The sequence below is a fragment of the Achroia grisella genome, unplaced genomic scaffold, assembly GCF_030625045.1.
Source record: "Achroia grisella isolate CSIRO2021 unplaced genomic scaffold, CSIRO_AGI_Agris_v1 utg146, whole genome shotgun sequence".
Taxonomy (NCBI): Eukaryota; Metazoa; Arthropoda; class Insecta; order Lepidoptera; family Pyralidae; genus Achroia; species Achroia grisella.
In genome coordinates, this window is record NW_026712636.1 from 4,377,699 (window position 1) to 4,449,787 (window position 72,089).

The 72,089-nt window shown below is 33.3% G+C and overlaps 1 protein-coding gene across 1 annotated transcript; it reads left to right on the forward strand.

Annotated features, from left to right (window-relative positions):
* Positions 1-18,904: 18,904 nt before the first annotated feature.
* On the forward strand, positions 18,905-47,119 carry LOC131855587 (uncharacterized). Its single transcript, XM_059206868.1, has 3 exons — positions 18,905-18,971; positions 36,735-36,922; positions 44,034-47,119. The coding sequence occupies exons 2-3, from the start codon at positions 36,756-36,758 to the stop codon at positions 46,747-46,749; spliced, it is 2,883 nt and encodes a 960-aa protein (XP_059062851.1). The 5' UTR covers positions 18,905-18,971; positions 36,735-36,755; the 3' UTR covers positions 46,750-47,119.
* Positions 47,120-72,089: the final 24,970 nt, after the last annotated feature.

Below are 72,089 nucleotides of genomic sequence, written 5' to 3' on the forward strand. Positions count from 1 at the left end.
CAACACACAAGTTTCTTGCTTGTTCTTCTTGTGATGAGACAGCATTCCGAATGAGCGGTAGATTAAAAAAAAAAATGTTATGACTATTCAAAAGTGCTTCAATGTAAGTTTATTTGAATAAATGATTTTCTATTCTATTCTATTCTACAAAAACGGAAAGTGGATGCTCCAAAGAATATATTATTTACTAGCTATAGCGGCAAATGTTGTTTTGTCTTAAAATAAAAAAAAAATAGGGGTGGACTACCCCTAACATTTAGGGGGATGAATAATAGATGTTGGCAGATTCTCAGATCTACTCAATACGCTCACAAAATTTCATGAGAATCGGTCAAGCCGTTTCGGAGGAGTATGGGAACGAAAACTGTGACACGAGAATTTTATATATAAGATTATCATCACTACATAGTATAAAACAAAGTCGCTGTCGCTGTCTGTCCATCTCTATGTATGCTTAAAACTTTAAAACTACGCAACGGATTTTGCAACGGGTTTTTTTAATAGATAGAGTGATTCAAGAGGAAGGTTTATATATATAATATATGTACACCCGTGCGAAGTGGGGCCGAGTAGCTAGCTATAAATAAAATATTAAAATAAAAATCTGAAATAATAATTATAATTTTATTTTTAATCATTTTAAATGACATAAAACTTAAATTGAAATTAATATTGGCATTATATTACCTATACCTATATACCTTGTTAGCACTCTATGGATTCACCGTGCAGGTGCTGGGTCCATCATGTGGTAGAGATTTGTGACCCTGGTGTAGGTTTATGGGGTATCTTGCCGACATACGTCTACCCTCACCTTCACCGCTCGTGATCGTGTTCTTCCAGTCCAGCCTATTTTGATCGGCGTCTACTAGTGTAGCTTTTTAATTTACAATTAATTGTAACAAAGAATTCTAAAGTAAATTACAACGCTATATCACAGTGTATGGTTTCATATGTTGAAACTTTATAATTTACAATTGTCATATAAATATTAAATACATTTTTAGATAGTATAAAATAAAGTTGCTTTAGCTGTTTGTTTGTTAGATCTTTTAAACTACGCAACGGATTTTGAAGCGGTTTTTTTATGTAAGGATTATTTATATGCTAATGACTAAATCAAAATCTGAAATAATAATTATAATTTAATTTTTATTTCTGTAATGACTGAACTAGATCTTAGACCCTATAGGTAAATGAAACCCAAGGATAGTACTAGAACTGTGTATATTCCGAAGTAAGAATATCCTCCTCTCTCTTTCTCTCCGATTACATTTCTTTTTTTTTCGGACTACTCTAATGCTGTTGGCCGTAGCTGGTTTTTTTTATAAATTACAACAATTGTTTCGACTTCATCCGAGTCTTGTTCAGGGTGAGTATGGCGCTTGTGCCCGCTTTTAGTAGCTGTGCCGTAGTCGAGTGGCTACTCATCATGCTCACTAAAATGTCCAGACATGTGGCGGCGTGGTGGGCCGGGTCATTAAAATATGGTCAAGCGTATAATGGCTGGCTCATCCGTCATACTCGTGAACGAGTTCTGCTTGTAGGAAGTGGTCAGCTCTTATCACTACGACTGATTTAATCTTATTGTATTTTTATATTTGAGCCTAAATAAATTAGTTTTGGTTAGTAGTTTGTATTCACACGTTTCGACTTGTAAAATGTGAACTTACAAGGATTGTTTAAAAGCAACACACAAGTTTCTTGCTTATTCTTCTTGTGATGAGACAGCTTACCGAATGAGCGGTAGATTTAAAAAAAAATGTTGACTATTCAAAAGTGCTTAAATTAATTTTATTTGAATAAATGATTTTCTATTCTATTCCGTACTCACCCTGAAGAAGACTCGGACGAACACTGATTCAGAATCTGTAGACGAAGGTCACTAATTTTCCTCAAGGTAGCTGTCATATAGTTTGATAATCTACAGACTTAAAATTAATATGTCAATGAAAATAGGGATTGTTAGTAATGTGGTATGACCCCATTTGTTAGCAATGTACCATATCAGGTTGACTACCGCAGTTCCTCTGGAATCCATCATTCCTGGTAAATTTGCCACTATAGGCTACCTGACCTTACCTCATGTCCATCTTATCATCCTCTGATGCCCCGCCAGCGTAAACCGTTAGCGCAGGCGGGTGCACAATTCCATTAAAAATATCTAATGTGACATTATCGATAGCTTATAAAAATCGGATGTATATAAGCGGCCGTTAATCGATATGATACCGTGACTGGAGACATTTTTCAAAATCTTTTACAATGATTACTGTCGACCCAAATTTTGTGTAAGTCGTGCGTTTATTGCCCTCAATGTGCGCGACGGGTGTATATCTGTATTGTGTCGATGAAAGTTAACAAGCCTTGAGGTATTTGTTTTTCTTTATAGCATTTTGAAAAGAAAAAATAAATTAAAAATAAAATTCCACTATAGAAACATAATGACAATTGAAGTCCACATTATTAATGTTTCAAGTAAAAAACAATTAGTATCTATTTATTTAATATAAAATATTATTCTAATTTAATACTATAAAATTTACTTTTTATTTGTATAATAAGTCTTAATTCCCTGAAATTATTTAAAATTAAATTGTATTAAATTTAAATAATTTCAATTATATAATAAATATGTAAACATGCGTGAGATTATTAAATTAGTGAGTTAATTAATTAGTAGGTAATTTATCCAACAACATTTAACATTAAGAATAAAAAAAATATTGTACAAAACAGTAAGATCAAGTGTTTTTCTTTATTTCACGTAAAAATAATAACTTTAAAGAAGAAAATGCTGTTTCTTTTTACATTATATTAATATGTTTCGAATATTATACATTCTTCTTTTTTTATATGATGATGATGATCTTTTTTGTTTCTCTAAACACTACGACTGATTTAATCTTATTGTGTATTTAATATTTTGACCATAATAAATTAGTGCTAGTTGGGAGTTTGTATTCACACATTTCAAGTTAACAATATAAAGTTACAAAGATTATTTAAAAGAGCAACACGCAAGTTTCTTGCATAAATAAGCTACGCCATCTTGCACGTTCTTCCTGTGATGAACTTTCCAAATGATCAACAGATTAAAAAAAACCTATGATTATGATTGATAAGTGCTAAATTTAAGTTTATTTGAATAGAGAATTTTCTATTCCTGGATAAGTAGGTATAAGATTTTATATACATTTAATATAGTGTAGGTAAATAGTATATTCGGTACTTATCACTATTACTTAGGTTTACCTATATTTTCCAGCGTATTAACTATAATAAAACACATGGTGTACAGTTGTTTTCAAATGGCCGTAGAAAGTGCAATTGTGTCAAAATTTTACCTGCATTCGTCTCTCACATTTTTGATAAGTATATCTCTTTGTAACTAAACAATTTTATTGTGTTATAATTTTCTCATGTTTACAAATAATAGATAACTGAAAGTAACAAACGATATTCGCGAATTGTGAAAATAAATTACTATTTGATGACAATAATCTTAATAATATTATAGACGCGAAAGTTTGTGGGTATGGATAAATACACGGATGGATGGATGCACTCTCCTGCAAAAACTACTAAACGTATTTTGATGATACTTCACAGTAATATAGATTATACATCAGAATGACTTATAGGCTATAATTTAAAAAGATATTATGAAATGGGACGAAATCTGTCGATTTAATAAAACTATAAACTGATAAATTAATATACAAGTCAATCACTCAATTACACATTTTCAATCAATATTTAGACACCTTTAAACTTTAAATATATCGATAAATGTCAAGTGAGTAAAGTCAGTTGTATTATATTAGTATGGTAATGATTTCTGTAGTCTTAAGTACCTATTTAGAATACTTGGTACTTCATTTCTGATGGTCGTGGGTTCGATAATTAATATATCGATCGATAAAACAACCATACTCATGAATACAAATGTTTGCAACGTGCGCGGAATCCAACCCGCGATAAAGGAAGTAAAGTGTTGTTTTAACCGATAGACCACCGAGGCCGTCAAATATACATATATAATTATTTCAGTTATTATTCCAAAATTTCACTTCGGTTCAATGAACTTTATGATTTTCCAATAATAGATAGTCATTTGACTATTAAATGTGATAATTTATTCTATTTTTTTTTCAGTCCAATAAGTTTCTACATTTGCACGTATAATTGTGTATGTATGATTATTCTTCAAATAAATTACCATTACATTGTTTCACTTATTTATTATTCAATCGTAAATATCAATGAATATGATACCAAAGGATATAATGGAATTACATTTGAATAAATTTTGAACATCTATAATATCATATTTATTGAGCAATGCCTGTTATTTAATTACCGTTTACTTAAATGATAAAACATCATTAAAATAATATTTTAAGAAATAAACAGCAAAGCCTATTACTCACTAAACGTATACTTGAATGACGAGCGTGGATGGCAATAGTTATTCAATAGTTGTTCAACCACTGGATTTTCATATAATGTTAGACATAGACACACAAAACATTATCAGATAAGTTTCAGTTTATACAAAGTAGACTAGGGTATTTAGAACTATCTATTACTTCTACAAAACTAGATGTACACAAAAGTATCATCCTCATTTTTAAATAAAATAAAATTGCATCTGTTTTGTTTCAGCTGACTGCACCAGCTATTACTAACAAGTGGTCAGTTCTACAAGTTCTCTACAAAGGAAATTAATTTGCAAAAGAAATTGTAAAACGATATCGTTTATCGGAAACAAGTCTATTGAAGATAAGCCGATAAAATAAGGAATACTTACAAAAGCAATTACGAAACATCTGTTAAACTTTGTTTTGTAACAAATATTGCATAACCTGTTCGATCTGATGAAGATTAATTGAATGAAGAACAAATGGTACATTCATTAATTTATATAAAAGCAAATACAAGGAGTATTTGTTATTGATGAATGAACATACAAATCTATTTTGACGTGTCAAAGCAATTAAGAAAAAAATGTATTGAACAAAGATAAAAATAACAATATCAATGATAAATGTAAAGATATTGGAAACATACAATATGTTAGCAGTGAGATTATGTAATTAATGTAGAGTTATGTACATCAATTGCATGCTCAATGAACAAATGAATCAAATAAATTGATGTAAATTTGTGGAAGTCACAACCACACTACCAAATTAGAGGCCGAACATAATTACGGTCCATAAATAACACTGTTGCATATTTGAGTCAAAATAGACTGTTATTATTTAGAAGATGTAAGATAGAAACAAAAAGAAAGGAAAAGTGTTGTTCATAATTGAACTAGAACCATCTACATCAGATCAAATTGCAATAGAATATTGCTTGAAAATACACAGTAATTGAATGTAATAAAGATTATATTGCGGAGATAAAATACAATAAAAGCGCAAATGTAACTTTGCAACAAGAAAATAACGTAACCTCTGCAAAGGTTAAACAAGAAATCATTCAGCATTAACGCAGAGACGTGAGTAATAATTGGGATGTATAAAAAGTTTTTATGAGGTAATTTCTCAGTTCGTGACCGAGTAACGAAGTTGTGGCATAGAAGAAAGCGAAACAAGACCAGTACGGCGCAAATGTTTTGACAAAAACACGAGTGGCAGCGGGGAAAATTGATTCATTCAATTTAGAAGACATCAAGGCAGGCTGGACAAATGTATTTTATTGGTATGTTCTATTTTTATGTATTTAGTATTAGATTTTATAAAAAATTTCATCGTTATTATGGATTGTCAATGAAAGCAGTTTTTTAAATTCCATTTTAATCATCGACACGAATAAACGATTATGTTGCCGAATTTGGTTCACGTTGAAACTTATTTTTTTTAACTTATATTTTAGATTACATCTAGTCTCAAGCTAAGCAGAGCTTATGTTATTGGAGAGACAGAAATGTGATAGAAATGCCTAAAATCTTTAATTTTGGAAGATTCAGATGTATACAAACATCATTGTCATTAATACAAATCTTTATACCGTGATAGGAATCGAACTTGCGATATCAGATATAATGCGGTATGCTAAACCTCTAGACTGAAGCCGTCGATTTAGTAAATCTTCAAACTGATAAATTAATATACAAGTCATTCATTCAATTACACATTTTCAATCAATATTTAGACATCTTTAAACATTAAATCGAGTGACTTGACTTCAATATGCAGTATCAATAAATCATCATTAACCAACTGATTTGGTATATGTGTATTGATAAATCTATACTCTACAAGATTACGTTGTCAAAATTGACTTTGATTCAATATTCAACATATTACATCACCATTTGAAGATGTAACACTTCGAAGCAGCAAATTTTCTACTTACTTTAGATAAGTAAAAGTGTGTGCTTTTATCGCGCATACTGATACTCATACAATAAGACTAAGTATTGGTATTATGATTATGCAATTTTGTACCACTTTTACCATAACATGGATGATTTGGTTTTCTTAAACAGAAAGTTCCTCATTGTGGTCATGTTGTTATGTCTTTTGTTAATCGTCGAATCAAAACGCTTCTAGTGCTGGTTTTGCTGTTACAAAAATAGACTAGGGCGATAGATGTTATCTGTGACTGTTCTTTGTTTTCATCTGCCAAAGACCTCAAGTAGAAATTTGATTGAGTGTAAACAATTGCCTATGACTTCTTAGATAGTTGTTTTAAAAAATTAGGTAAAAAAGCATATTGAAATAAATATAATTTTTAGAATAAACGAACAGATTCTTTTATACACTTTACGAAACTTCTGTTAATTTTTAAATCACTTCCTGATAAAATCTATTTAGGAACAGAAAAGCATAGTTTAAATACGGACTTATAAGTAAACTAGCTTTTGCCCGCGGCTTCGCTCGCATTAATTTATCCCCTTAGGGGTGGAATTTATCAAAATCCTTTCTTAGGAGATGCCTACGTCATATTAGGCTTTATGCATGCAAAGTTGAGACTTTGCATGCATAAAGCCTAATATGACGATTGGCTGAGGCCAGATCGGTTTAAAATTGACAAAGTTTCATACAAACTTTCATGCGCTATTTTATCCCCTTGGGGGTAGAATTAAACAAAATCCTTTCTTAGCGGATGCCTACGTCATAACATCTACCTGCAAGCCAAATTTCAGCCCGATCCGTCCAGTGGTTTGGGCTGTGCGTTGATAGATCACTGTCATGTCACCTTTGAGTTGTATATGTATATTTAGATCTCATGACCTTAAAATTCTTAAATGACACGTTGATTATCTTCTATCAACCAATATTACAGTAATTACACTCAGAAATAATTATAAGGAGATGTGTCATGAAGGGAAGCAAATTATATGTTCTAAATACTGAAAATCAATGATAATTTAGTTAGATGAAAGGAATCTCTAAATGTATAGAATTCATAGCAAGATTCCTTAGACTCTTTAGATTATTGCTGAATTGCTATTGCATTCCAGAATTATCAAAAATGCTGTTAAACTCAAGCATAATATATTTTATTGACTTTCGTAAATTTAAAATGACCGGTTAAGAATTACAATGTTGTATTACATAGTGTTAATATTGAAGTATGTAACGTTTAAGGAAAGTACTTGCATGTTGTGAAAGTAGGAGATATAATAATCTTGTTGCATGTTTTATACATGAACTGGGAAGCCAACAACGTGAGATGACAGATAAAGTTATTATATTTAATTAAATTGATATTTGTTCTTTGAGACGAGGCGTTAGTGAATGATTGATATCTAGGAGTAAGTGATTGTGGGGAAAGATTTGGGTTGAGGCTACTGATAGATAGATAGTAATAGTTTTTATTTGTATCTCAGTACACACATATAAGCTTAATTATAACATCAAATGACAAGTACCTACAATATAACAATTCAATAAGGGTAAACCTGCACGTGTGTGCTACAGCAATACAAAATTGGTACACAGCTCAGTGTGGAGAATCACTCAAGGAGCAAAACACTTTTCAGCTATGTCCTCGAGGGTGAATAATGTACCTTGTATATTTTTTTTTAATAAACTAAAATGAACTAAACGAAATAATGCGAAATAAATAAGTAATAAAAGAACTTGGAAAGTAGGAATTACAGTTAGAGTACCAGAACTTTATAAATACCGAGATACTATAATTTAATTTGATATATATGAATACTATGAATACTACTACTACTATTACCACAGATAACATAATATTACATACTATTACTATGAATACTGATTAAATTACTATCATAATATTTTAATATATAAACAATTTAATTTAATTATTAGAAATATTTTAAAAATTAATTCAAATTATTAAAGTAATAATGTATATAAATTTTGCACGCCTGTTAGCAGCCGTAGTACATTGGACGAATATTCATATTGCAAGACCTACTTGTAACATTGTATTCTGCAAATAAATAAATAAATATCTTTAGCATATGCTGGTGGTCACTTTCCTTTTGACAAAAGTCCAATAGCATATGCTATGCTGCGTCACTTTGGCCTCCCTAATTGAATTTAATTTTTTTTTATAAAGAAGAATATGCATTGTTAAATTATATTAAAAGTCAAATGGGTGGGTTCAGCAGCGGAGTCCACAGCCAGGCTGAAACACGTCAAGTACGGGGTCTTGGACACGACGTACTTATTCGTACCGGTGGCTTTCGAAATTACAGGGGTGTGGGGGGCGGAGGCAAAAGTATTTATAAACGAGTTGGGGCGGCGCATTGTCGACAGAGGCCATGACCGACGTTCCGGATTGTATCTGGCGCAAAGGATTTCCCTAGCAATTCAACGTGGAAATGCTGCGAGCGTTATGGGAACCTTTATTTTATTTTTATTTATTTTTTATTTTATTTAACTTTAATGCACAAAAACAATGTGTACATATGGCGGACTTAACACCATGCGGCGTTATCTACCAGTCAACCATGAGTGGTGCAGAGAAAGACTGTTGGCGGTGCACTAATATAAATGAGAAATGTCAAAAAAAGATATATATAAATATAAAGCAAAATATTTTAAATATAAACATAGATATAAATATTATATATAAATATAGAGAGAGAGCTATAGGGAAATAACAGAAAGATGTGTAAAAGGTAGAAAGATAGTAAAAAAGTACTTTAAGCCAGGTACGATACGGAACAATCATAGCAATTAACTTTTAGGTTTTTTTTTCTGTTTTTTTTATTGTATATTTACCATGTAATTATTACTGTAATTAATTATAAGATTTGACATTTAAAATTTGTATTTTTGTAATCATGTATAATGCTCATTTGAAACGAATAAAAGTTATTTCATGGCAGTCTTTCGTAGATAAACTAAAGTCTAATTAATAATATTTGTAATTTTTGAATAATTTCTCAATTTTACTACATTTGTTATACAATGACTGTACATGTGTATGTCATTGACAGTTACTTAATAATGTATTGAATAAGGTGATGGCTCACCAGTTCACCAGCTCACAATATCAGTTCCATCAGATGAACAGCCAGCATATTCGTGAAGTGTCTCATTTATGATATCTTATTGTTAGTCTTAATTATTAAAATCAAGTGGTAATCACTATATAGTATAAAACAAAGTCGCTTTCGCTGTCTGTCCGTCCCTATGTGTATATAATGTTTGAAACTACGCAACGGATTTTGAAGCGGTTTTTTTTAATAGATAGAGTGATTCTAGGGGAAGGTTTATATATATATATATAATATATGTATGTACGCCCGGGCGAAGCGGCGGCGAGTGGCTAGTAAGAAATAAATGTGAAAGGTCCGAATTTGGAATTTCACACAAAAGTACTGATGAGTTCTTTCACCAGCCCTTTGCGTAATCCCTTTTTGTCACAAATCACAATAACAAAAAAAGCGTCTCGGAGAAATAATCGGAAAGTGAAAACGTAACGGATTAATGGGAAAATTATTAGAAAAACGACATGTACAGCACTATATGATGGGATATATCAGTGTTTAAATGAAAACACTGTTACATATACTAATATTATAAAGGGGTAAAGTTCGTACGTTTGTTTGTTCGGGGTAATCTCCGGTTCTGCTGATCCGAATTAAAATAATCTTTCACTGTTAATATAATATTACATAATAGAAGTATCCCATGTACTATAAACTATAGTCGTCGACCTATAGGAACGGAGCATCAATGAAATATGTATGTGTTTAACACAATTTCAGATAGATAAATAGAATATACTTTATTTGCAACATACAGTAAAGAAGAAGTGCAAACAATATAAAAAAGGACAAATGTATCGTTAGAATAAGGCGGCCTTATTGCTAAAAGCAATTTACCAATTGGCCGTTATCCCTATTTAGTACCTACTAGCTGACCTGCGCAATTCGTTCTGAATCACACTTACTTGACTATAATCATTATATTTCCCCCAATTTACACATTTTCTCTTTAAACTATAGCCTATATGTTATTCTAATGTGTAAGAAAGATTATTGTAAAGTTTCATAAAAAAAAAATTTTTTTCGGACTACTCTAATGCTGTTGGCCGCAGCTGGCCTTTACAGCTTCACCGGACGATAGGGCGCGAGTGCAGATGGCACTCCAAACCCGCGGAAGGACTTAAGGAGCGGATGAAGGCCAACTCCCACCTGACGGATACGATTTTAGTCTGAGGGCACCACTAGGGGTTCGAACCTCGACTCAGGTCGTCGTAATTTCGATCCCCGTTTGAATTGGACGGGGGATTGATCGAAAGGATAAATAAAATTAATAAAATTCCAGTACATGGGTTGGGACAAAAGTCAAACCTTAGCGCGTTTCAATTTTTCCACTAGCGCCATCTAGTATCATAGATGAGAAACAAACTTAGTAATTTAAACCTATGTATTTAATCGAATTAAGTGTTATTTTGCGGAAGTCCATTTCACTACTCGATGGGTTTATATTTTTTGTTTAATTCAAATTAATAAATAAAATTGGAGCGTCTGTTTGCAATATTGAAATAACCGTTTTTTACTACATGTATATGAATATAAATACACGGTACGGTACATATACCAAAATTTTTTTTTTTACTTTTGTCTGTCTGTCTGTTTGTTCCGGTTAATCTCTCAAATGGCTGGACCAATTTTGACAGGACTTTTTTTTGGTAGGTAGCTGATGTAATAAGGAGTAACTTAGGCCACTTATTTTAGAAAAATAAAGTTAAATTCCACGTGGACGAATTTTTTGGCAGGTAGCTGATGTAATAAGGAGTAACTTAGGCCACTTATTTTAGAAAAATAAACTTAAATTCCACGGGAACAGCTAGTAGTTAGTAAAATTCAACTCTTGTAATGTTTGGAAAACGATTTTAAAATTTCGCATGCGAATTTAGTAATCCGCTCATTATCATTTAGGTACATATATATAGCTTAATTCTCACGTTATTGTCTTTCTATTTGTAATATGCTCCATCACTTTCGCTTAATGCTAGGTGGTTCCCACAAGTTTATTGATAGATATCATCTATTGTAAAAAGTTTACTGTTTTTTAAATTGAATGCCAAATAAACTGACGGCCCACATGGTGGAAAGTGACAACAATAACAATGGCATTCCGATCGTAGGTGATAAGAATAATCATATATATAAAATTCTCGTATCACAATGTTAGTTGCCATACTCCTCAGAAACAGTTTGACTGATTTTTATGAAATTTTCGATTCTTAGACCTATTGAATATAACATATTCAGTAGGTCTGAGAACAATAGCCATTTATTTTTAATAAGTGTTAAGGGTCGTCCACCCCTAATATTTATTTTTTATTTCTCGGACAATTATATTTTTTACAATGTGCCATTAAACAATAAATACAATCCTAAATTTTTACCCTTCTGTCACCAACCCCTATTTTTTAATAGCTTTATATAGCAAAACAACGTTTGCAGGGTCAGCTAGTAACAATATACATATATTGTGTATTTATATGTGGATGTTGTTATATATGTACATATATCTCAGTTGTGGCTTAGCTGATTTGGATACGGTTTTCACTAATGTACCTGTAATTTTTGCTCCACTTAAAATTTTGTTAATATTATTTTAATTGGTTTTTAAACAAATACGGGTACGAAAGCGCAGGTTCAATTACTAATAATACCTGTCCTTCAGACACGTGGAGCAATAAAAATACTCAAAAAGTAATTAAATATACTTGTATTTCGATAAGATTTTACAACATAAAATGTAATATTAATAATAGTTAGCCGGTATTGCTATTGAAGTTTGTCAGGCTTTAACAATACCTTTTTCCAGATAGCTAGTGCTCAAGTTTACACTCTGTATAATTATTTAATACTCTGAGTTACTCTGTGGTAGGTACCTGTAATGTCGGCCAGTGAATCAGAACCGAGTCTGTACCAGAGAACCAGTTTCTGGAAAGTGTACGTACATTATAAACATTGTGTTTGCTCTCTTGAAAGTTTATTGGTCCATGAATATATTAGTTAATTTGTAGAGAATTTTATTTATTTTATTATACATATTTGCCATCTTGAAAGTTTATTGTGGTCTATGTATTTGTTAGTTAATTGTTTAGTAGAAATTTTATTTAATTATTGTTATAGTGACTTGTAGAAATATCATACTTATATTGTAAACGCAAAAGTTTATGAGTATGGATGTTTGTTACTCTCTCACGCAGAAACTTCTGAACGGTTTTGATGAAACTCCCCCGTCCAATTCAAACGGGGACCGATGTTGCGACGGCCTGAGCCCAGGTTCGAACCCCTAGCGGTGCCCTCAGACTAAAGGCGGGAGTTGGCCTTCAGCCGCTCCACAAATCTTTCCGCAAGTTTGGAGTGCCATCTGCACTCGCCCCTATCGTCTGGTGAAGCTGTAAAGGCCCGCTACGACCAACAGCATTAGAGTAGTCCGAAAAAAATTTTTTTTTTATGAAACTTTACAATAATATTTCTTACACATTAGAATAACATATAGGCTATAGTTTAAAGAGATAATATGTAAATTGGGGGAAATATAATGATTATAGTCAAGTAAGTGTGATTCAGAACGAATTGCGCAGATCAGCTAGTAGGTACTAAATAGGGATAACGGCCAATTGGTATATTGCTTTTAGCAATAAGGCCGCCTTATTGCAACGATATATTTGTCCTTTTTTATATTGTTTGTACTTCTTCTTTACTGTATGTTGTAAATAAAGTATATTCTATTTATCTATCTGAAATTCTGTCTCTTTTTCGACGTGGTAATAATAAACATGCTTGTGATCTGTTTTGACCACAGATAATGAACAAACCGACATGGCATTTTTATTTAGAATGGTAAATAAACTGACCAATTGTCTGGTTGTAACCATTGTCTAGGTTTATACATGAAGCATTATGGACATCACGTTATCATGTGACGCCTGTGGTACCACTCATGCGTTGCCATTCCACAGGCACTCCATACTCTTTTCCTTGGCATATTATCCGTCTATAAACATATTTCTAAATTATTTTTAGCGTAATTTACCACTGGGTTAGACACCTTTTAAAATAAGTGGAGTTGTACTAGGATGTGATCCACATTTTTTACAAAGGCAGAATATATATATTTCCTGTATACAAACGAATAAAAAATAATTACAAGTGGGCAAAAAAATATACTTCTGAATATAAAAATAAACTTGTGAATATAAAAATAAACCAATTAAATTCAATATAATGTGACAGCGCCCTCTACCAATAATATATGGAAGTTCTTGTTACTTACAATGAATAAGTTGACATGTAGGTCTCTAGATGGCGCTGATCATAGTTCTGCTATTTCAGTATAGATGGCGCTATTACTTATATTAAAGTTTGAAGCAGTACTCTGCCATCTGTTAAACTTTTCAATTTAATACGATAATAATATTTTTTTATTTCTATTATTATTAACAAAATAATAATAATTTATAATTGAAATTATCTTTATAATATTATTAAATTATAGAAATTCGTCTTGAAAATTTTTCTATATGGGTAATCCTGCCTTGACATCATGGCAAATTCACCAGAAATTTGTCATGATGGTTTCCAGGGGGAATCGCGTGGAGGTCAGGTTGACCTCTGACTTGGTATATTGCTAGGGATGCGGTCATTAGTATCCTTTACTGACAATCCCATTCTTTATGAGGAGATCCTCCTCATTTCTGCTACGATCATGCAGAGAAGCTCCAAGCATAGACCTCTCCGTTGCCCTCTGAGTGACTTACAGCTTATTAATGAGTCCCATAGTTAGCGATCACGTCTCTATATTCTAAGTCATCACTCGCGATACAAATCTAAACATATAAATAAAATTGGAGTGTCTGTTTGTAATATTGAAATAACCGTTTTTTTACTACATGCATATGAATATAAATATGGTACATACACCAAAGTAACATTTTTTACAATTTTTGTCTGGCTGTCTGTTTATTCCGGCTAATCTCTGAAATGGCTGGATCGATTTTGACGGGACTTTTTTTGGCAGGTAGCTGATGTATAAAGGAGTGATTTAGGCTACTTTTATTTTAGAAAAATAAAGTTAAATTCCACGCGGAAGAAAGTCGCGTGAACAGCTAGTTATTAATATAATCCAAATCTTCGATTGCCTTCTATATTTTACTTGACGTGCCATTAAAATCTGTTGAGCTCCCTTATAATTCGGTCTTCATAGGATCGTTTGATGTGTACACGAGTATCAAACGAAATGAAAAGAATATTCCTCTTTACGTACAGCAAGAAATGTATTTCTTTGTGACAGTCGTCATTTTGCTATCTTTTTATATATATCTCAATATTTTACCTATCTTAAATATACCAAGTACAATACATTTTCTGTACCATATTATATATAAAATTCTCGTGTCACAGTTTTCGTTCCCATGCACCTCCGAAACGGCTTGACCGATTTCATGAAATTTTGTGAGCGTATTGAGTAGGTGTGAGAATCGGCCAACATCTATTTTTCATCCCCCTAAATGTTAGAGGTAGTCCACCGCTAATTTTTTTTTTTTTATTTTAAGGCAAAACAATGTTTGCCGGGACAGCTAGTAATATATAATAGTTATGGTATTACAACTCATTGACAGAGGTAGGAGTGTATTTTTTTATTGTACTAGATGACTGATATCCGCGAATGATAGTAACATTTTATATTTTACAAAAAGTTAAAAAAAGTTTGCTAGCTGATACACGCAAAAAAAAATTATAAAAAAAATATATTTTAGAATGAGTCTATATTATTTATTTAAAAAAAGAAGTAAGAATTTTAAAACAAAGTAGTCTAAGTTGCTCTTCATAATATTAGCTATCTGTGAGTGAAAGTCCCGTCAAAATCGGTCTCGCCATTTCGTAGTAGCAAGAACAACTAGATAGACAGTTATTTCTATTTTAAATGATTTTTTGATATATATATATATATATATATATATATATAGATGCAAAAAACATTATATATTTTCATTTCAAACATGGGTATATTTTCAAACATATTTATCTATAAGCCGGTATTGAAATTTCATTCATAATTCGCTTCTAAGAGGGATATTACATTTTCAAACGTTATTCACACAGATCAAAGCTATATGAAATCGTCAATAAAATGTATTTTCGATATCATTGTAACGTTTCACAACACGTCTCTATATATAGCTTAGGATTAATATAAGATTAGTATATAATATCACTATATAAATCATTTTCGATTGAATTGTTGGTATGTACCTATATACTTTTTTTAAGTCTTCAAGAAACCATTCAAGTCTTTGGAGTGTTCGGAGTGTGGAAGACGTTCTTCTAGGTCGAAATCTAGGTTTGTCAATCATTTTTCATTGCAGCTCCACTCCTTTTCCATTAATTATTTTCAAGAATTTTTTCAATATAATAAACAACTCTCTCTTTTATATATTAATTTATAAGAAAAAGACTTTTCGTTAATATATAATCATGACACACAAAGCATTTTTGAATAATCATACAGAGATTATTTTTTTTTTTTCTATCCCCGTCGTAATCCATTCGAATGTAGTCATCGCGTATGTAGAAGAATCTTTCACACAGATCCATCTCTTTTTCGTGTTGCTCATCCACATTCAAATAAATTCTTAAAATATTACGTTCCTACATTTATAAGTCGAAATTTCAACCTCTCTGAAATACAAACTACTCTAATGTATTCATTCTTTATTATTCTTGTCAGTCAACATATTAATATACAATATCTGCATGCATCGTCTTTCATCCGTAATTCACAAACATTATTTTTAAATTCTTCTTTCAAATAAATTTCTCTCACCGGTTTGCTTACAATAGCCACTACATCATTACATAGTAATAAAACAATTGAAAATAAGAACTGAATTAAAAGGACGCTGTATTTTTATCTATACAAAACGATTTATTTAACATATATATGTTTTTCTGAAAATATAATCTTTAAAAATACGCAACGGACGTTTTGAAGCAGTTTTTTTAATAGAGTGTTAGAGTGACGTTCTTTCAAGTATTTTTACTTCCTTTTCCATTAATTATTTTCTTTTCAATAAATACGGTCCACTCTCTCTTTTATATATTACTTTATAAGGATTCGTAATCCAACAAGCACTTTTGAATAATCATACTTATTTTTTTAATCTATCCCTCATAGGAATGTAGTATAGAAGAACGAGCAAGAAACTTTCGTGTTCCTCTTTCAAGTTTCTACTTGTACAGTCTTTAAGTTTCTTGAAACTATCTAAGTTTTTGAGTTAAGTTAACCGTGAGGATATTTGATTGTTTAAAGCATTGACGTGATAATCTAGACCCATACCATAAATCATGCTCTCTTTTGTAAAATAAATATAGTATTTGACGTGATAGTCGAGATGCTTATCACGTCTATATCCGATGGTAATCGTTTCCATCAGGTGGACCTTGTTTATCAGTCGTGTTACAGAAAAAATATTACTGATATAATTCTGCTCTACCTACTTTTTTTAAATAATCGTTTTTTTTACATATTTTTGTATCAATGAAGATATTAGTTCCCCATCCATCATACTTAAGGTTTATTTATACTACAACGGATGGCGAGGAGCGACCCTAGCGACTGTAATGCATATAGAAAATAACCAGTAGAAAATGTTAGTCTTATTTATATTATAAACGCGAAAGTTTGTAAGTATAGATGTTTGTTACTCTTTCACGCAAAAACTAAGGAATCAATTTTGATAAAACTTTGCAGTAATATAGCTTATCCATCAGAATAACATACAAGCTATATTTTTTAATGAAATTTACCGCGGTTGAAACTACGGGTACAGCTAGTATATAACAAAAGTATTTCCAAACTGATACGATATTGAAACCTTCAAAAGAGCTTATTCCTTCTTAAAAGGCCGGCAACGCACTTGGAATTCCCCTGGTGTTGCGGGTGCTCATGGTCGGCGGTAACCATCAGGTGAGCTCTAAAGTCATTAGAGACCTAAGCTGTAAAAAAAATACAATATTTTTGTGATGCACTGTCGATTTACGGGACACGATTGCATGAAGCCTATAAAATGATTAGTTAATTCCCTCTGCTTTTAACTTCTAAGGATATAATTTATTATTTTTCTTTTCACAATGATTATATAATAATAACATCCATACTTACTTACACACTTTCGCGTTTATTTATTTATTTATTCACTTACACAACTATTATTACAGGCCTAAGCATAATACAATAGTATATCTAATTCTATATTATACATGTTCATTTATAATATTACAAACTACTCGCCTCAGCTTCGTACGGGTGTACATCTAAATAAATATATATAACTCAAAGGTGACTGACATAGTAATCTATAAACGCACAGCCCAAACCACTGGACAGATCGGGCTGAAATTTGGCATGCAGGTAGATGTTATGACGTAGGCATCCGCTAAGAAAAGATTTTGATTATTTCTACCCCCAAGGGGACAAAATAGGGGATGATGTCAATTTTAAACCGATCGGGCTGAGACTTTGCATGTATAAAGCTACTATAACGTAGGCATCCCCTAAGAAAAGATTTTGATAAATTCCACCCCTAAGGGGATAAATTAACGCGAGAATTAATTAACGCTTTTGCCTGTGGCTTCACCACAGGCAAAAGCTATTATACATATACAACTGTTTTTTCGTAATAAAAAGTAGCCTCTCCTGTCTCTACGTATAAACTATCTGTGTATCAAATTTCATTTAAATCGGTTCTGTAGTTTCGGCGTGAAATCGCGACAGACACACAGACAGAGTTACTGTCGCATTTATAATACTAACAAGCTACCCACCCCGGCTTCGCACATGTATATACATGGTATGAGTGTACATGTACTATACATAGAAACCTTCCTCTTGAATCACTCTATCTATTAAAAAAAACTCTTCTAAATCTTATTTTTTTTTTTTTTTATTGGGTTGTTTGGGCTATTGTCAGATGTGTAGCACCTGTAGCACTGCGACCTGCATAGTTTTAAAGCCCTTTTCAGAGTTCGCATACCCGTGGACAGAGATATATCGTTTTTAATCCTAAAGTGTAAATTTTCCTAAATCTTTTCTAAATCTTAGTAGTTGCGTAGTTTTAAAGATTTAAGCATACGTGGACACAGATATATGAATTAAATATATCTACGTATATGTATAAGTTACTAACATAGTTTTATAAGTTTTTTTTTACTAACACAATATGGATGTAATCCGAATTAAAATTAAAATAAATAAATATAGGGACAGACAGCGACAGCGACTTTGTAATGATAAGATTTTACGTCGCCTGCATGCCGCGTCCATCGCCCGTTGTAATACGTGTACACCTCTTTAAGTGTGATCGCATGCTGACAAGTGCATCCAAGTATGTAGACCAGAGTCCCGTTAGCTGACTCCACTCTACCATCTACCATCAGTACGGTGTTGTGCGCAGGTTGAAACGCGCGAGTGTTGTGTTTTTTTAATATAGCGGTGAGTTCCGTGCCCATTACTGTACTGTTTTGTTTTTATTAACCGACTTCAAAGAGGAAGTCGTTAGTAAGATTGTGTTTTTTTTATGTCATATGTAATTAATATGAAAGAATATATTGTTTTAATTTACTAACTTTATTAATTTATATATATATAAATTATTTTTATTAATTAAGTAAATATCTCTAATTTTATAGTATACTTTTTAAGCCTACACGAATAATGCTAATTTTATTCATTTATATTAATTATATAGATTTTTATTTTGTTTTATATTTCATGAATATATAAAAAAATATATTTACAGATTCCTTTTTAACAAAAAAAAAAACATTAATTTTCAGTCATTTTTTTAAGCATTGCGTATCACCAATAGCGCTGATATTAAGAATTTCTTTCTTCCATTCTAAAGTGTTTTCTAATTTCGTTGACAATTTTTTTTCACGTCATTAACTCTGATTTTAAGAATTTTCTTCTGTCTTTCAATCTAAAATGTAATCTTTATTGGATAGCGTTTTTTTGGAATATCGTCATACCGGCTCTGCTTTAAGGTTCAATTTTAAATTAATTTTATTAAAACTACAATTTTTATCTTATAAAAAAATATTAAATTAATGACGATTTAAATACTGACGTAGTTAATTTATAGATCTTGATAAATAAAAGAAATTGGTATATGAATATATAAAAATCTTATGATTTCTATCACCGATACTAAGCGTGCACAGAATCGAAGGTATTCGTCATCGACGGTGCGTTGCGTCAAGTACAGTTAAAACCAATCAACATCATATAATATACATAACGCGTTTTTTTCATATTCCCGTTAGTTGAAATTTATGGAATTACATCTATTTCTGTCTAACTGTTATCCACAACAACATTGTTGTTATCTTTAATAGATAGTTTAAACAAATTCATTCTGTATATACTCGTACACATAAAATTGAAGTGTCTGTTTGTAGTTTCTTATAGCTATAGCTTTTTCTTAATTGCATAGGAAAGTATACATTATACGTACTTACATAAATAATAATTAATAATATTTTTGTCTGTCTGTGTGTTCTCTGACACGCTTTAACCGATTTGGCCGCGCGATTTCTCTTATACATTGTGGTATATAAGGTACATATATTAAAATACTAATTTTAGAAGTTTTTCTTTGTCCGTCTGTTTCTGCTTGCACTCTGAAACGGCTTGGCCGTGCTTTTCTTTAATGTCTGATGGTAATTTTTTTTTTAAATATTGTGTTTGTGTTATTCCAATCTGTTTACAAACAAAAACGTTATACACTCAATGCACATATAATAATACATATATTATTGATTATACATATTATCAACTCAAATACATAAAAAATTCGGGACATTTCACGTTTGTAATGTAATATTTGTACAAATTAAAAAACATTTAATTTCTCCAATACTTGTCATTTTAGTCCTTTGGAATGTATGAGTGATACTGATCACATGATGACGTGATAACTGCGTGCTGTTCATCTATAAAGGTTACTCTTACCATATGATGGAATATCAACTTGTTTCAACCTTCCCACTAACTTTGACGGCCTAAGTGATTTAGCGGTTTAGCACAACGCTTTACTTCTTACGGTCGCGGGTTCCTGGCACGGTACAAACATTTGTGTACATAAGTGTGATTGTTTGTATCGGTCTGACCGTTTTCTATGTATATTATGTAAATATTGCTATACAAAACTCCATTAAAATCAGTTTATCTATTTCGTTATAGAAATGAAATAAATCAGAATGACTTTCACATTTATAACATAAGTAAATATGTATATAGATACTAAACAGATATGGTTTTACATTCCGATGGCCGCATTTCATTATCACAAAAAGAATGAGAATATCTGAACCACGGTACTAGTTGAAGGAAAGACCAGACGAGTATCATATTTCTTAAAAATCGTTCAGCGATCTGGTCAAGATCGCTGGAAGGCATTGGATGCGAGCAGCGCAGGACCGATCGTGGAGCCCCCCTCCACGATCCTGCGCTGCTTTGTTCAGTAGTGGACGTCTTCCGGGCTGATGATGATCTGACTGACTCATAATAATAATTAAGCTAGCTAAAGCTTGTGTTATGGGTACTAGATGACTGATACAAATACATAGATATTATTTTTTTCGTATATACATAGATTGAAAACACCCAGACGGATACAAACAATTATACTCATAAATACAAATGTTTGTACCGTGAGAGGAATAGAACCCGCGACCGTCAGGTAGTAAAGCGGTATGCTATACCACTAGACCATCGAGGCTGTTACTGTTCTATCACATTGTAACTAAAACACGTCTTACAAAGTTAGCTACTTGCCGACTAAAATAGGCGAGACTGACCCACGCCGACGGGAGGGAAAGGTGATTGTTAGAAATGTTTCCTAATAACCCCATTGCTACCAATGTACCATGTCAGGTAGACCTCCACGTAATTCCCCCTGGAAACCATCGTAATAAATTCGTGATGAATTTACCACGATGGGCTAACTGACCTGACCTCATGTTTATCTTATCATCCGTCAGCGTAAACCGTTAGCGCAGGCGGGTGCACCATTCCATTATCATTCATAAGAAAAAAACAAACGCAGACGACTTTTTATAAAGTCTAACTCGGTATAACATTTATGACGACCTCGGTGGTCTAGCGGTCTAGCACACCGCTTTACGACCGGTGGTCGCGGGTTCGATTCCTCGCACGGCATAAACATTTGTATTCATGAGTATGACTGTTTGTATTAGTCTGGGTGTTTACTATGTACATATTTCCAAAAAAATATCTATGTATATGTATCAGTTATCTAGTACCCATAACACAAGCTTTAGTTAGCTTAACTTGGGTCCAGATGGCACTGTGTGAATTGTCCTGTTATTATATTATATTTATCAAGTTTTCGAATCAAATCAAATAAAAATCATTTATTCATATATGACATTTTAGTCGCTTTTGAACATCATGTTTTTTGTATTAATAATTTTTATCATACCATCCAGTTCAGTATAAAGATTACTACAATTGAGAAGAACTGGCATATAACTTATTGATATAAAAATATATTATCATTGGATTATGATATAGGTGTTTCAAAAGCGATTTGTGAGAACAACTCATCCGGTGCCGCAGCGCCGGCTATGCACGCGGTCGTTCGTGAATTCTCCACGAAGTGAAAGCTTAGACCTAACAATGTTTAGAACTGTAATTAAAAATAAATTAGGTTTCCGTGTTATGGAAAAAAAATCACAAATCTCGCAAATATTGCTGGTCGTGTTTTTGATGCGACATTCCGAATGAGCGGTATATTAAAAAATAGGTAGGTATGACTATTCAAAAGTGCTTAAATGTAAGTTGATTTGTATAAATGTTTCTCTAATTACAACGTGGATTACTATAATTGGTTAAGACTAGTAAAATTGTAAATCTAAATATATATAACTCAAAGGTGACTGACATAGTGATCTATCAACGCATAGCCCAAACCACTGGACGGAACGGGCTGAAATTTGGCATGCAGGTAGATGTTACGACGTACGCATCCGCTAAGAAAGGATTTTGATTAATTCTACCCCCTAGGAGGTAAAATAGGAGATGATGTCAATTTTAAACCGATCGGGCTAAAACTTTAAAAGATACTATGACGTAGGCATCCCCTAAGAAAGGATTTTGATAAATTCCACCCCTAAGGGGATAAATTACCGCGAGCGAAACCGCGGGCAATAGCTAGTTAGTAATATAAGCTGTAGTTATGCCGAAATAAATAAATAAAATAAATAATTTTCTATTCTATTCTATTTAACCTCAGGGAAGTGTAAAGAAACGACCGAGATAAAGGACAAAATATTGGTGCCAGAAAAAAAAAACTCGAAATTTAACAGTATAAAACACAATGGCTAGATTAAGTATAAATTCAATATAAACAATACTTTAATATATATTTCAATATCTTATAAGGCTACTATTTAAAAAAAATATTTATTTTTATTTATTTATTTATAAACTCTTTATTGCACCAATAGAATTAATACATAAGAATTACACAGAAAAGAGATATGGAGTACAAAATGCGGTCTTATCGCAAGAAGCAATCTCTTCCAGACATTATATATTTAATTCTACTGAATGTCAAGTTAATAATAAAAAGTTTTTTTTTATATATTAGTCCTTAATATTATACTACAATATGGGCCAATATTGTTATATAAAGAATATTAAGTTATCTAAATTAATATAAAAAAATAAAAATTGTCGGTCAAATTATTAATTTTATATTACAGATTTTTATAATTAGAAAAACATTTCAAGTATCGACACTTTTTAAATGACAAAAACTGAATGTATCAATAATATTATTACAATATAACATTTTATTTTAATACATATTAATCCTAGTAAATACATCCTAATACTTGAATCGAATAAGTATCGATTGTAGAAATTCTAATTTACTATTTTTTGTTGATATTTTGTGTAGAATTTAAAACAATATTATATCAACTAAATACTATATAAAATGTAATTTTTAAGCTATTGTATCTAGCGGCAATACTTTTATAACTCTATGGCGAGTCGGTCAGGTGTTGTTTCCCGGTACCTAGATTCTAGATTTTACCAACTGAACCAACTTTCGCTGGGTATAGCCCTTGTATATCTATATGTTGTATGTTGTATATCCGCTTTCATTTGTTACAGTTGAAAATGCACAATGATTTTGTTGCTTGTGTTTCTAATAATCTAGTACGGAGACTAGTAGTTAAATGATTTTTATTTATATACTACCTTTTGCCCGTGGCTTCGCTCGAGTTAATTTATCCCCGTAAGGGTGGAACTTATCAAAATCCTTTCTTAGGGGATGCCTACGTCATAGAAGATAAATACATGCAAAGTCTCAGCCCTATCGGTTTAAAATTGACAAAATTTCATCCCCTATTTTATCCCCTTGGGGGTAGAATTAATCAAAATCCTTTCTTAGCGGATGCCTACGTCATAACATCTACCTGCATGCCAAATTTCAGCCCGATCCGTCCAGTGGTTTGGGCTGTGCGTTGATAGATCACTATGTCAGTCACCTTTGAGTTACATATATACAGATTATTCATTTACTTACTTAAACTTTATTAAACAAGTAGCTGACTCGCACAACTTCGTCTGCGATTCACTTCCCCACCTTTTGCAATATTTTTTATTGCAGCTTCGCTTTTATTGGTCGTAGCGTAATGTTATATAACTTAAACTTCCTCGACAAATGGACTATCCAACACAATTTTTTCAATTCGAACCAGTAGTTCCTGAGATTAGCTCGTTCAGATAAACAAACATACTCATCAGCTTTATAATATTAGTTTAGATAAATTATAGTACAAAAGGCGGACTTAATCATCATCAACATCATCTCAGCCCGGAAGACGTCCACTGGTGAACAAAGGCCTACCCCAAAGATCTCCACGACGATCGGTCCTGCGCTGCTCGCATCCAATGCCTTCCAGCGATCTGGACTATATCGTCGGTCCACCTTGCTGGAGGCCTTCCCACGCTGCGACTTCCGGTCCATGGTCGCTACTCGAGGACTTTACTGTCCTAACGGCTTTTTATCTTCTCAGGATAGAGTGTAAACTTTCCAAAGGAGATATTTCGTTTATGAATGAGTAGGCTACAACCACATAGGATGTGTAGTGGTGATCCTCTTCAGCTTGACAATATCTGCTAGATTTTTGTTTAGCACAGATCCAAGTTTGCCATGTGTTTATTCAATGTACAGTGTCCAGTCATAAGCCTAGTCATAATGTATATATTGTTCTTATTCAATAGCAATAGACTACATATTGGAGTATTCAATCGGGTAGCACGTTATTAGGGCTTTTGAATGTACTGATCTTGGCATATTCTGCCAGTGATACAGTTTCCTGTTTGGTTATTAGTTTAAGATGTCACAGTTTTCTGCACCGAGTCACGCCACAGAAGGGTTTATCGTCCTATTGGGCAGTTCTTGGCCTGAACTTGTCAGAGGTCATACAAAACTATACATAAGTCTCGAATTCTTCCGGAAGGAATTCATGAAATTTTGCTGACAACCTTTTAAAATCCAAATTTTGAGATCCGTCATGTGGTTTAAAAGTAAGAGCTACAATAAACAAACGAAAATAGACTTTATATTATTAATCTATATATATATATATAAATAATTTGCTGTTCGTTAGTCTCGCCAAAACTCGAGAACGGCTGAAACGATTTGGCTAATTTTAGTCTTGAAATATTCATGGAGGTCCAGGGATGGTTTAAACGGTGATAAAATATGAAGAAATTGCATGTAAAATAGTAGATACAATAATTTTAATTTCCCGTACAAACTACTGATACTTGTCAAACAGGGTGCGTTCAGAAACATCAAAAAACCTTTGCAATTTTTAATTTTGAGGCGGAACGTAGTTCAGGGGGTCACGTAGTATATAAATATTTATATATTATGTACCCAATTAGCAAAAATATAGGCGGCAATTTATAACTCTGTGATGAGAAAATACGAAAAAGTAGGAAATAACTGTGTCATAAAAACTTTATAACCGGAAAGCACTCAAGACTCTCAGAGATCACTTCAGATCTGAAGTTTATAATGTGGAATTACTGTCACAATAATGAAAATATATTTTATTTCACTTATGTACATTTTATAAGTATATTAATTAGAAATAATGTTAGCAAAGCAGGACTTGTCTCTAAAAGATATCTCTTCCAGTCTACCCAATACAGCGTGGTATAGGAAGTGTTGAGTGGGTCAAATTGTGCAAATAATAATTTAATAAAAATGCCATAAATAATTAAAAATAAACATAAAAATACAATGTAGAAAAATACATATACTATTTTATTAGCTGTGCCCGCGATTTTGTCCGCGTGAAATTTACAGCATATATGTTATTCTGATGTCTAAGCTATATTATTGTAAAGTTTCATCAAAATCCGTTCAATAGTTTTTGCGCGAAAGAGTGATAAACATTCATCCATACTCACAGACTTTCGTGTTTATAATATTAATAAGATTTATACATCTTCACGCCAGATCTCTTACGGGGTAAATAGTAAGACCGAGCTCCATTGGTTTCTGTCTCAAAAACAAACTTTGGCAGATTTTTTATTCTTTACTAGATGCACGCCTGTCTTTACATCGTTTCTAGAATTATTTTAATTGTAATGCTTATTTGAAGACAAACTTGCTGTCCCCAAGTATCGTTTAGAAAAAGTTAATAGGTCTTTTATGGGAATATGTATAAAAATTATCAAAGGATATGTTGGAATTACCCCAAAATAAATTCAAAACATCTGTTAAATCATATTTACTGAGCAAAGCCTATTACTCACTAAACGATTACTTGAATAACGAGTGTGCATGGCAATAGTTGTTCATGCACTGAATTTTCATTTAATGTTAGACATAGACACCTATATAAAAATACATTGTAAATAAACTGGCTTAAAAAAAAAAATTCAATAAAATTCAATTGAGTTTCTTGCCAGTTCTTCTCAATTGGATCTATATACAGAACTGGACGGTAGGGAAAAAATAAAATTATAATGTAAAAATTTGACGTTCATAAGCGGCTAAAATGTCCTACATGAATAAATGTTTTTGAATTTTTGAATTTTGAATTAATTTTTTGTGTTGCCCAAATTGGTAAAATATAATAAATATATAAAATAATATAATAATGAATTTTATTCTCGTAATTCCGTTTTCGAGATTACCGTTCATAAACGCATGGATAATATGACAAAAATCCTAAAAGATTTTTTTATACGTTGTCCCTAGTACCTCTCTATACAAATGTATTTTTTATCTTTTGAATAAAACAAAAATATATTCAGACACTTCATTTATTATCATAGGTACTTTACTACTGTATTGTGTTCGTATTTCATCTACCATTACTCAGATATACCACAACCAAAATACATCAAATTGCATCTGTTTTTTTTAAACTCATCATAAAGCTTTCAATACTGCCTTCTCGCTTGTTATTTCCTCGTTAGAGCGAGACAATAAAAGGTTAATAACCCTGCGACCATGACCATTACAGAACACGAAAATACGAGGTATTACTGACCCTAATACCGAAAAACCGGTTTTGCTTTTCGTCCCGTTAATATGTTAACTTTAGCAATTTGGGACAGTTAATGTCACCAATTGGTTAACTAGAGAGGCACTATATATATATGTAATTTGAATGAACTTAAGTTATAATTGATGGGAGCAGTTTTTTTCGACTACTCTAATGCTATTGGCCGAAGCTGGCCTTTACAGCTTCACCGGACGTTAGGGGGCGAGTGCAGATGGCACTCCAAACCCGCGGAAGGACTTATGGAGCGGCTGTAGGCCAACTCCCGCCTGACGAATATGACTTTAGTCTGAGGGCATCACTAGGGTTTCGAACCTCGGCTCAGGCCGTCGTAATTTCGATCCCCGTTTGAATCGGGCGGGGGATCGATTTCAATATTCAAAGTTCAAAATATCTTTATTCATGTAGGTCTATTTCAGACTCTTAAACTTCTTAACTCAAATGAACGGGTTGGTCGATTTAGATGCAGTTTTTTAGATAGATAATAATAATAATAAGAACCCTGGACAATTCACACAGCGCCATCTAGTCCCAAGCTAAGCAGAGTTTGTGTTATACTAGACAACTGATCTACTTTTTTTTATAAATACATACATAATTTACGTCAACTAGTCTAAGGGATGAAAGGATTTCACCAACTTTATGGACACTGTTTAACACTACAGAATTGTAATAAATTTTATATTTAGGGTACCGAAGTAATAATGTAAAGGGAACCCTTTCATACTCCTTTGTCTGTCCGTCGGTCCTCTAGGTCCGTACCTCTGTCACATCACTGAAACTACTAGTGCTATCGATTTAAATTCAGTTTGGCCCAATAGTAATTTATTATTAGTCATATAAAAAAAATTGCATATTTTTTTCTTAAAGGAATGGTGCACATGCCTGCGCGAAAGGTTTTACGCTGGCAGGGCACCAGTGGATGATAAGATGAGCATGAGGTCAGGTCAGTTAGACCATCGTGGTATATTTACCATAAATTTATTACGATGGTTTCCAGGGGGAACCATGTGGATGTCAACCTGGTATGGTACATTGCTATGGTACTATGGGGTTATTAGTTCACAACGACAATCCTATTCCCCCCAATGTTTATTGTTTGGTGTAAGATCTACTTACTAAACAGTGTTGGAATTAGTTTAGGACTGGCGTTAAGCTATATGTTTAGAGTTACTTGACAGCCAGTGGTCTAGCTGTTTAGCACATCGCCTTACTTTTAATGGTCGCAGGTTATATTCGCACGTTATACAAAATTTCTATTTATCTTTTATATATTATCTAATTGTACCAGTTTAGGTGTTTTTTATGTACAATGCATATATATTTACAAATAAAATCAATACACTACTCTATGTGTATATACAGGATGTTTATTGTTAAAACAATTTTGGGAATACTCACATTAATAATGGAATGGAATAAATAAATTTTATTATTATTATGTTAAACTATAAATGTGCGAAATTTCATAATCCTCCAACCGCGTAATTTTCGTAAAAACAGGTACAAAGGTTTTGCTTCATCTATACATATAAAAAAATTGGAGTGTCTGTTTGTAATATTGAAATAACCGTTTTTTACTACATGCATATGAATATAAATACGGCACATACAATAAAACATCATTTTTTACAAATTTTTGTCTGTTTGTTTTGGTTTATCTCTGAAATGGCTGGACCAATTTTGACGGGACTTGTTTATGTAGCTGTATGTAGCTGTATGTAGCTGTAGCTGATGTAATAAGGAATATCTTAGGCTACTTTTATTTTAGAAAAATAGAGTTAAATTCCACGCGGATGAATTCGCGGGTACAGCTAGTGTATTAATGTAATGGTTACAAATCGCTACCGCTTATGACTTAATAATTAGCTTGCTCACCATTTATTATTCTATTCGCGTGCCCATCAGTATGCTCGTATGTATAGTAGTATGTATAGTATGATCTATTTTCTACTTCTGTTCTTGTTCTTTAGCAATAACCATGATAGTACTGCTCATGCAGACCAGACAAAATTACCTCATATAAACCTTCTAGTTTGGGAAGTCTGTTGCTATTATGTGGGTCGGTGCTGGCAGGGAGCCGCTCTAATTCCTTGCCATCAGATATGTTGAAGCGTAAAGCAATCATGTATACAATATGTTACTAAAATTATATTAAAACAATATTTATTTAAAAGAGCAACACACAAATTTCTCGCTCATTTTTCATATTCTTCATGTGATGAGTCTGCATTCCGAATGAGCGGTAGATTAAAAAAACTTGACTATTCAAAAGTGCTTGTATTAAGTTTATTTGAATAAAGATTATTTTTATTTCTATGTTGTGGCAATTTTTTTTTTAATTAATAATAATTGAATGTTACAAAGACCCCCTGGTATTCTGGGTGCTTATGAGTGCAGATGGCACTCCAAACCCGCGGAAGGACTTATGGAGCGGGTGAAGGCCATCTCCCGCTCGTGGGATTGGACTTTTGTCTCAGAGCACCGCTAGGTGATCGAAACTGGGCTCAGGCCGTCGAAATTTCGATCCCCGTTTGAATAGGGTTGGGGATTGATTCAAAAATTCAAAGTTCAAAATATCTTTATTCATGTAGGTTTATTATAGACTATTGTGCTATGTCAAATCTACCGTCAGTTCGGAATGATTTAGAGATGAGAAGAACTGACAAAAAACTCAGCTCGTATTCTTTTCAAATCAATGTTGTACATACACATTCATTGTTAAAATACAAATTTTGGAGAATGATTGACCACTAGCATTTGCTAAAGCAAATAATCTGATCAGTGCTCGTAACTCGAACAGATCAGTTCCCACAAGCAGTTCACGATCGGAGGTTAGGTGTGTGGAAGTACAGTCAGCGACAATAAATGCACCGTATTAATATTATATGCAACGTTAAAATACAGTCAGCGACAATAAATGCACCGTATTAATATTTATTTATTTATGTATTTAAACTTTAATGCACAAATACAATATATAAATGTACATATAGCGAACTTAACACCTAAGAGCGTTCTCTACCAGTCAACCATAAGGCAAACAGAGAAATTGTAAGCGGCGCATTATAGTTTATCAGTAATATTATATGCAACGTTAAAATACAGTCAGGGACAATAAATGCACCCCAATAATATCATATGCAACATAAAAATACAGTCTGCGACATAAAACTCAGTAATAGACGGTTATGTTAGTACGTATATCAATTTGTGTGCAATACGTCGGTCCGTTGGTCCATCGCGGAAGTTTTCACTTTATGTCACTTTCCGCTTCATGGCGCTCTTCGTTACATGTCCAATAATCTTCATTACAACTGTAACGCTATTGTAATTTGACATACTTGACAGGAGTTTAACAATTTGTAATATACTATTGTAACACTAGCTGATACAAGCGACATTGCGTATTTTTTAAACGTAAGATTGCCTATGTGTGTAGTTGAATAAATAATGTTTTGTTTCATTACATTTCATTTAGATTGGATCACTTGACAAATATATTTTTTAAAGAAAAAAAAATTGAATATCAGATATTGGAAATATCCGTCGCTTGTTTTTATCCTCGACTTCGTAAAAAACTGTTGCATATTTTTTTTAATTGAATATTGGTCTACTATTAAGGATCATAGCAGTCGAACACATAAAACAACTAACATAGCCGTAGAACATAGAACCTCCTTTCTCGAATCATCAAATTTATTTATTTATTATGAAATTTACAACTATTAGAAAGTTGATTGTACATTGGACCCTGTAGGTTGAAACCTGTAGGTTTACCTAGTGCGGGGTCCACAAAAGAATTGCCTGATGTTATTAACTATTATAGATCACTTAGTAGAATAGATTTGAAATATCATAAGTCTTGTGGATGATAATGCCATTCCATTATAACCCTATAATTGTATTTTTAATTACGAGATTAATCGATCAGATTCCAATTCAGGATCTAGGGTTTATAAGTCGTGGTAGGCAACCACTATGCCACAAGCAGACACTCACAATTTTATTTATATGTATAGATAAAGAAATCCCGTGATAAATTGTTAGGAATTTGTCCAATAATTATTATGATTATTAGTATCAAAAACGGTTAAAAAGATGAATTTACCACAATGGACTAACTGGTTCCATGTATCATCGTTATGACACACTGGTCGCCATAGACAACATATTCCATTTGTAGATAAAAAAACCACTATCCATACCATAAGAGTCTTAACCAATAATTATTATGATTATTAGTATCAAAGATGGTTAAAAAGATTCAAGTAGCTGCGATGTATTGTCTTAGCGTTATTTATCACTAGCTGTACCCGCGACTTCGTCCGCGTGGAATTTAATTTTATTTTCTAAAACAAAAGTAGCCTAAGTTATTCCTTACAAAAAAAGTTCCGTCAAAATCGGTCCAGCCATTTCAGAGATTAGCCGGAACAACCAGACAGACAGACAAAAATGGTAAAAAATGTTATTTTTGATTACGTATTTATATTCATATGCATTGATAAAAATGGTTATTTCAATATTTGATCCAAATTTATATGTATACAACTAAGATATACTGTGCAGTTAAATCTATTCTCTGTACAAAATATTTATTGATCTTGACTTATTATGGTCGATTTTAAAAATGACATATGTATTATATATCTAGATTATACTCGGCTTATAGTAAATGATAGATCATTTATTAAGACTATAAGGACATTTCCAGTTATTTGAATATTACAAGCAGACACTCACAATTTTATTTATATGTATAGATAAATTAGAATAGAATAGAAAATAGAATTCGTTAACGATAATAATGTTTTTATAGAAAAACTTTAAATCTATAGCACTGACAATATTATCTGATTACATTAATAATAATGCGTGTATTATGTTGATTATCATGCCTCTTACTTGTTATACTGTAATTATTTATATAAAAAAAAACATCTATTAAAAAGAGCAACACACCATTATTTTTTTGATGAATCTGCATTCCGAAAATGGTAGAATCAAAATATGACTATTCAAAAGTGCTTGTAATGGTTATTTGAATAAAGATTGTTCTATTTAATTTGAGTTTGAAAATGAATCATTATATTTTGTCCAAAAGTATGTCGCATGATTGTACGAACCTACCAAAGTCCCGTTGTGTCACGGTTCCGTATACGCCGTTTGACACACTTCACCATAGACAACATATTTTTGTGTCACAACCGACTTACCGTATGAAAGGATTGTTTTGATTTCATTGTTTATAGAAATTCAATGTAGAACGTATTCGTAGACACGGCTCTTGAAATTCCTCGGTCTTATATTAATCTGTGTTAGAGAGAGAGTATTCTATTGATGGAGTGCACCAGATCTGTCTGTTTTGATTACGGCCATTGATACAATTATTTCCTTTTGATAAAAATTGCAATAACATATGCTGGTGATATTCTCTCTAATTTAATTTAGAAATGATTTTGTATTAAATATCATGTACAAGCTAAAGCTAAAATAGCATGTAAGAGGATATGGGTTACGGCCACTCCACTATTTCTTTTTGATAAAATTGCAATAGCATATGCTCTGGTGGTCACACTGTTGTTCTTAATTTGAGTTTGAAAATGAATCTATATTTTGTAATCATGTACAAGCTCCTTTGTAAGGATATATGGATTACGGCCACTACACTATTTTTTTTTGCCAATATTGCAATAGCATATGCTAAGGTGGTCACACTGTTGTTCTTAATTTGAGTTTGAAAATGAATCTATATTTTGTAATCATGTACAAGATCCTTTGAAGGGGATATGGGTTACAACCCACAAATAAAGTCACACCAATGTTTAGTAAACCTTCTCTGTCACAATTGGTCACATTTTAATAATTCGTGTTTTAAGACTAATATTGAAATGTGATTTCACAAAATCTAAGACCTAACCTAACCTAACCTCCTAGAGGTTGGAAGGGGTCTTAGATTTCATCCATCTCTTAGGGGGAAAGTTGCGGCCTCATGGCGAACCCTTTTGCCTAGGTAACAAAATCTAAGACCTAACCTAACCTAACCTCCTGGAGGTTGGAAGGGCTCTTTGAGTTCATATTCAAATTAAAATTCAAAAATCATTTATTCATTTACGACATTTTGGCAAACCCTTTTGCGTCAAGTATTTACATTTAATTTTTCTCCGAAAACACCGCCAGCTTGGTGTATATAGTAATAATAATAGACAGATAATAAGTACTAACTTAAAGCTAGGAACAAAAAACAATATTAGACAATATTAAAAGGGATGTACAAAATATAGCTTAACTGAAAATCTAGAACCAACTTGGGGATTTGTTCATTTACCTATTTTTTGTAGATTTTTTGTGACTTTTTTTTATTCTTCAAGGATGACACTTACATTGCTTAAACTACTTTGACTCCCTCTGTCATTATTTACTATACCTCATTGTTAAACAATGTCACACTTGTCTACTATCTGCCTTGTTGGTCGCTGAAGTAAATAAATAAAAAAAAATTCATTAATCACTTTCAATAGTACAGTAATGGTATTTTAGATGGGACTTACATTACTAAAAGCTACTTTGACTCCCTCTGTCATTATTTACTATACCTCATTGTTAAACAATGTCACACTTGTCTACCCCCTTCCTTTAAAATGTGACGCAATTTATGTATAGCCCCTAACTAGGTTATTAACATTTACAATGTTACGCGTAATTCACGGTCGATGGTATAGCGGTTTAGCACAACAACTCCAAAGATCGGGGGTTCAATTCCTCGAACAGTGTAGTACATTTGTATTTATATTATTTTGGTATGATAGTTGGTAGTAGTCTGGTATTTTATATATGTTATGTGCAAAAAAAGTATATCTGTCAGTTATTTAGTATCTACAACACAAAATATAGTAATTTAATATTACTTAGCTTGGAACTAGATGGTACTGTGTAAATTGTCTTGGGAGGTTATTAAGAGTTAAAATTTATTTCACTTCGATTTCCTTTGTTCAACAGATACATTTAATTCTTTCTTTTTAATATAAGAATCTGTTAATGTTATTATTTATACAGATACTAACAATTTCTTGCACGTTTTTATTACACTTTAATATGCATACTGTGGTTACAGTCATAAACCATAATGGGCAAAAGTAGTAAGACAAAAATATTTACGCTTTCCTAAATGACTCACAGTGTATTTCTTTGTTTTTTATTTTAAATCAGTATGTTTAACACGTTTTCTTAGTTTTTTTTATGCAATGGTAATAGCAACAAGCAAGCAACAGACATTTGGTAATAATGGTATTTTTTTGTGGATGATAATGGAATGGTGCACCCGCCTGCGCTGACGGTTTACACTGGCGGGGCACCAGTGGAGGATGATAAGATGAGCATGAGGCCAGGTCAGTTAGCACATCGTGACAAATTCACCAGGAATTTAACACGGTGGTTGGACATGGTACATTGCTAGCAATGGGGTTATTAATTACTAACAATCCCCTTCCGAAGAGGGTTGTTAGTAATGTGGACTGGTGACACCATTTGCTAGCAGTGTACCTTGTCGGGTTGACTTACACTCGGTTTCCCTAGAAACCATCATGATAAATTCCTAGTGAATTCGTCACGATGGGCTAACTGATCTGACCTCGTCTTCATCTCATCATCCTCTACTGGAGCCCCGCCATCGTGAACCTTTAGCTCAGACGGGTTAACCATTCCATTAAAAAAACTGTCATAAACACATTACTACCGACTTTACGTTATCTGCATGAATAAAGATATTTTGATTTGATTTTGAGTTTGAAGAAATGGTTTCCTCACTAAGGTTTTGTTTCGTCATACAAGTATTTTTTTATATATTTTATTTATGTATGTGTATATTATTTATACATATACCTTTAGTATTTGTATGTATATGAATCTAGTATTCATATAATATTTAACTCTCTTTTTATAGTGCGGCCTACCTTTTGTGAGGGAAAGGTAGGCGCACTAATACTTACCAACTGCACCAATACTTTTATCTCCCAGGTAACAAAATCTAAGACCTAACCTAACCTCCTAGAGGTTGGAAGGGGTCTTAGATTTCATGATCTAATATAAGTCATCCATCTCTTAGGGGGTGAAATTTGGGCATGGCAAACCCCTGTAAGAGATCACTTTGATCGATAAGGCTACCTTTTGTTCGCATATTTTTCTTTCTTTCTTTTCTATAATTATTTGTTCTTTTTTTATACACAATAAAGAGTTTTTATTATTATTATTATATGGTGATTTAGATGAGGAAAACATTTCTTGTCACATTTATAAAAAAATAAACGGTCAGATCCTTAAAATTATAGCTTCCTCATGTGAATCCAATGAAATCAAGTTTAGTAACGGTCTCCTCGCTTCACATGTGAGGTTAACGATGGACTAACGGACTTTTAACTCGATCAATGCTCTACCGGTTAAAGTTGTTTGTGATGGACTATCAGCTAGCTCTTTTTAATTACAACCCTCGTTGGGATATTTTGGAGTAAAAGTAAAATTATTTATTACTATTAACTGTGCACGCGACTTCGTCCGCGTGGAATTTAAATTTGTTTTTATAAAATAAAATATTTTTTCTAAAAGAAAAATAGCCTAGGTACCAGTAACCTGCATAAAAAAGTCTAGTCAAAATCGGTCCAGCCATTTCAAAGATTAACCGAAACAAACAGACAGACATAGAGACAAAAATTGTAAAAAATGATATTTTGGTATGAAAAAACGGTTATTTCAATATTACAAACAGACACTCCAATTTTATTTATATGTGTAGATCCACGTAGAATAGTGACCATGACCAAATAAAGAAAATATATTTAGTTAGATTATAACCCAAAAAAGTTTCATCGTTCTACTTAAAAAATGATGATATTTTCATACAACCTTTCGTCTCCGCTTTCAACCCCTTACAACCCTTTTGCGCTAAAAAGTAGCCTATGTCCTTTCTTAGGGTCTAAACTATCTATGTAGCAGATTTCATTTAAATAAATTCAGTAGTGTCGGCGTGAAATCGCAACAAACTGTCAAACAGAGTTATTTACGCATTTGTAATATTATATATTTGTAAAGATTTGTATTTTAAGTTTAATTTTATTTATATAATTTTATACGTAGGTTACACCTATATGCAGGTTATATTTTGACGTTATCAATTCAAGAAGTTGTTTATATACTTTTAAAGTAATTTAAGGTGCTATTATAAATATCGGATACCTTGTTTTTGAGTTAAACCAGTATTCCAATACTGGTTTAACCCAAAAATTATAGACTTTGGAAAATCCACTCTGAAATCCTAGCTTTAAAGACTAATTTCAGAGATTAAAATATTTTGAGTTAATCCAGTATGGTACTAGGTCTGTAATACGTAGAATTCATTTATATTTTATATCAATCGAATTTAATACAAATTTCAAATGGATTACCCAATTGATCGTCATCTAATATTCTCTCTCGTATATCTAATAAGAGATTTATTGATATCACCAGCGCATTGATATTTTTATCTGTATTAAAAAGTCTTCCTTTCCGAGTGAAAGTATTAGGTACATATTATATTGTATAACTACATGCTTTAAGTTATTTTGCACATTTGCTGATATATTTATATTTTTTGTTGCAGATCGATTCCGTGTTATACAACATGGCGCGGCGGAAAAGTGTGTTTACAAAGTGGACTTTAGCTTTAATTGTAGTTATATTCTGTCCGTTTGTATGCTCGCGACCTCAAGAAGTGCTCTCACAAGCTCCTATTGTCAGTAGTTCTATTAGTAGTGTTGAAAAAGATAAGCCAACAGAGAACCCAATAAGGTACAGGTATAATAATGATAAAAGTTTAAGTTCAGCCAACCATACGCCTGTGGTCACTAGTCAAGCACAATTTATGCAAAGTAGTAATAATGTAGTTAATAGATATTTGAAACCTAATGAAAGTACAACTGAAAATGTTAATGATAATTCGTTTTTGCATTATACGAGTATAATTGAATTAACAACTAACAAGTCTAGGAGAAATCGTTTAGTCTCAGCTATTTATACAAATGACCCTAGAATTAGTAATAAGAAAGGTAATAAAGAAACACATAAAATAGGTCCACAAAATAATATAGATTCTTATGGTAGCAAAAAGTCACCAATTAGAAAAGTTATAACAAAGTGGACAGACAACGCTAAAATAGACGGTTTAGCGTTCAGTTATGAAACTACAACTTCTGAAGAAAATAATGATTTTACAAACGATCAATCAACTGAGGTGTCTGAAAAGATATTTCAACTGCAAGACGTTAAAAAATTATATAACATAATTTATAAAAAGAATAAACCTAAGCCCCAACATAATGAGGTACATATTTACTCTGATAACATTTATGTAACTGATAGATATTTTCAAACTACTACTATGTCTCCCTATCAATTTCCTACAACTTTTGCTTCTCCTACATATAGCAGTAACATAAGACCAACATATGTATTTCCAACACCCACACCAACTCCTATTATCACCAATATAGGTAACCCTAAACCATGGAATAGACCAAATAATAATTTTCATTCCCATCATCACAACATAGTAACAACTCAAAAGCCCGTTAAACCCGTTAAAAAACCTATAAAACATCAAAATAACCCATACCATACTTACTCAAATTATGATGATAGTAATTTCGAAGTTTCTACTTTCCAACCGACAAATGCTTACACTGATAGAATTGTAATCAGACCAGAAGAGTATAGTGCTTCACCAGACGAATGTCCTACTATATTTCTCACGTTAAATAATACATTTCAAGGGCAAGCAAAGGAAGCCTGTCCAGATTTAAATATTGCAGTAAATACAAATGTAATAAATAAAAATGTTGTCATTGAATCTGAAGAGGAAGGAGATGCTATATTTCCAGGTGGATTTGATATTCCCTTCGGGGATGAATCTGGTGACGAAGAAGAACATACTACGTATGATTCTGATGAAAATCAGGAGCAAACGGAAAGTTCATCTATTGAAGGACAAGAATTAACCAATTATAATTCTGATCTTGTAGATCAATCAGACTTGTCAGAACCAGTTGGTTCAAGTTCTAATCATGCAGCTGCTATACATAAGCCGGGGAAACCAAGTTTTGACGAGGACGATATTTTCAGTCCTTTTTCTTCTGTGCTCCAATTTTTTAAACCTGCTCTTAGTGCTTTGAATTGGTTAGCAACAATAAATCCCTTTACTTTTGGATTGTTTTCGATACTGTTGTCACCAGTAATGTTTATATTTGCTGGGACATCTGGGGTGGCTGCATTATTTGCACCTTGGGCATTTTCTGGGAGAGAAGCGAATAAAATCGAACATGTGTATCGTCCGCATTGGTATTGGGACAATGAATTGAAAACATGGAATTTGCATACCGATGCAAGCGACAGAATTTGGGTACACCGATATTCTCGGAATAACAGAGAGAACGAAAATGAAACCAATTCGGTGCAGCCGACATTGTTTTACAAAATAAAAGAATTGATGAAAGCCACTATTCGAGTGCTGACAGATAGGTCGAGAAATAAAAAGGCCAATATAAATTATCGTAAGAATAAACGTAAAAAAAGGGAAACGTGGACAATCAGAATAAAGTAAAATATCTACATTTAAAATATCTGTAAGAATAAAAACAAGTCATCCTTTATTTTTAGAAAACACCTATTATTATTATATAGAGAGAAAACATTAAAGAAGAGACAAAAGAGAATTAAATATGAGTAAAAATTATCAACTGAAATCCTTTCATTCTCTCTTTATAATTGTTACTATGTATTGAAGTGCAATAAAAAATATATAAGTTATTTAATGTGTATAGATATTAATATAAGTACCTGAAAGGGATTAGATTTATAAACGCCTTTTTTTTAAATAGCGCTTATGAAATAGTCTATACACTCATACTTTTACTAAGCAATAGAAATAACCTTTATTCAAATAAATTGTTTTAGTCAGATAATATATTTTTATTCTACTGCCCATTGCAGACTCATCGCAAGAAGAACGAGAAATAAATTTGCGTGTTGCTCTATTAAATAAACATTGTAAAGTATATATTTGGGATTTTGTGACTACAAACTGCCAAGTAGCAAGTACGATAAACTTGATTAACAAAATAAATCAGACATAGTAATCAGGGCAGACCAGTCCCTACAAGCAGCACCCTTTCTGAGTGTAATGGGTCAGCAAGAGTGTAGAGTTTCATTTGTAAGAATCATCAGAGCCGTATGTAATTAATCTTATATACTCGATTGATTTGGTCTATGGCTTCGTTTATGATAGTGTTGCTTCTGTTGATTAATTATTAAAATCAATCTTCCAATAAAGTTCGAAGGATACGACGCAATAAAACTTTAAAAGTAAAATTACGAACTTGCCAGTTCCTATCTATATAACCATCTGTATACCAAAATTAATCAGCGATTTAGACGTAAAAGTGTGACAAACAATCTGTAATATTTCAATAAAACAATTGATTAATGAGGAAAACATAGATTTTATGTTTGTTACGTCTATTACACTCTATATCTCTATAAATGATTGACCGTTAGATGACAATGACGCCAATACCAGCTCACGTTCCATTACATGCCAATATATTACACAAACAAACAAATTTTCTTTACTATTTGTGATAATCAGACTACAATAAAAAATAACTACACTGAATTATATGTATTAACCTATGTGGTCCCGAACAGTGCGGTTTCAGAGGAGCTTCCTCCCGCGTACACTTAGACTAAGGAATGAACTTCCTGCCGAGGTTTTCCCACTGGACTACAGCATGGGGTTTTTGCCACCATCGTAGTATAAAAAAAAATAAAAATACATCTTTCATCACATACTCAAAAATAAGCAAATACATCAAAGACATTTCTCAATTTTGTAAAAGCAGATACGTAAGGAACGAAGATACGTAAATTAAAGTACATCCTGATCATCTAGATGAATGGCGGGGCCCCACCTTGCGTCCAGAAACTTTTTGTCATGCAGAACAATTATGGAATCATCTTCCAGCAATAATATTTCCGAACCGATACCATGTTGAAACCGAGTTCAAGAAAAGAGCTTATTCCGTTTTGAAAGGCCCAATGCAATTCCCCTGGTGTTGCGGGTGCTCATGAGCGACGGGAATTACTTACTCCAGGTGAGCCGCAGGCTCGTTTGTCCCCTGTGGTATAAAAAAAAGTGGATGAAGCCACGCTCCTTATAAGGCCAATTATTAAAAAAATACTTACGTCTTTTTTTTGCGAAGGTGGAAAGTACAAAGCACTCGTTATGTCAATAGATTTCCTGTTTCTGAAGTGCGTTGAGCCAATTAGTAAATTTTTCAGATTTACATTTGCGGTTCGTAAGTGAATTTAAAAAAAAAGAAGAAAGAAAAACATATGAATACACAATGTACTCGTGAATGTTAGATTTAATAAAAGCTTTTACTTATTCAATTTTTGAGATGTTTCCTAATTATATAAAAGGAATACAAGATCCATTTGATCAAAGTTCACATGATTTTATACTATAAAATATATTATAATTAATAACCAGGATTCCCATGTTGTATGTTTTACTTGTTCAAGTTTGTAGGTTACATATAATTTATATGAAAATTACAGCCTAGGGCAGAGCCGAATCAAAATTTTTTTTATAACAAAATACTAGTAACATAGACAGTATTTTGTATAAAATATTGGATATGGTCCCTGATAATATGCTTTCTGTATGTAAATGGATTTTTAAATTGGTTGAATGTTATTGTCATTACAAACAAAAAATCGAATTTTCTAGCTACTGCTGTAGTACTATCTTATTATTAACTAATTGTTAAGTTGTAATTAAGTTCTCTGAACTTAGTATACGTAAAACTGCTATCTATAAGGCTACAGGTTTAAATGAGGTAGGTAAGGCAATTAACTTAAATTTGAAATTGTGGTAACATGAAAACTAAACGAGTCACAACAAATAAATTTATTTTTCTGACATTTTCTATATATTTTTTTTTTATTATTTTTTATATTACGCATTATAAACAAGAAATCAAATTTATACCTTTACAATATTAATACATTAGTACTAAATCCTTAATACTAAAACTTTTTAATACCAGAAATCTTTATATGCTATAAAATTCAATCTATAAGGCTACATATAAGGTAATTAATATATAAATATGAGGTAATTAAGGCATACCTCAATATGTTATCAAATTATGATATCTGTCAATAGTAAAAGCACAGATAACATAATATTGTAAAAGTAAACGTAAAGTGTACCTTATTGTCACTTATTTAAGTCACAAGTAGCTTAACAGCTGTGATTAGGTTGTATGGTGAGAAAGAAAGTTGACAATATAAGAGATATGACAACTATATCCCACGGAAAGGCAACGCATGATGATAACGCGATGTCCGCAGTACTTAGTGCTCATGAATATATTACTTATCATCAAGTAGGACTTCAGCTTGTTTGTTATTCTTATTACATAAAAAAAACAGGCTCCGGAAAGCCTTCTTGTGGATTCTTGTATAAACTGTCAGTAATATGATACTGCTACTAGCTCGTACAGATGGCGTTGGGGCAATAAAGTCCTCGAGTAGCGACCACGGACCGGAAGACGCAGCGTGGGAAGGCCTCCAGCAAGGTGGACTGACGATCTGGTCAAGATCGCTGGAAGAGGGATTGGATGCGAGCAACGCAGGACCGATCGTCGTGGAGATCTTTGGGGGAGGCCTATGTCCAGCAGTGGACGTCTTCCGGGCTGCGATGATGATGATGATGATGAATATAATACTGACAGTTTATACAAGAATCCACAAGAAGCCTTGGATCGTAGTGGAATGTGGATCACCACATGTTAAATTCTTCAAATTATAGCAATATTTAAAAATTGCAACATATCTCCAGCAATTAATAATAAAACTTTTTTGTAGACTGTAGTAGATTTTATTTATAATAAAAAAAAATATTAGAATTCTAGAATTACTCTTCTTCTTATTTGTCCAACCCATGTTCCTAGTTTACCTGAGGTCGAAACTCCCTGTACATTTGCGCCAGAGAACTATGTTCTGGGTTGGCTGAGCATTAAAATTTGTCCTGGTCCATCTCATTCTAGAAGAATTACTACTTTAGTACTTATAAAATTTACCAACAGTCTATTTAGACTTATTAAATAATAAATATAAGTTATATTAATCCCATCAAAAACATAAATGTGAAATGATGGCCAAGTTCAATATTATGATGTATGCCTTGATTGTTGACTTCAATGACAAAATAACTGAGATCTAAATGGGTGCCAAGTTCAATGGTCAGTCCTAAAATTTATTTATAACAATATAAAATATAATTTCTTCTTATAACTTAGGATAATATATTGTAGCCTAAGGTCTGACATGGCTAGTTCTCATATACCAATTACTTTCGATGGCTAGTTGCTACTAATAATAAAATAGGGACCAACAAGTAACAGGTTTAAAACTTGCGAAGGCTATAGTATAATTCGTATATGAAAACTAGCCAAGTCAGACCTTAGGCTTGACCAATCAAATTTGACAGGTTTATGTGAAAGAGTTTTTGAGTTATGAGGAGGTAAAAAGTGGCTCCAAATGGTCCAAATAGTAAAACACACGGTGCTGGTCGCCAGTTCTCTTACTTGAACTTGGCTTTGACACGCTCCCATGTATCTAGATGGTATACAATACATATACAATAATGACAGTGAATTTGCTTGTTACTAAATTATTGTTAAAATTTAAGTGTAATTATTAATATTAATAATTTATTATTACTATTATTTATAGATTGTAAATAACATATTGTTTATAAATTAACTAACTAAATTGTTGTGCATATATAAATTATACCATAATATTTATCATTGCTAAAGAATGTTTGTTTCATTACCAATTATGTAAATATATGTATATTAAAATAATAAAACTGACCAATTGTGAATTTATTTTAATTTTTTTTTTACTAAAATAAAATGTTTCTTTGAAGCTTAGTTTCGTTAAAGATAAGTTTTTACAGAACTGTAACTACAGTAAATTCGTAAATATACGAAATACTTTACTTCATTGGATGATAATTGCAGCAGATGACACTCCAAATCCGCTGAAGGACTTATGGAGCGGCTGAATCCCAACTTCCACCTGACGGATATAACTTTAGTCTGAGGGCATCGCTAGGGGTTCGAACCTCGGCTCAGACCATTGTCACTTCGATCTCCTAATGAATTGGACGGGGGATCGATCATAGTTATTATTTTGTATGTATGTTTGTGTAGATTTTATCGAAGTTGTTTTTACACCAAATACGACCCCTACTACTAGCTATATAATAAATACTACTATTAGAAACTATTATAAATAAATAAGCAGTCAATAAAATAATAATTGCATATTTAGTTTTTATGTCATGTAATTTTTTTTTATAAATTAATTGTAAATTATTGTGTTAAAATACGATATTTAAAACATTTTTTTGCTATTTATTGAATATGGAGACATAAAATTCGTTAAATGACAGTTTTAGAAACATATATTAAAATTAATAATAATAATAATATTTATTTATTCTATTCCATTGTTAGTATTCACATTTTTTTTAACGATAAAGATCTTGTAATTTATAACAATATAAGAGAATGGAACGGAATCTGTGTTACAGTATTCCTCCCCCACACTCGGCTCATGGGTAATCAGATCGTTAAAGTTAAAAATATAATTAAAGTTAAAAAATTGAAGAAATGAATCAGTTTATACCATCTCATATTGCTCCATAGATAATTCTGGAACTAAATGAAATATTTATAAGATGTATTTCAAAGATCAATACAACACTAAAGTTTAACCGCTTCTTGACTCACAAGATCGTCTTAATAATTACACATTTCTTTTATTTCAGGATTTCCAGTCTGCCGAATGAACCGAAGCCTATGAAGACAGAAGTAACAACACCTGCATCCCTGGAGAAAAATTCTGCAAGAGATGTCAAGACTAAAGGCCCAGCAATTGGTGAATCGATAAAACTTGTTGCGAACCAATTATTGGATAAACCGTCCAATAAAACAAGCGATGAATCAGTGCTTACTGATACTAGAATACCACCAAAATTAAAAAACCAAGTTACAGTCAACAAGCAAAAGATTAAGACAAGAATTGAAGATGCAGAAGAATCGATAGAAAATGGTCATGCTGGTATTGCGGTTCCAGTGACTATGGAAGATTTAGAATCAGAAAATAAAATAAGCGAATCGTCTACTTCGAATGAAGGCATTTCTACTTGGATACTTCTTAGTAATCATAATAGTAAAGACAATCTTACTTCGTCAACTGAATCTACAAAGCTGGAAGAAAACACAAAGAAACAGAAACCAATAAATTCTAAAAATAAAAACAAGCAACGCCCTCAGAATAATAAACCTACAGTAAAACGCCCGATAATTGGAAGCACTAATAAGTCTGATTTGGTAGCTAGTGGCTCTGCAATAAATGAAAATGTGTACAATAAAATTAAAGACACGGTACTATCAAATGTGGAGAAAAATAAAAACCCTTCCACTCAACGTACACCTGTAGCAAGTACCACCACAATTCCTACTACCACTGAAATTACAACTATTAAAAAGGAAAGTGTTACTAAAGCTCCAGCTACAATTACTCCGGTAGTGAAAGTTACATCGAAACCTATTAAAAAGAAAGATAAGAACAAACATAAGGTTAGCACTACATTAGCACCAATTGATAATGACTCAGCTCTATTGCCAATGGAACCAAAGGAACAAGAAATTGAATTAGAGATCAGTACACCTGCAACTACAACCAAAAAGCCAAAACGTAGTTCTAATAGAAAGAAAAACAAGACTAAGAAGAAGAAGCCAAGTCCAGCTAAAATTGAAAGTGATACGAAAATAAGTGATATAAAAAGTAATAAGACAAAATCTGCTAAACCCGCAAAGAAACCGAATAATCAGGGTGGTCCACTTAGTACTCAAATCTATAATTATTTATCTAGAGAAGTTATGCCAACAGTAGGTGTAGGAGTTATTGGTCTTGCTAGCTTAGTTGGCATAGCTAGTTATTTCTTTTATCCATTTACTACACCAGTCAGAAGAACTTTTGAAGTCGACAAAAAAGACGACTTATACAAGAATAATGACGAAGAATACGCAAGTGAAGGTAATGGACAAGCTGAAGAAGAAATGCTTGGAACAGTTCTTGCCGGTATGCCATCCCATTCTAAGCAAAAATTAAATCCTTATGCCGGCCAAACTGTTCATAATAACAGGTATCCAATGAAAAAAGAACAAGACATTAGATATCGCCATGTAGCCGCTAATTACGAACCTAACTATAACGTTCGTTATCCCCAACAAAAGACTGGAATTGCACATGGAGCTACATATCCTAAACCAGTAAATTACAACCCTCATCAGTATGAAACTAGAAATGTTTACACAACAGAAAACAAATATGCATTTGATAAATCATCTACTTCTTATCCTTCTGTAGAACCAGTTTACGCTGCACCCCAAACTGCTTCATCAGCAGGATATCCTTACGGAAGCGATATATCAAACTCCGTTGTTTATGGCATTAAGCCGAATGATGAATCAAATTTCAGACCAGTCTATCCTTACGAAGGTCAACATATGACATACCCGTCAACGTCTATGGAGTTGGAATCAAATAGTGAAGATACAGAACAAACCAAATACACTGAAAATAATAATAACGAAAGTGGAATAATTGATAATAAATTTGTAGTTGGCAATGTGCCTAAGGAATTAGTCGATTCTGTTGATTCGGCTACTCCTGCTGTAGTTCCTGAACATGGCCCTAGAAAGCTAAGAAGGAGGAGAAGACACACTGCGTACAGTAGGAGTAGTATAACTGGTTCCATTGAACAGCTATTAAAAGAAGCTAAAAACTCTCATAAAGATATTTTTATAAGTAATGAAATTTTTGATAATTATAATTATTTGAACAAATTAGAGGAATTATCTGATCCACAGCCCACTTACAGTACTGTAACAATTCAACCCGATGAAAAAGATGTGTACACAGTTTATGCTGCAACTGAAGGTCCGAAAATAGAAGACAAATCTACAACTGATACACCAACAAGTTTTAAAATAGAAAGAGTCGAAAGCGTATCAACTGTACCGATAAGTAAACCAGAAAAATCTACAACAGAAACAGATGCATCGAATGAATTGGATTCGACGACAAAAGGTTTTAAAGTATACGAAGTGTATTCACCCCTAACAGATGGTACTGACAAGAATAATCCAACGACAAAATCAGATACATCTATTGAAACAACAACACAGTTTAGAAATATGATGACAGAGACCACTACAGACTCAAAATCGGAAACGACATCTACAATACAACCCTCTCTGTCACCAATAACTGAAGTTACTACAGAGAAATTTAAAGATACACCTGAAATTGTAACCTATCCTCCAGCGAGTCAACAAAGCGGTTTTTTATCTTTATTAAAGCGATTTATTGAATTTAAGTACAAGCTTGGATTAAGCATTTTACAAACGACATCTGACAATTTGAAAAGATATCTTGAATCTAGTGGCAACTACGGAGCGAAACCGCAGAAGTAACTTAAAAATGGGATGAAATTTAGAAAACTCTGATACTCACCGACCTCCTATTTAACCATTATTTAAATTGCTTGATGTAGTGTTTGTACTTTAAGTAAGGACTTTTTGAGCATTACTCAATCAATCACAACATATAATACTTTAATTGTGCAGCTCCGGATCTAGGGGATATGACTACTGAGGGCCCATACCCCAGGGGGCAAGTTCTGTGGTCGGCAAATTCAAACTTGGCAGATGAATACAGTACTCATCATTAACGCATCTTTGACAACTTGACCACTGAGACGTCAACTAAATTATTTGCGTTCAATGTATTTGAAAATATCACAATAATTAACAACAATATTAATTGGATATATCATTTTTAGAAAGTATATATTTGTGTATATATATTTTTATTTTGATGAAAGGTCAAAAAGTAGGGGTATTTGGTATAAAAGTTTACAATGTGAGCCTCCTCATGTACCCTGGTTTCATTTCATTAAGTACAATAGGAAATTAATTGTTAAGGCTGCGTTTCGGACATTATCCATTAAATTCGATTTATGCCTTTTTAATGCATAAACCGAATTCCCCCAACTGCGAAACATGCAATACTATAGAAGATCTGCATCACATATTAATGGAGTGTGTCCGAGACGCTGTTAAAAGGGAATTGTTTTTGAAAAAATTTGGACTGAATCGGCTTGATGTTGGTATGTACCACGGGTATACTATCTGATCCTGTATCATCGCCAGCAAAATTTTTATTTTCATTGTGCAGTAGAAGATAAGATTAGTAATATACGATGGGACTGGAATTATCATATTATGATAAAAGTCCCTAAATACTTGTAAGAATAAAAAAAAAATTGTTTGTTAATATTCTAAAAATGTTGGCCGTAGGGGAGCGACAGTTTTTAATTTTTGCCCCGCCTCAAAAAATGAAGATCCGGGGTTGTAACTGTGTTACAACCCCGGTTGTTGTGTGTTGCCTTTTGTTCATAATTTTCTATTTATTGTTTTTCTTTTTCTTATTGTATTTCTTCTATGTGCACAATAAAGAGTTTATTATTATTATTATTATATTTTGTATTTCTTGAAGCAGGGATTTTAAATAGTTCATGAAAATTAATTAAATATTAAGATAATTTAATATATGTATATAATTTCAGAATGTTATCCTCGGTAATAAATAAAATACTGAGGAAAGCCTACTGAAGTTATATTGTGATATAACTGCATATATATAACAAAGAGTTGGATGGACTCTATGTATTGAATAAGTATTAGTTAAAACAAATAAAGTAAGTAAATACTATCAGGTATGTTAGGGAGCTTCATAACCGTAACTGGAAATAGAAATAGAAATAGAAATAATCTTTATTCAAATAAACTCATTACAAGCACTTTTGAATAGTCATATTTTGATTCTACCACTTATTCGGAATGCAGATTCATCACAAGAAGAATGAGCAAGAAACTTGTGTGTTGCTCTTTTTAATAGATGTTTTTTTATATAAATAATTACAGTGTAACAAGTAAGAGGCATGCGATAATCAACATAGAAATCGCTACGCACTCATAGTGTAATTAGATAATATTGTCAGTGCTATGTATTTAAATTTTTTCTACAAAAACATTATTATCGTTTACGAATTCTTCAATTTTATAGTATGCTTTGGAACTATCGGATATCATAAATAAAAATATATTTGTAACCGAATCCGAAATAAAAGTTTCGGATAATATCGGATAGGAGCGGAGCCTAATTGAGACACGTTATGTAACCATTTTATTAGCTAACTGTATTTTGCATTTGAAATTCTTTAAAAAGTAATATCCGAAACTTACGGATGATCCGAAATAATTTAACATCCGTATCCGTATCCGGTATAATAATCAGTTCTATATCCGAATCCTATCCGTATCCGAAATTTCATATCCATAACATCCCTGATGAGTATATGCTTATATTACATTAATTATTTGACATTGGACTTGTAACTGTTTTGGTAAAATCTATTATTTACAAGTATATTCTTAATATTAATTATTTTCCTTGAGAATTGTACTAAATATAGGTCGATCTATCTATAATTATAAACTTAGATATTTAGACAGAAAGATTTAGACCTATTGGTCCATTCATTAAAATAAATGTATTAAATCGAATTAGCTATAATAATTTTAAGTAAAACTATTGTATATATTGAAATAAACTTTTTTATGACTTTGTATTATTTAATATTATTTTAAAAGTATTCATACCTATCATAATTGACGGCCTCGGTGGTTTACCGGTTTAGCATGGTCGCGGGTTCGATTCCTCCCACGGCAAAACCATTTGTATTCATGAGTATGATTGTTTGTTTTCTCTCTGGGTGTTGTCTATACATAACATTTTTTTTTAATAAAAAAATATCTTTGTATTTGCAATGACACAAGCTTTAGCTAGCTTAACTTGGGTCTAGAGGGCGCTGTGTGAATTGTCTTAAGATTATTATTGTTACAACTAATAGTACCAGTTTAAAGAATAATGAAATATTCAATATTTCTGAATTATTGTAAAGATACGTACATAAACCACAAAAATCTTTTATGTCGAAATATCGAAAATTATATCGAAACGTCTGTTAATATGGGGTCACACATAACAAACTTAGGCCTGTTCTCAACAAAAATCTGCTAATTTTGCTAAACTCCAGAGGATATACCACTACACATCCTATGTGCTTCAACCTTCACTGGTGCCTCGCAAGTGAAAACCTTTAGCGCAGGCGGATGCTCCATGTCATCTGTCGTGTTTGTTTGCTTCATTAGCTGTTTCTGTATGTTTTTCCAATTATAAAATCTCAATATTTCTAAAGAAACGAATAAAGAATAAAAATAATTAAGGGTCCGCAACGAGCACATGACACCCCTGCTATTTCAGGCGTCCATAGGCTACGGTAATCGTTTACTATCAGATGGGCTGTATGCTTGTTTGCCACCTACGTGGTATAAAAAAATGATATTTGGACGCTGTTTACACAAAATGACATCTACGGATGATGAATGGAATTTAGATGACAGATAAAACATGACTTAATATTAACCTTGTTCAAATAAAAGAATTATTGCTTGACACTAGTATTGTATTATTAAAGATTTATTATATTATGCCTCCTTGATATCTATATTAATTTTCGGAGCCAGCGACATCTAGCGGTGAAAGGCATTTACATGATAATATAAAGTTATATGTATTATATCTACTTGCCAATAGATGGCGCTATTTAGACGTTAATAAGTGTGACTTGAGCGATTGTGTATTATTATAAATTTTAAAACCGATTTCGATAATATCTTAATGTATTTGTCAAATTTGATATTTAATTTTATAATACTGTTTATATACAACTGTATTTTTTTTACATTCAAGCATATTTTTTTTGTGCCAAACAAGCTGGTAGCACACCTGACGGTAGGCATGGTTAGATAGTATGTGAATTACGTATTTTGGTATTTATCTCTACTGGCTTCCATTCTGGTATACTCTTGGAGGAATCGCAGAGAGAAGAGAAGAGAAGAAGAGTATTGAACCCATCTACTACTATTACTAAAAATTTCCTCTCACTTTTTAATAACCTTTTCTTTTCTTTATTTACTATAACATTAAGATTATAAAATTGTTACTTATATTACTAACTTTTTTTGTAGGTGGCAAACAAGCATACGGCCCATCTGATGGTAAACTGTTACCCTAGCCTAATAGTATACCTATATACATTAGTTACTGTTATACTGAGGTAAATCAGGTTTTATAAATATTTTTTATTTATAATACTGCACCCTTGCTAGCTATTTATTCGATATCCTTGCGATCACGTCATTTTAATTTTATACCATCAGGCGGGCCGTGAGATGGCCATTTAATATTGTATAGAAATAAAATTATAATAAAAATAAACCTGGACAATTTACACTGAAGCATTTAATCCCAAGGTAAGCGGAGCGTGTTATGGCTATTCTGTAACGGATACAAATACTTAAACAGTTTTTTTAAATACATACATAGAGAAAACCCATACAATGAAACACATGATAATTAAACGAAAAAAAAATAGATCAGAAGGATGTTGTCACAAAGGAAGCGGCAGATATTAATATAAATTTAAAAAAAAGAGAAAACCCAGGCCGATACAAACAACCATACTCATGAATATAAATGTTTGTACCTTGCGAGGAATCAAACCCGCGACTATCGGAAGTAAAGCAGTATGCTAAACCGCCACACCACTGCGACCGTCAAATCAATTGTCGCATCTCAATTTTGATATACTTAAGTACATTTTATTTCCTGTAGTATATTTTGTAAGACATAATTTGCACCCCTAAAAACGTCTAACTGATCTTCCCCTGTCCTTTTATACCCTTGTAAGGGAAGGAAAACATTAACCCTTTTAGTTTCCCTTAAGTGACATCCCATGACCGCGCAACTAAAGGTTTATTATTTAAGGTTAACGCTCGCCTTGGAGCAGTTATTTTGTACTACAGGATCTATTTTTATTGTTTTATGGTTACTGACGCAGGTTAAGGAAATTGGTATTATTCGAAATTAATAATTAATTAATATTAAAAAGTATAATAGCCTTGGAATAGAATAGAATATCATTTCTATCAAATAAACTTAATTTAAGCACTTTTGAATAGTCAACATTTTTTTTTTAAATATATCGCTCAGTCGGAAAACTGTCTCATCAGAAAAAGAATAAGCAAGAAACTTGTGTGTTGCTCTTTTAAACAATCCTTGTAAGTTCACATTTTACAAGTTGAAACGTGTGAATACAAACTACCAACCAGCACTAATTTATTTAGGCACAATAAGATTAAATCCGTCATAGTGATTAGAGCAGACCAGTCCCTACAAGCAGCACTCGTTCACGAGTATGACGTATGAGGCAGCCGTCACTGCGCTCGACCATATTTTAGGGAGCCCAATGACCCGGCCCACCACGTAAAATACCATTATTTTGTTTTATTGTAGGAGTTGAGCTATTTTCATGTAGTGTCCTGTAGCACTGCGACCTACATCTATTGTGCTCGCCCATTTGTCAGAGTTCGCTACCTAGACCCGTCAGAGACAAGAATTGAAGGATATTCTCAGGAGCGATGGTTTTTATCTCCTCAGGATAGAGTGTAAACTTTCTAAAGGAGATATTACGTATATGCATGAGTGGGTACAACCACATAGGATGTGTAGTGGCGTTTCGTCATCCGTTTGGCAAAATCTGCAGATTTTTGTTGTGCATAGGCGCAGGTTTACTGTATGTTTGTTCAATTTGCAGAGCCTTAGTGATCATGCATATGTTGTTTGATAAATACCATATAATAATAATAATAATAATATCTCAGGACAATCCACACAACGCCATCTAGTCCCAAGCTAAGCAGAGCTAGTGTTATGGGTACTAGACAACTCATATAAATACATGCATACATTTCTTACTTGTAAATAAATACATATTATACATAGAAAACACCCAGACCGATACCAACAATCATACTCATGAATACAAATGTTTGTACCGTGCGAGGAATGGAACCCACGACCAACGGATAGTAAAGCGGTGTGCTAAACCACTACACCACCGAGCCTGTTGACTAACATACAATAACATTTAAATTTATTAATAATTTTTCTTTTAAACGTAAACTACGTGAATATTATTTGAATTTATAACTTTCTCTCTTCTCTGAGTTCTCTTTTTTTCCATTTAACTCTCTTTAGTTCTGTGACTGTCAGACATACATATATATGCAATAAACTTAAATATATACCAAATAGGTATATATTTAAGTGTATATAGGTATCATATTTGCATATATTTATGTTATAAATTATTGTATCTTTTAAATATATATATATATATATATATATATATATATATATATATGTATTGTATATATATTTTTGTTCTGTTTATATTTTGTTGCATTTTGTTTAAGTTTATAATTTTGCACGGCCAACAATTATTCTCTGCACCACCAATGGTTGACTGGTAGAAAATGCCGCATGGTGTTAACTCCGCCAAATGTACTATACTATATATTATATTGTGTGCATTAAAGTTAAAATAAATAAATATTTAATGTAAATTGTTTCTGTTATCACGCCACTGATTACGGCAATCTGCCATTGTACCGCCGGCCACCTTCGGCCAGTAGTCCTCCTTCATGAAGGTGGGTAGCATGTTGGTGGGGACTCGGGCCACAATCGCCTTGAATCTCGCGTTGTGACTCCAACTGCGTCACCCCCAACCTCAGGTTACTCCTGGTCCGTATGTAGTTGACAACGTCTTGCTTAGGGAAGGGAATGGTAACAAGCTACTAGCTCCAGCTTCGCCCGAGTGTACATATATTATATATATAATATATGTACACTCGTTCTTCTCTAGAATTACTCTATCTATTAAAAAAGCCGCTTCAAAATCCGTTACGTAGTTTTAAAGATTTAAGCATACATAGGAACAGAAAGCGACAGCAACTTTATTTTACACTACACCTATAGTGATGCTAGTGATTACTAGCAATGTGCTATGTTAGCTTTACTTCCACTTGATATCGTTGAAAACCAAAGCAATTAAATCCTTGTGAATTTATCATGAAGGAATAACTGTCCTAACCTTATGCTCATTTTATCATCCTCAACAGGTGCCGCCTTTAGTGTACATCGAAATTACACTAATGTATATGAAATCTGTAATGTTTTGTAGTTTATTTTATTCATGTATAGGTAGAAGGAAAAATATTTGGTATACTGAGAAAATATATTCGGATAGTATTGGCATAACTGAATGAAAGAAGTGATGTATCAAACAAGAATCTAAAATTAAAGAACTATAAATTTTAATACAAATTTTGAATAAAAAAAATACATTTCTGATTAGCCAGTTACGACATAATGGCTATATGTATTCTTCTTGTCAGAGCGGTCGTGGTCATTATGTAATGGGATGTGAGGATGATGTCATGTATGAAAGTGGCACCGGTGTCAGAGAGGTTGAAGAGTAATCGTCTATCATGGTATGGACATGTAATGCGTAGGAACGAGGATAATATTTTAAGAAAGGTATTACATATGAATGTGGATGGTTATAAGGGCAGAGGAAGGCCGAAAAAAGAGATGGATGGACTGTGTGAAAGATGATATGGTAAGAAAGGAAGTAAATAACGCGATGACTGCGAACAGGGATGAATGGAAGCGAAAAATATATTACGCCGACCACAAATAAATGGGATAAGGAAGAAGCAGATGATGATGATGTGAGGATGATGTCATCCGCCGTACGACAGCTCGCCATTTGTCTCTACTGTCTGCCATTCTGGTACACTCGTGGAGTGGACCGCCTATTGCTGCTTTGATTTGGTCCATCGCATGGGTGATCGTTCACGGAGTCTAGAACCATCAACTCTACCCTGTATGACAAGTCGCTCTATGGATGCATCGTTTTTCGTGAAACGTGACCGAAGAAGGTAATAATGCGTGATTGTGTTATTACTGATAGACGCTGTGTAATACCGAGTTCTTCGAGTATAGAAACATTTGTTTTAAATTCGGTTCATGGTACCTGAAGTATTCTTCTCCAGCACCATATTTCCAGAGCATCTATCTTTTTCTTTTCTATATCCCGCAGGGTCCACGTCTCCGCACTGTAGAGAAATATGGGGAACACGAGTGTACGCATGTTGTTTTTATTTTGGATTTACCTGTTGATATTTTGCATTTTCCTTGTAGCTAATTAACAGTTTTATTAAAGAGTAATTATTTGTATCAAAAATTGTGTTTAAAGTTATAGTTAGTGCTATCAATATAATACTCTTTCATATTTTAACGACACTAAACAGGAAAAATAAAACTTAAACGTTAGTCGACAAAGGCGAAGTTATCTCTTAAAAGAGATTTGTTCCAAGAAAATTGAATGAAAAAAACAAAATTCGTGATCGTTTCGCGGGAAAAGGCTTTTGGATTCAACATCTAACAACATCTAAATGTAAGTGAAACATTACAGATTTGAATTTTGACAACCCTAACCAGGTTTTTTTACATAGTACTTGTGTTTAATATATTTATTTATTGTATACTAGCTGTTCCGGTAACCGTTGTTTTTTCATATAAATTTAGTACTAATATTGATATTAAACAAGGGGTATCAAATTTAGGGTTGTATGTACTTTTGATGCCAAATTAAAATAAAACAATAAAAAAATGTTAGAGGTGGACACCATTTATCATTTAGGGGTATGAAAAATAGATAGTAGTATTGTCATACATAAGAAAAAAATCGGCACTATCTGAAGTCAGTCAGTATGTTAAATCGCTAGATCACTGGCGTCGTCACTAATGACAAGTGATCGCCAGTGATCTAGCGATAGACGTTACTGTGGAGAAATAAATTATTGGTATTTAAATTTTAGTATTTGACTTGGTTTGATAATTACAATAGCTAAACAAAAACCGATAAGCGTAATACAATAGTCCACAGATAGAACCCATTCACCACTAGCACGAGGAGTGCATAGTTCATTAAATCAGCAAATTATGTGTCAAAATTTCAAGTAAAGCGCCATGAAAACGGAGCGCCGGTTCGGAAACTGAGGGGTTGGGGCTTTAATAAAATAAAATGAGAATATTATCGAATACTACCCGTCGGGGGTAATGTGGCGTGAGAAGGGTGAACATTACGAAGGGACGTAGAGACGAATACGACTATATTTTTATATGTAGAGTAGTGCGTAATATATCTTGACCAATATTATAAACAGGTAAAATTTGTGAGGTTGTTGTTGAAGTGAAAAGCTGTGGTTGAAAAATATATTATTTAAATATTCTATATATATATATATATATATATAAACCTTCCTCTTGAATTACTCTATCTATTTAAAACCGCTTCAAAATCCGTTGTATAGTTTTAAAGATTTAAGCATACATAGGAAGGACAGACAGCGACTGCGACTTTGTTTTATACTTGTAGTGATTGTACAAGCACACTTTACAAAGCACTTGTTAACCGGCAACCGTAGTGTTGTCATATATAAAAAGTTGCCATATTTACTGTCGACTTAAACAGAGGTTGTAGCAGATAATCTCTGAATTTTCTGAAATAATTTTGAATTTTATTTTTATTGTTGGATAGCCCATTTATCGGAGAAGGTAGACTTTCCATCACCATCACCATCACGCCACAACCATTCGGAGAGAAGCTGCAATGAAAAATGTTGCTGAAACGGGGAAATGTGGCAGAGACATTTTTAAAGATGCGTTAATGTCTACTGAAATTATAAATGTTTGTGTCAGTTTTCATCTCTTAAAATCTTGGGTCCAAGAATTAAAAATTGGCTATAAATAGATGAGATTAGAAGTATCTGGCTACTTTATATAAAGTCTTTAAACAGAGGTACCCACGCTGCCGACTGATTACAAACTTCTCACTGCCTCAATAACATCTCTTGCCTGTTTTTCGGGTAATGTGATAAAAATCTAGGTACTTAAGAAAAACCACTGTTCGGATATCAGACTACGACTGTTATAGTCTGGTCGTCTGATAGTCAACACTAGGATTCCAAGCTATATCCGAGATCTACTCCATATCCAAGTTCAGAGATGAAATATGTATCGCAATATAGGTGTAAGATTCAATAACGGTCGGTCGATCACTGATAGAGGTCTTAACGCTTCCAGTAGCGGTGGTCAGGTTTCCGCCTCGAATATTTGTGATCTCACAAAGTTAATTGTAGCATTTAGTTATAGTATTTATTATAGCATTCAGATGTAATTAAAGAAAGTAATATAAATCTATAAAATACTTAAAACTCCGTAATTTCAAATTCAATTGAAATACAGCTCACGAAGTCATTGACTTCAGAAGTAGATGAGACTGATGTATTCACGCAGACGGCCTCGTACAATTTTTCTCTCTAGTAAAAGAATAGAATAGAGAAATAAAGAAATACCCTAATTTTAACCGAGAAGATGGTTTAAAGTTATCGTCTGCTCCACGCAATACAGTTTTAATAAATTTGAAGAAAGTTCTGTAGCATCGCGTACCGTACAGCCGTATATATACCATGACACACAGTACGTGTCGCCATTTTTCGTCGAGCAGTCTAATGACGGTAGTTGAAAAAACTGCTGGCACCAACATTGACTTATTATTTTTTTTTATGGATGATAATGGAATGGTGCACCCGCCTGCGCTAACGGTTTACGCTGGCGGGGCACCAGTGGAGGATGATCAGATGAACATGAGGTCAGGTCAGTTAGCCCATCGTGACAAATTTACCAGAAATTTATCACGATGGTTTCCAGGGGGAACCGCGTGGAGGTCACCCTGACATGGTACATTGCTAGTAATGGTGGAGTCCACATTACTAACAATTCTCTTGCCCCCTGACTTAACTAATACTCCAGTCAGTTCGTGACCACGGCTAGTGCCAGTAAGAATGGAGAATCTCCACTGGGTAACAATTATAATCATAAGTCAACTGCACACATTTCTCTGTCCGCCATCAAAACTCCTAATGTTGTGTCTATAAATCTGTGTTTGCCGTCAATACTCCACACAAATTTCATCGACTCGCAGAGACAACTTGCACTGGCCGCGGCCATTTTGTCGCGGAGCCGCGGCCTTATTGTCGTTCGGCCACAATGAGATTTATGAAGCGTTGCGTAATCTGGCCGACGCGACGGGAGCTTTTTATTTATAACCTTGTTTGCGGAGTGCGTGCGATTTTTTTCGACAATAAATTCAAATGGCCTTTAGTATTTATGTTTTATTTTCATTGCGTTTGCGAAGTGCTTAGATAATGGAGTGGTGTCACCGACGATACACTTCGATACTGAACGGATTAAAAATGTATACCTATATTGGAACGGAATGTTTGAACTGTGGGCTGTAAACGTTACACATTTTAAGAGAGGTCTGCTTTAAAACTTATGTACAGATTTATCTTTAAAATGAGAATATTCAACAACTACATATATGTGTGAGATTAAGTACAAAAATGAATGAAGCAAATGTACTGTTGCTTCTGCATACAGCAACCATTAATACCCGTAAAAGACCTAGTACGAAAATGGATAGGTAATACAAATCATATATTTTTTATACAATTGGAACTGAAGGCGTAGCTGATGGTAAATGGTAACCACATGTAATACAAAACGGCACTAGAGATATGTCATGACGTCACTCTCATGATGTTTTGCGGTTCAAGGGTAAGATATCATAACTGTGTATCTTGTAAAAGTGTCATTAACGTGATCTTACTCTGAAACTGAAACATATGTTACAAAAGACACTGCTTGGTTCCTAATATAGACAGACAAAGATGACCATGTTGAAGACTTTGTCAGAAGTCTACCTCCATAGAAATCTGATAGAGATATTGAGTGGGTTACATATATAGCAGTAAATATAATTTACTTTTGTTCCGATCGCAGTTGGAAGCCATCGTGATAAATTCCTGGTGAATTTGTCACGATGGGCTAACTGACCTGCCCTCATGTTCATCTTATCATCCTCCACTGGTGCCCCGCCAGCGTAAACCGTTAGCGCAGGCGGGTGCCCCATTCCATTATCATCCACTAAAAAAAAAAAAAATATATAATCCTGTTCAGGTTTTACATGACACAACCAATTTACTTCATGATCTATCGTCAATTCGAAACCAACTCTGTCTCTTTCATACTAGTCAGTTGCAAATGCGACCTATTCGCAATGTTCTACAGATTTTTGCGCCATATACAGAGATCGTATCTTGACTTCGTTTCATAACCCATTCTAGCTTTCATACAGGCGCGCGGAAATAACTACGAAGTTACCTAAATCATATGGGACTACGTACCCCTATCTTTTTTTAATCCTTGTTGCATATATCTGGGTCTTTTTGTTCGTTTTTTTGGCTGCTAACTATTGGAGTGACTTAACCATGATACTGAATCTTGGAGGGTAAAAGTTCTCGAGGTCTATCCCACACACGATGGACTGACCTTATAAGAATGGCTACACAGTATTCTATTATAGAATGTTCTCGAACAGCCAAAAACCGTATCACATGGAGACAAATTGGGAGGAGCTCTGTCACCAAGGAGGACAACGAAGAGCCACGATTACTCTGTATGACTACAGAAAAGAAGAAGAACTACTGATTACTTCTCTAATTGTAGAAGAGTACAAATATGCGTTCGATATCTAGACCATGTTTTTATTGCTTTTGTATTCGGGAATTGTCAACAGAATCCAAACAAACGGCTTCACCCCAGTTACCCTCAATTATTGGGAATGTTAACGGCCCAAAACCGGTAAAGTTGAGCAATAAAACACTGTTTAGTTTTATCGTGAACTTTCTACATCGTCTAAGTTATAGAGCATGTTGGATTATGTTTTTTTTTTGGGAGGCATTTATTTAATCTACATGATAATGTTAATGTTAGTTAGAAATTGAAATCTATTTATAAATAATATTTTGAATTGTCATATTCTTTGGATTCTTCCCTTTATCGGAATGCAGACTCATCTTAAGAAGAATGAGCACGAGACTTGCGTCTTGCTCTTTTAAGAAAGAAAGAAACAAAATAAGTTTATTTGGTACATACAATAACAAAAGTATCTTTTAAATTTATATTACGTATTGGATTTTACCAATTAGATAGTACCAAATACGTCTCCGCTCAGCATATGTCTTGACGGGGTGCCACGACGCTGCTATACATATAAATATAATAATAATATTAATATACATACATAAATCATAGGCTCATAACAATTAATATATATTGCTACGACATATATAAATAAATATCAATAATTAGTACACACTGAAATATAAAATAGCACATAATGATCTGGTGACACTAGCAGACTGAAACTGACATCTTGCATTTCTGCTTCTTTGCAATGCAGGATCATTTGGGGGTACAGACATATCTTAGCACAGTTTTCTGAGTAAGGACTAGAAGTTTTATAAATTTATTTTTTAAAATCTGCACAGTTAAATTATATTTACCAAAGTCAGCTTTGGAGGTAGAGCTCAGTTTAGTATAGAAAGAAAGAACGAAAAAAAAATATTGACAACCATTATTGATATAAATATAGGTACATTTACACATTTGACACAGGTACATTTTACATATCTATATGTATGCACACATACATATATATAAATACTAGCTGTCCCGGCAAACGTTGTTTATTCTTAAAATAAAAAAAAATCTTAGGGGTGGACTACCCTTAACATTTCCCCCTAAATGTTAGGGGTAGTCCACAAAAAAAAAAGATGTTGGCCGATTCTCAGACCTACTCAATACGCTCACAAAATTTCATGAAAATCGGTCAAGTCGTTTCGGAGGAGTATGGGAACGAAAACTGTGACACGAGAATTTTATATATAAGATATACATACACACGTAGAACAATTACAAAAAACATCTATAATATTTATATACAATGCTTGGCAATATGGCTGACACTCGGCATTTGCCGTGACAGCTAACTGTCACGGCGCTGGTATTCTGTGCCTGCCATTAGTGACATCGCGTACAGCCCGAGTATATAGTGTAGTATCACATTATTGTCTACCTAAATGAGCACCCACAGGACGTATATGTTTGTTTGAAATCTCAATTTGCTAGTGGGTATGTATTTAAGAGAAAGCTGAGATAATATTATATTATTAAGCAAAAATGAACTGTAATATATTTCATGATTACTTTGATCAAATTGATGTGAAACAAAATGAAATCTACCTACTCATCATAATATCCGGGAGCTGTCGTTATTACAGATAAAATCAGATTTTCCATATCAATGATACCAATATCAAACATCATTAGTAGGTTCTACTACATATATTGAAGTAATTGAATGGTGGACCAACTTCAGAAATGGCGGAGGTCATTAAAGACTGTGTTAGTTAGATATAGATAGATAGATATACATAGATAGACAGATAAAATCCTTATTCGTATCCTGATATCACAAGTACAAACAAAATTCAATTAACAAAAGTAAGAAAATAACATGTAAGATTAATAATAAAAAAAAAGTTTTATTGATATATCCAATATTTGCCAGCTATGCACTTTCAGATGTCTCTCTACTGAATGCTTCCAGCGTCTGCTGACTTTGTTCGGCCACGTGGGTCATCGGGAACCAGATAATTTGGCTTCTCAATACATTTATGAAAATATCATCTATACCAGGAAAATATAGACAGTTTCAAAAGAGTTAGTGATTGCACCAATAAAAGCTTACGTAACAATAACAAACTGATTTTACCTAAATGTCGTTTGGCTAAAGTTAGTAATTCGTTTTATGGCAATTGCGTAAGGTTTTACAATAAAATACCAGAGTCTGTTATAAATCTGCCAGAAAAAAGATTTAAATGTCAAATAAAACAGTTCCTTTGCAAAAAAGCTTACTATAAAATTGATGAATTCCTTAACGATAATAATGTTTTTATAGAAAAACTTTAAATCCATAGCATTGACAATATTATCTAATTACACTAATAATGAGCGCGTAGCGATTTCTATATTGATTATCGCATGCCTCTTACTTGTTATACTGTAATTATTTATATAAAAAAAACATCTATTAAAAAGAGCAACACACAAGTTTCTTGCTCGTTCTTCTTGTGATGAATCTGCATTCCGAATGAGTGGTAGAATCAAAATATGACTATTCAAAAGTGCTTGTAATGAGTTTATTTGAATAAAGATTATTTCTATTTCTATTTGGACAAATATATAATGGTAGGCCACGTGGACGGAAGAAAGGGCAGAGGTAGAGTACCTACATGTTGGACTGATTCTGTTCGAGTTGTCGTCAAGCGATATATGCAGTAGGTCCACTTGGAATAGGATAGAAATGCCTGGAGAGATTTGGTTTGAAGAATCATTCCTGGTAGTTACGACCCTCAGCGTTCAGGAATCGATAGAGAAGAAGACTTTTGTATGTATGTTACATAGGTACTACAGTGTTATAGAGGACTTTAATATCGAAGAAATTTAATTTAATTGAAATTCTTGCTAAATACCCACGCGAAGCTGAGATAGGCTTCTAGTCTTACTAATATCATACACGCAGAAGTTTGTGAGTGTGGTTGGATGGATGTTTATTACTCTTTCACGCAAACCCTACTGAATGGATTTACTGGTATGGAGATACTGTATGTATAATTTGTTGTATATTTTTATGTTATGTTCCTTTAAGATATACATTCTTATTTTACTCTATTGTTTAGAACTGTGTGTATATTACTTTCCTATGAATGATTTTTATTAAAGGTACAGGTATGTGCAATGACTCGCTATGCTGTCCTTACGAAAGTCATCCACCTTAGTAGCTTCCCAGCAACAATTGCAAATGGGGCTTGTAGCACGCCCTAGTGTAACTACGCTATCTCCTTTCTTTTCATCCCTTATAGGTACATACATATCCATTACATCATCATCATATGATATCTGTGGTACCCTCATGCATTGATATTCCTGAGGACTAGGATGTCATGCTTCCCTACCCTGTAATTTACCTATCTGATGACCTCGGTGGTCTATCGATCTAGCACATCGTTTTACGACCGATGGTCGCGGGTTCGATTCCTCGCACGCACAAACATTTGTATTAATGAGTACGATTGTTTGTATCGGTCTCGGTGTTTTCTATGTATAATATATATGTATTAACAAAAAAAAAATATCTATGTATATTTATCAGTTATCTAGTACCCATAACATAAGCTTTAGCTAGCTTAATTTGGGTCTAGATGGCGCTGTGTGAATTGTCCTGAGATTATTATATTACTATTATCTTATCTCATTCTCCAACCGGAAGACAACATACAAAAGAAGCTGCTAGCCGGCTGAAATAATGAATAATAAATATCTCAGGATAATTCACAGCGCCATTTAATTCCAAGCTAAGAAGAACTTGTGTTATGAGTACTAGACAACTGATAAAAATACACTCGTTTTGTATCATAAACAACAGAAAAACACGGAAGAGCAACCTTCGATTGCTGCAGTTGGACAATTTAATAGTAATTCGAAACCATCGCGAAAATAAAAGGTCAGGCGGCTATTGTTCCTTAATGAATGAACAAGGAATGCTCGTTAAACAAAATCACAGTAATGGGAGCGGATTCACAATGACGATGTTGATTTACAAATATAATGTTACTTAACACGACAATTTTATAACAAGCACCTCTATTCAAATTCAAAATATCTTTATTCATGTAGGTCTATTACAGACTCTTATGATATATCTAATCTACTGTCAGTTTATAGAGTGACCACCAGCATATGGTATTTCAAAAGCAAATAGTCTAATCAGTGTTCGCAACCCAAACAGACAAGTCCCCACAAGCTACATGTTTGTCAATTAGGGTCTCGATTTAGCACATAGAATTAATTCAGATGGTCGCAGGTTCTATTTACTATAATGTTACTCAACACGACAATTTTGTAGCATCATGACTGTACCAAGGGACACTTTCAGTACAATAACATAGCATGTCAAATCTACCGTCAGTTCGGAGTGATTTCGAGATGAGAAGAACTGACAAGAAACTATACTATAATATTATACAATGTTTACAATAATACAGATTCATTTTTAAATTCAAACTTGGGAGAATAGTGTGACCATCAGCATATGCTATTTCAAAAGCAAATAGTCTAATCAGTGTTCGCTACCCAAACAGACCAGTCCTCACAAGCTATGTCAATTACTTCAGATGATCGCAGGATTCATTCCTCGCATGGTGCAAACATTTATATTCATCAGTACGATTATTTGTATCGGTCTGGGTGTTTTCTATGTATATTTATTTATTTAAAATATTCAATGCAGTACATTTGGAAGACATTATACGGATATATCAGTTGTGTACCCATAACACAAGCTCTGCTTAGCTTGGGACTAGATGGCGCTGTGTTAATTGTCCAAGGTTATTTATTTATTTATTATGATTATTGAAACTAATTATAGTTAGATTTAATATAATAAATAAACAAGTTTCATGCTCATTCTTCTTGTGATGAGTCTGCGTTCCGAATTAGTGGTAGAATAAAAAAAAATATGACTATTGAAAACTGCTTATATTGGGTTTATTTGAGTAAAGCTTATTTCTATTTCTATAATAATATATACGAACATAAAATACAATAACTGTACAAGATTTTTATTACAAAAACAGATCTCATTAATGTCTTATATAAAAATAATGAAGTTATAAAGAAAAATATAGTATTTAGGCAGTTAATATTTACATAATTCCACTGTGAACATTAACAATGGCCCGTGGCGATTACTGCTTTTTATTGTTCTCACTAACAATAGCCTGATTTTGTATTGAAGGGTGGTTTAAAAGCGCAAATCTCATTCTCTTCCTTTGTTTTATCCGTTGAATATTTTTTGTCATAGATTTTGTGTACAGTTTGGATTTTAATTCTTTAAAATTATTTTATTAAACGTACATTAAGATTGCAGGAGAGTCGCTGAGATGTAGTGCGCTAGTAATATGACAAATTGAAAGAGTATGTAAAAATATTGCTTTGGTAATAATCGCTCGTGAAAAGGCATATAAAGGCAGCCTTTATACGTACGCCTTTTTACGCGTGGAATAGGCTTTCACGCAGGAAAGAATGTGCATGTAAATGTAGATAAAGAGACAGCGCGCGCTGCCCGCGCATTTTGGCGTCCTTCAATCTAGCGTGTTTTAGCGCCTTTTTTCAATAATTAGTTATCATAAAATAGCGAACATCTGACTATAGAGCAGAGATATAAATGTAGAGTTATTGATAATTTATAAATATTAAAATTGTCGCTGGAAAATAAAATCTGTGGAGTAAGAATAGAATTATAAAAGATATTGAAATGACAGGAAACATTCGCGCGAAAGTATGAATATAGAAAAATCAGCAATTTGATGATTAATACTTATACTTTACAATTCAAAATAAAGACAGGGCATTCATCCCCACACGCTAGAATCTAAGTGGTCTCGGACAGTGCGGTTTCAGAGGAACTTCCTCGCGCGTACAATTAGATTGTGAAATGAACTGCGTACCGACGTTTTCTCACGAGACTACAGCATAGAGTTTTCAAGAAGGGAATATTAAGGTTTCTTAAGGATGGACAATGCGAAGGTGACATTCCTCGTGTCCCAAGCGTCATGGTTTCGGTAACCATTTCCCATAAGATGGGCCGTATGCTTGGGATTTTTTTATGTGACTATATTGGCAAATTACATAGGCGGTCCACATAATGGAATTGCGATAGGACTTCTCATAAACTGATATGATACGGCATCATACCCAATAATTTCTCTGCACTATATTTTATACTTATCACTCTCATTCAGAACTTCTAAATACAGAAATCTGCTGAATAATATATATAGTATTGTATAGAATAATTTTTATTGTTTTTTTTATATATTTTATCATAATTAATATATGCATACAGCATATGCTGAGTGTGGGCCGTATTGCCAATTAAAAACATATAGATATAACTTTATAGTTTTTTAAATTCATATTATTAATTGACAATAAGTTCCTTTTCTATCTTTAATTATTGTTATACTTCGACTAGACGCAAATCTCTTCATCCTAAAGTTTCCTGAAAGAGATCTCTATTTAGCGATAAGACCGCCTATTATGAGACCTCTATCTTTCACATATGTTTTTATCCATCTGTATGTATATTTATGTAAATATATTTTCTATCCCCTAATAGAAACAATAAATAGTTTTCATACATTCATCATTACATAGTATAAAACAAAGTCGCTGTAGCTGTCTGTCCCTATGTATGCTTAAATCTTTAAAACTACGCAACGGATTTTGAAGCGGTTTTAATTGATACGAGTGATTCAAGAGGAAGGTTTATATGTATAATACATGTACACCCGGGCGAAGCCGGGGTGGGTGGTTAGTAATTATTTTCAATAAACTTAGCCGTAATTACAATGCTAGATTTACCATCAATTACTGTTAAATCAAATATCTAAAATGTTTGATTACTTCCTGGCATTAACTGCGTAGGTCTGTGTAGGTAGGTGATATGTGACTGACTCACTAAATGTAGTTAAACGATTGATATAGTTAAAGTTAACTATGTGGGAAGTTAATAGCTTTTACTAAAATTAACTTTATTTGCTTGTTATTATTGATCAATGTAATGTGACAGTACTCTATCTTATTTACAGGAAACTGGGAAAGAAAAAAAAAGTAGGTATTTTCGTCTGTTAATTTCTTCTCTTACTTCTTTTAAAACTGATTTTGTAAGGATTCAATGCCTTTGAATTTCAAAACAAAAGGTTTTTTGACGGCCTCGGTGGTCTAGCGGTTTGGCACACCGCTTTATTTCCGATGGTCGCGGGTACGATTCCTCGCACGGTGCTTACTTTTGTATTCATGAGTATAGGTATATTGTTTGTATCGGTCTGGGTGTTTTCTATGTCTATTTTGTATGTACAAAAAAATCTGAGTATTTATAGCAGTCATTTAGTACTCATAACATAACATAAACTCTACTTACCGTGGGACTAGATGGCGCTGTGTTCATTGTCCAGGGATATTTTATTATTATACAAAAATTCTCATCTCCCCTCTTAAGGAGAGGAGTTGGCAACTTACCCCCGGCAGAAGCACAGTCGGCCGGGGTTCAGGGCCCCAGAGAGAGATTATTTAATGGATGGTAAAGTAATGGTGCACCCGCCTGTGCTAACGGTTTACGCTGGCGGGGCACCAGTGAAGGACGATAAGATGAGCATGAGGTCAGGTCAGTTACTCGAGAACTTTTGCCCTCCAAGATTCAGTATCACGGTTAAGTCGCTCCAATAGTTAGCAGCCAAAAAAACCACCAAAAAGACCCAGATATATGCCACAAGGATTAAAAAAAGATAGGGGTACGTAGTCCCATATGATTTAGGTAACTTCGTAGTTATTTCCGCGCGCCTGTATAAAAGCTAGAATGGGTTATGAAACGAAGTCAAGATACGATCTCTGTATATGGCGCAAAAATCTGTAGAACATTGCGAGTTTTTGGGCCGCTAACATTCCCAATAATTGAGGGTAACTGGGGTGAAGCCGTTTGTTTGGATTCTGTTGACAATTCCCGAATACAAAAGCAATAAAAACATGGCCTCGATATCGAACGCACATTTGTACTCTTCCACAATTAGAGAGGTAATTTGCAGTAGTTCTTCTTTTCTGTAGTCATACACTCTTGACAGAGTAATCGTGGCTCTTCGTTGTCCTCCTTGGTGACAGAGCTTCTCCCAATTTGTCTCCATCTGGTACGGTTTTTGGCTGTTCGAGAACATTCTATAATAGAATACTGTGTAGCCATTCTTAGAAGGTCAGTCCATCGTGTTGGTGATCGACCTCGAGAACTTTTGCCCTCCAAGATTCAGTATCATGGTTAAGTCGCTCCAATAGTTAGCAGCCAAAAAAACAAACAACAAGACCCAGATATATGCAACAAGGATTAAAAAAAGATAGGGGTACGTAGTCCCATATGATTTAGGTAACTTCGTAGTTATTTCCGCGCGCCTGTATGAAAGCTAGAATGGGTTATGAAACGAAGTCAAGATACGATCTCTGTATATGGCGCAAAAATCTGTAGAACATTGCGAATAGGTCGCATTTGCAACTGACTAGTATGAAAGAGACAGAGTTGGTTTCGAATTGACGATAGATCATGAAGTAAATTGGTTGTGTCATGTAAAACCTGAACAGGATTATAGTTTTTTTTTTAGTGGATGATAATGGAATGGGGCACCCGCCTGCGCTAACGGTTTACGCTGGCGGGGCACCAGTGGAGGATGATAAGATGAACATGAGGGCAGGTCAGTTAGCCCATCGTGACAAATTCACCAGGAATTTTTACGATGGTTTCCAGGGGGAACCGCGTGGAGGTCAACCTGACACGGTGGTTGCTTTGGTATACATATACACACGCACATGTAACTTTTACACACATACACTTACACACACTACAAACAATATGGTAAAAACAACCCTTATTTTTTTTCGTAATTTTTAGTAATGTTTTAAGTTTTTTGTATTTGTTTTGTGTATATTTTATTGTTTAATAACTCTACCCACTCCGGCTTCGCCCGGGTGTACGTATTATACATATAAACCGTCCTCTTGAATCACTCTATCTATTAAAAAAAACCGCTTAATAATGCGTTGAGTAGTTTTAAAGAATTAAGAATACATAGGGACGGACAGACAGCGATAGCGACTTTGTTTTATACTATGTAATGATGTTATTTTATATTAAGTTCATTTAAATTGTGAATGTTTAATTAGCCTAATAAATGCCATTTTCTTTAGTTATGTTTTATTTATATTTCTGACTAACTGTGGAAAGTGTATAATATGAATGTGGATGGATGTAAAGGGAGGGGACGCCCTATTTTTTTTTATTGGGTTGTTTGGGCTATTGTCAGATGTTTGTAGCATCTGTAGCACTGCGATCTACATAGATCTATTGTGCTCGCCCTTTTCAAAGTTCGCTACCTAGACCCGTCAGGGACAAGAATTGAAGGATATTCTTAGGAGCGATGGTTTTTATCTCCTCGGGAAAGAGTGTAAACTTTCCAAAGGAGATATTTCGTTTATGCATGAGTGGGCTACAACCACATAGGATGTGAAGCGGCGTTTCCTCTTCAGTTTGGTAGAATCTGCATATACTTGTCGTGCATAGGCGTAGTTTGGCCATATGCTTGTTCAATTTGCAGTGTCCTGTGAGGGCCCTAGTCATCGTGTGTATGTTGTTTTTACTCAATAGTAGTAGTCTATTGGAGTATTTGTTCGAGTAGCCCGATATTGGCTAAGGGGACGCCCTAAGAAAAGATGGATGGATTGTGTGAAAGATGATATGGATAAAAGAAGAGTATGCTCAGATATGACGACCGATAAAGAGCAGAGGAAGAGAATGACATGCTGCGCCGACCACAAATAATGGGATAAAGGCAAGGCAATGATGATGATATTTCTGATTATCTCTCTGCAGTGCTACTGGTCTACCTAACAATATCCCGAACTCTCAATTAAAAAAAGGCGCTGCTGATGAAAACACCGATGGTCTAAACACCTCACAATAGTCCAAACCCTCAATAAAAAAAAAATGCTGTTGATGGAAACACCGATAACAATTTATCTGATTATTCAGAGGGAGGACGGGCGAAGATATGTTTGTGTACATAGAGGCTAAAATAGTAGTTAATCATTGATAATGGGATGATGAATTCCTGTTATAACTACTTATGAGTAGTTAATTTGTTTTGCAACTCGGACGGGAGAAATTATTTTATATAGATAGCGTGATGGGAGATAGGGCCTCTTCACACTACACAGCGGTAGCGACGGCTAGGTACGGTATTTATTTATTGTGTGGTGCTGCCCTAAGTGACCTGTTTTTCATTAATCATTTCACTTACGCAGGAGCATGAGAGAAAAAATGTTTGCAAATATCTAGACGTCAACAAGATTATTTAGATATTGTGAAGTCAATTCACCAGGAGAGGATACACTTACAGGTCTGTTCAGGTTACGACCACTGATAAGGATTTGCTTTTGACAAAAATGCAGTAGAATAGAATATAATAATAATATAGCAAAACCTGAGAGAATGAGACGATAGAGAGAAAGATTCTGCCCGCATTGTACGCCGGTTTCTCTCCCTGGGGCCCTGAACCCCGGCCGACTGTGCTTCTGCCGGGGGTATGTTGCCATCTCCTCTCCTTAAGAGGGGAGATGAGATTTTTTTTCAAGTTTAGAAATAATAATCTCAGAACAATTCACACAGCGTCATCTAGACCTAAGTTAAGCTAGTTGAAGCTTGTGTTATGGGCACTAGATAACTGATACAAATACATAGATATTTTTTTTGCGTAAATACATACATATTATACATAGAAAACACCCAAAAAACATACAAACAATCATACTCATGAACACAAATGTTTGTGCCGTGCGAGGAATCGAACCCACGACCATCGGATGTAAAGCGGTGTGCTAGACCGCTATACCACCGAGGTCGTCAGGTCGTCGAATATGCTTGTAGTGACGACTTTCTCCCTAACTGAATTAAAAAATGAATCTCTAGTTTTGTAATCCTGTACAAGCAATAGCATATCTTGGTGGTATCTATATTCTTCTTAATACAGTTAAAAAAATGAATCTGAATTGAAAAGAAACTGAACTGAATCTTTTTTAAGCCAAGTATTAATACGTAAATATTTTTGTTATATTTACCTAATTTACTCTTTTAGAATTAGAAATATGAAACTATACATATATGTACGTGTGGCAGATAATATTTTTTATACCTATGACGGTAGGGAAAAAAAAATATAATGTAAAACTTGACGTTCATAAGCGGCTAAAATGTCCTACATGAATAAATGATTTTTGAATTTGAATTGAATTTGAATATATTTATTGTCTTAGATATGAATAAAGATTATATCTATCTATATAGTTAGAAATATAATGCAGGAAATTTAAATCTCGTATTCGATAGGGATGCTGATTGTGGAAATGTCCTTATAGTCTTAATAAATGATCTATCATTTACTATAAGCCGAGTATAATCTAGATATAGTTGACAAATATGTTCATGTTTACAAATCGACCATAATAAGTCAAGTCAATAAATATTTTGTACAGTTAAAATAGATTTAACTGCACAGGAAATATCTCTAGTTGTATACATATAAATAAAATTGGAGTGTCTGTTTGTAATATTGAAATAACCATTTTTACTACATGCATATGAATATAAATACGGTACATATACCAAAATAACATTTTTTACAATTTTTGTCTGTCTGTCTGTTTGTTTCGGCTAATCTCTGAAATGACTGGACCGATTTTGATCATCATCATCATCATCAGCCCACTGCAGTCCACTTTTGGACATAGGCCTCTCCCAAGGCACGCCACTGGGCACGATCTTCAGCCCTTCTCTTCCATTTTTTACCCGCAACCCTACGTATGTCGTCGCTCCACCTACCTACGGGGCGTCCTACACTACGTTTGCCAATTCGCGGTCTCCACTCTAGAACACGCCTACTCCAGCGAGCATCGGTTCTACGACAGATATGACCAGCCCACTGCCACTTCAACTTGCAAATACGAAGAGCTAGACACTCGCCAGAGAACTAGGGTCACCGACAGGTGACCCTAGTTCTCTTGCGAATTACTTCGTTACGGATTTGATCCCTCAGAGAAACTCCAAGCATAGCCCTTTCCATAGCTCGTTGAGCGACTTTGAGTTGGTGGACCAGTCGTATCGTCAGTGTCCACGTTTCGGCACCGTATGTCATAACGGGTAGGATGCACTGGTTATAAACCTTGGTCTTAAGGCTATTTTGATGGTACTTTTATTCGCAGGTAGCTGGTGTAATAAGGAGTAACTTAGGCTACTTTTGTTTTAGAAAAATAAAGTAAAATTCCACACGAAGTCCCGGGTGTAGCTAGTAATAAATAAATAAAAAACCCTGGTCAATTAACACAGCGCCATCTAGTCCTAAGCTAAGAAGAGCTTGTATCATGGGTACTGGACAACTGATATAAATATATAGATACGTGTTTTTTTAGAAATATACAATATACATAGAAATCACCCAGTAAATAAATAAATAACCCTGGACAATTAACACAGCGCCATCTAGTTCCCAGCTAAGTAGAGCTTGTATTATGGATACTAGATAACAGATATAAATACATAGATACATGTTTTTTTAGACATACATACGTAATATACATATAAAACACTCAGTAAATCTAATCATCACAGCTATCTAATCCTAAGCTAAGCATAACATAAGCTATGTTATGGGTATTAGACAGAAAATGTGTGTGTATTTATATAGTAATTAAATACACACACATTTTTAGAATTACATATATAATTATATATATAGAAAACAACGAGACCGATACAAACGCTCATACTCATGAATACATATGTTTGTACCGTGCGAGGAATCGAACCCGCGACCATCGGTAGTAAAGCGATGTGCTAAACCGTCAGACCAACGAGTCCTTTTTTTATTCGCCAACAACAACCTATAACGGATATAAAATTGTTTACGAAATAAAATGTTTATTTCAAGTCAACCCTACGCTTTTATTTAACCCTGATATTTTGTGTACACTTTTCTACGAACATGTTATTATTTTCGCAGAGATCAGCTTATATTGGTTCTTATCTTAGTTGATCAGATTCCATGTTATTTCACTTCGCTGTGACTAAAATGGTCCGCTCAATTGTATAGGAGAATCA

What these genes read in the sequence shown, in the direction of transcription:
- LOC131855587 (XM_059206868.1), top strand. Translation starts at nt 36,756, where the DNA reads ATGGCGCGGCGGAAAAGTGTGTTTACAAAGTGGACTTTAGCTTTAATT. An exon ending in CCAACAGAGAACCCAATAAG is followed by an intron (nt 36,923 to 44,033) that starts GTACAGGTATAA and finishes CTTTTATTTCAG; the next exon opens with GATTTCCAGTCTGCCGAATG.